This window comes from Peromyscus californicus, unplaced genomic scaffold, assembly GCF_007827085.1.
Source record: "Peromyscus californicus insignis strain IS unplaced genomic scaffold, ASM782708v3 Scaffold_14__1_contigs__length_90479793_seg_2, whole genome shotgun sequence".
NCBI classification, from domain to species: Eukaryota; Metazoa; Chordata; class Mammalia; order Rodentia; family Cricetidae; genus Peromyscus; species Peromyscus californicus.
Window position 1 is genome coordinate 30,090,437 of NW_026294436.1, and position 70,746 is coordinate 30,161,182.

Here is a 70,746-nt window from a genome sequence, read left to right on the forward strand (position 1 = left end):
GGTGATATTTTATCTGTGTCCCCCAATAAATTTTTTCTGAGGATCAGAGGAAAAAGCCAGTCACTATATTAAACAGAAGTCAGGCAATGGTAGCACACGCCTTTAATGGTAGCACACACTCATGAGGCAGGGATCTGTCTAGATCTCTGTGAGTTCAAGGCCACACTGGGAACAAAGCCAGGTGTGGTGGCACACGCCTTAAATTCCAACACTAGTTAACTAGGGAGGTCTGGAAGTCTGTCCAGACAGAGAGAAAGTGACAGAGCTGGGCAGGAAGAGGAAGTGATGTAGCTCGTATAGCAGAACAGAAAGGCATATAGGCATATAGGTGTGGGTAGACAGGAAGCAGGTCTCGTTTTGGAGACTGAGGTGTTGGTGAGGTTAGCTTGTGGCTTTTCCTATTCCTCTGATCTCTCAGGTTCTCATCCTATTATCGGGCTCTGGGTTTTCATCTAATAAGATCTTTTAAGACTCATGTTACACTGAGGGCTAGAGCCTAGGGAAGGATTTGTAATAAATGTAAGGGTGGGTTCTATGGGTAGAGGCCTTTCACAAGGATGAGATCTGTTCACTGAGAGACAAAGCCCAGGAGTAGGGTTTAAACAATTCTTGGGATGTGGGGGGAGATTCAGATGAAGGCCAGCTTCTAATAGAACAGCAGAGGATCAATCACCAGCTTGTTCGATCACTTTCACTGCAGCATTCTGGGTGACCAGGCCTCACTCTTCCTTCCGTTGGAGAAGGCAGACCGGCGTGCTTAACAATTCTGCTGTCTCTGGGCTGTGCCTCCTACAAGAACAGATTCTTTATCCACTTATGGGCCCTTTATTTTTCTCAGCAGTAGTTTCAGTGTTTAGATCTTCAAAACACTGTCCTTCAGGGTGTGTGTTTTCTGTTGGTAGAGTCTATATGTTTCAGTTCCTCACTGTATGGTGCTAAGACAGGTCAGTGAAACTGACTTGTGTCTTTTGATGTTGTATCCTGAACCCTCACTGACTGACTCCCTTGTCCTTTGGTCCCTTCAGATTCTGTAGGTAAATATCACTTTAACTTCAGGAGATAGCTGGGTAAGCTTCATTTAACTTTCCTTATTTGAGCATTCACAGATACGCCAGAAGTGCATCTCCTTGTCTTTCTCCTGATCCTAGCAGTAATGATTCCTCCCACCCTCCTGCCTCCTCTCTCTTCCTGCCCCTCCCTTCCTTTTCTGCCTCCCTTCTTCTCTTCCTCCCTCCCTCCTGCTGTAGCACGAATTGTTAGAAGATCTTATTAATAAAAAACTCAGTGTCAGCTATTGTGGTAAATTCTGAAAGATCAGAGAGACAGAACAAGCCACAGCCACCTCACCTCGACAGTTCCTCAGCTGATCCTGTTTCCTCAGACTGGAAGCCTCTGTGTCTTCATCCGAATGGATCTCAGCTGAACTGCTGCTAAAAGCCTAAAAGCTTAACAAGGCTTTAGTTTCTGGTCCTCATGCCTTATATACCTTTCTGCTTTCTGCCATCACTTCCTGGGATTAAAGGCGTGTGTCACCATGCCTGGCTGTTTCCAGTGTGGCCTTGAACTCATAGAGATCCGGATGGATCTCTGCCTCAGGAATGCTAGGATTAAAAGTGTGTGTATGTGCCACCATTTTCTGGCCTCTATGTCTATCTAGTGGCTGTTCTGTCCTCTGACCCCAGATAAGTTTATTAGGTGCACAATATATTGGGGGACACAATATCACCACACTCCTGCCTCCTCTCTTTTCCTGTCATTCCCTCCCTCCCTTCCCCCCTTCCTTCATCCACTTTCTTTCTGCTGTGTCTTGCTGTCGGCTGATTCCAGGCTCATCTAGAAGTCTCCATGTAGGCCAGATCAGCCTCCATCTTGCAGTAATCCTCTGCTCCAGCCTATTAAGTACTAGGATTACAGGTAAGAGCCACCATGCCTGGGTCATTCATTCAGACCTGTGGTCCTACCGCCTCCCCTACCTGTATGCAAGATCACAGGCATGCACCCTCCATGCCCATCCTAATGTCTTCTTGTAAAGCATTTGTTCTGGTTTTAGTGTCTGTTGTGTTTGCAACTGGAGTGGATTAAAGGATTGGCCCTCAGTGCAGAGTTCAGAGATGGGACTTTGGGGAAGTAAGTCTTAAGGATTTTAACCTTGGTCAATGGGTTAATCTCTTAACAGATACAAAATCTCAATTGCCTAATGCGAGGTGAAGGAAATGTGGGAGACAGAGCCTGGTTGGAGGAAGTGGCTTACTGGGTCTGTGACGACGTAGAGAGATACATCTAGTCTGTGGCCTCTTCCTGTCACTTTTTCTTTGCTAGCTCCTGGGAAACAAGCTGCTTTGCTTTGTAAAGCCCTTTACCATGACTTCCTGACTCATCCACAGACCCTGAAGCACCTACCATGACGTCTTGACTCATCATAGACTTCGAAGCGATGGCACCAAGGGTGATGGACTAAAATCTCAGAAACTGAGCAAAAACAAATCTTCCTTCTTTTCAATGAATTCCTCCAACTATTTTTCATAGTGAGGGACTTACATAGTGTCAGGCTGTCACTGACGTTATATGCATTTGAAAGTTGAAATTGAAATGACCGAGAGGCTTTATGCAAATTTGGTATTATTTCTTCCTTGGTGTTTGATGCAACTTGGCAGAGGCCTGTTGAGACCTGTAGTTTATGTGTGGAAGTGATTTTTGCATATGAAATGAATTTTTAACAGATGCAAGACTTCAGATTATCAATTTCTTCTTGAGGGAATTTCAGTAGTTTGTGAGTTTTAAGAAAACAGTCAGTTTGATGTATGCTGTTGAATCTTTGGATTCCTATGATTTTAATATCTGTGGGTCCTGTGGTGATGCCAGCTGCCAAATACAGATCTTGGCAATGTGTCGCCTTTTCCCCTCTACGTAGTGAACTTATGGCTCGTCCAGGTCACTAATCTCAGGACAAGCGTTTTGTTTCCTCAAGGCTACTCTTGCCGCTTTTCTGCTGCATTGATCCCTCCTCTGATGTTTGCTATTTCTTTTCTTCTACTTGTTTCAGCTTTGGTGTTCATTATTTCTCAGAATGGTATTCAAGAGTATCGATCATAGATTTCTTCATAATTAAGGTGTATTTTTCCTGCTGAACAAAGTCTCCCAGAAAGAAATTGCACCTCCAACTTAACCTTCTGCAAAGGCTGATGAACTGATTTAGAACGCTAGTGTTTGTGGAAAGGCTGGAATGTTGCAGGTCCAGAGCTTAATTACAATTTGTCTTGGACTATCGTTTAGCCTCTTGTGAGTCATTCCTTTCCCACCTCTGTATCTGATATAAAATTCCTTTGTCTGCCAGACGAAACCTTTTGAAGCGTATTAACTTAGCCCACTAATAGCTTCCACAAACAGAAATGGGAAGAATACTGTCAGAGAGCTTGTGAGACCTACATAACAGATTTCCCTGTATTGCCGTTGCCGTAACCCACCCCTCTGGTGTTCCCACCAAGGTATTTAAAAAGTGCTTGATTGATTTATGACTTTCTTGTTCTGTTACAATAGCAACTTCAGTAAACAGATTACAAAATGTAACATGAAGTTTGGGGTGACTTAAATCTGCGTTCCTAGCCCATGCTCACTCATATTTGGTTCCAGGATAAACTATTTCTTGTCCCTTTAGAAGTGAGAGTTGTATTTTTTTTATGTCGGCACTGCCCTCCACATTTATGACTGTTTCCTGATCATGACCCGTATTTGTGGCTCCATTTCTCTCTTTCAGTTTTCTGTCAGTTAAAATGAGCATTGGAAGATCCTGTTTCATCTCCTCCTTTATGCTTGGTTATTCTCTTTTGGGAAAATATAAGTTTACCTTGGAATTTCCAACACGCATTTACAAAGATGTCTAAATTTGTCATCAAACAATAACATACCACTTTATATATAGCATATGTAAGCTAGGGAATTCCCAGTGTCTCACTTCTGTCCCTAACGCAACCCTGGCATTCCTCCCATTTCTCCATAAGCTATAATCATTCCACTATGGTTGCTATGATTAACATAAAGAAGCACTTATAGTTCAAATGAGTTAAGAACTACAACAACAACAAACCATTATACTTTATCTTCATTGGTTCCTCTGTGATCATTTCTGAGATGTGAGCTTTTGACCTATATCATTCGCCATCTCTCTGAAAAGCTTATGTTAACATGTAAGACTGTTATGTAAGACTGTTTAGACATAAATTCCCTCCATGTTTTACTTGTCTGATAAAGTCTTTATTTCGTTATCATGTAGGAAATTAACTATTTCATCATGCTTTCTTTCATTTCTGTGATTTCTAACCCCAGGTCCATTGTGATTCTTACCATAGCTTCTAAGTGCTAAATCACTTACTGTGATTTGCTTACAAAGTTTTCTTCAATGTGTATCTTTTCAGCAACTTGAAGGTGTGTGTGTGTGTGTATTTGTTTATTCTTCTTGATGGTTCCTGAATGCAAGGAACGTTTTATGTAATTAGTTTTGGAAAAATTACCTCTTTACCTCTTCAAGTTTCTATAGATATGTTTGTAGGAGAAAGGGAAAGAACATCAGCTGTATGATATTTTGTTTGTGTTCTGACAAATAAAGCTTGCCTGGAGATTAGAGGGTGGAGCTAGCCACTAGTTAACCATAGAGGTCAGGCAGTGGTGGTACACACCTTTAATCCCAGCACTTGGGAGGAGGAAGCAGGGAGATAAGGAGTTCTAGGACCCTGGGCTGCACGAGATTGAACCAGTCTAAAAGAGAAACAGAGTCCAGGCCGGTGGTGACTCATACCTTTGATCCTAGCACTTGGAATCTCAAGCCTTTGATCCCAACATTTGGGAGGCTCACCCTTTTGATCCCGGTACTTGAAAAGTGCACCACTTGGGAGGCTCATGCCTTTAATCCCAGCACTAGGGACATGGAGACAGGAATATAAGTTGGGTAAGGACAGGATCTCAGCCCATTAGTCTGAGGATCCATAGAGACAGGATTGCCCATTTGGTTAGAGGATCCAGAGAGATAAGAAGTGACTGTGACTGCTCCTTCCTTCTTTCCTTTGTTCCTTCATTCGTTCCTTCCTTCCTCCTTCCCTCCCTCTCTTACTTCCTCTCTCTCCTTCCTTTCTTCCTTCCTTCCTTCCTTCTTTAATTCCTTACTCCCCTTTAATTTTGAAAGAGAAGCATTAACAGAGTGAATTTATACAGCCAGTAGAGAGAATGAGCAAAATTTCCAGAACACTCCATCTTTTCTCCATGCAACTGGTTTATTTAAGCCACCTCTGCCGGCTTTGGTTCCACTTTAGTTTTAAGGATGGGGTCTAAGAGGATCCTAACATCAAGCATAAGCAGAGAGTGGCCCTATATGAATGTGTTGGTTCAGGTTTTGAACTCAAGTCTTAGGATGGGGCTGATGGAACACTGCTTTATCAGCTGCTGTGATCAGGAACTGCAAATCCTCAGGCCTGATACTTGAATGATGGGACAATCATGTTGTAGCACAGGCATTACTGAAGCTTCCTTGGCAGAACTCACATACATTCTTGGCTAGGCTGCCATATTCCTGGTATAGTGGCACCCCTGCAGAGAAGCAGCATCTGGTTCTGCTCATCTGAAGGGTGACACTATGGTTTCCCCTAAGGACCTTTTGCCTTAATAGTGTCTTCTTGAAATTCATGCTTTCCATCTGGGTTATAGGATGTGGGGATCCTTTCTCCTGACACTTGATCTTGTAACCATTCTCCTTGATGTTTCGAAAGCTTTAATCTGGACTGTTTCCACTGCCTGGAGAGCATCCTCACTTCCAGCTGTGGATTGTTGATCTTCCTCTATTGATGCACTTGAAGAGTTGTGCGTTGGCTGGTTTTATGTCAACTTGACACAAGCTAGAATCATGGGAGAGAGAGCCTCAACTGAGATGTCCCCATCCTGCTGGCACAAAACTGATAAAATCTTTGGGAACCTAGGGCTGGACAAGGAGTTCATAGGCTTGACATCAAAAGCAAAATTCAAAAAATGAATACTAGGTAGTTTTAGAGTTCATCAAAGCTAGAAGCACTTGTTTAGATGGCATTGAGAGACAATGTTTCAAAGCACATGTTTGATGCAAGACTCATGTGAGCACTCAGTAATCCAATTAAAACAGACAAAACAGCTACCTCCCTAATGTCACCAGATTCTTGCTTGGGCGGTGGGGACTGGATCAGTCACACTGTACTGGTGCACAGCTCCTCTGAAATATTTGGAGGTTTTTTTTCACATGCAGCTGCCATAGCTAACACTTGCCAGCCATGCTTGACTGGATGAAGACAATAGTCCATTCAGTCAGGATCAAAATCAGATGCATCCTGGAACCCCAAATACCGTCATGAGCTAACTGGTCAGTGACGTTAAGACAAATACATCAGTCCAAAAAGTGGCTTAGCATTGTTCGATACTGTGCGATACTCACAAGCTCCTTTTATTTATTTATTTTTAAAAACAAAACTGTGACTTCCTTCAAATGAGTCACAATCAAAGTTATTTCTAAAATGGTTACATTATTTATTAACCTTAAAATGTTGATGACTTTAGTGTAGCACGAATCTTAAAAGTTCTTATTAACCTTCTGGGGTTCTCCCATTGTGCTGTAAACCTGTATTTAAGACCTCTTCCCTCCTTCAATAAACAGCATTTGGCATTAAAAAAAAAAAGTTTTAGCCGGGCGGTGGTGGTGCACGCCTTTAATCCCAGCACTCGGGAGGCAGAGCCAGGTGGATCTCTGTGAGTTCGAGGCCAGCCTGGACTACCAAGTGAGTTCCAGGAAAGGCGCAAAGCTACACAGAGAAACCCTGTCTCGAAAAACCAAAAAAAAAAAAAAAAAAAAAGTTTTTATTAATAAAATCAAACCTGAAGCCAGGTATTGGGGTGAATGCTGGAAGATCAGAGAAGCAGAACAAGCCACAGCTTCCTCACCTTGCCAATTCCTCAGCTGATCCTGTTTCCTCAGACTGGAAGCCTCTGAGTCCTCATCCAGAATGAATCTCAGCTGAAACTGCTGCTCAAAAGCCTAAAAGCTTAACCAGTTCTAGTTCCTGGTCCTCACGCCTTATATACCTTTCTGCTTTCTGCCATCACTTCCTGGGCTTAAAGGCTCACTTCCTGGGATTAAAGGTGTGAGTCACCATGCCTGGCTGTTTCCAGTGTGACTTTGAACTCACAGAGATCCAGACAGATCTCTGCTCTGGAATGCTAGGATTAAAGGTGTGTGTGCCACCATTTTCTGGCCTCTATATCTAGTGGCTGCTCTGTTCTCTGACCCCAGATAAGTTCATTAGGGTGCACAATATTTTGGGGAACACAATATACCACCATACTTTAGTGGTACTTTTACGAAACATCACAGTGTTTTTGAATCTCTGGATCTTGAAACAAATTGAAAACATTAGAAAGAAGTAAGACTTTAAGTCCTGACATTCATGCTCCACTGATGCCACACCTCTCCCCTTCCACGAGAGCCACCTCTATGAGGGTCTGTGCCAAATGAAGATCAATGCGTAAGCTTCCTCATCAGCAGGGAAAAACACCACTTTCTTTCTAAACCTAAGCTTGCTATCTCACTCTTGCCAGACTACACCAGGCTCCTGAAAATGCAGTATTCTCAAAAGTGCTCAATAGTGCTGTTTCAAAATGTCGTCATTGTTGATTATCCAAGGTTCCATCCTGAGGCTTAAGACTGAGAAAGTGATTTGAAATGAGGCTGGAAATGGGCCTAAAAGATTGGAAGCCCCAAAAATGCACTAAAACGCAAGACAAAAAGTAAAAACAAAACAAAACAACGACAGCTACCACTCTGGGGTCCTCCTCACCCCCAAAGCAGTCACCAGGCAACAGCTTCTTCTCACTCTCTTTTGGAATATTTCTTTTTAAAATTATTTTGATTATGGTGTGATGTCTGTACGTGTCTAAGATACACTCAAGCTAAATAAACACAAAGTCTCCCCAGGAAGTTTGCATATGCATCAGTGCACTTTTTAAACTATATAAATAATGAATGGACTTGAGATTTGGGAAAACCAAACATTAAGACCTTATCCAAGACCCACATGCTTCAGTGTTCTCTAAATTTGTAAGGTAGACATATACAGTCAAGGTGAAAAAATTACATAGACTCGTGAACTCATTTTTTTTGCAAGTGAGTTTAGCATATTTAAATGAAATCATTTGTTATTGCATACAAATTTATTGGAGAACATGAGAGTTCACCACTCAGTCAACCCATAAGTTAGTCACACTAAACCAAATAGCCTTCCTATCTGGACAATTACAGCTACTTTTCAAACTAAACACACTAAGTCACGGTGGTCATCATGGATCACCTCACTGGAATGTGAAACAGACATGTTCTCAGGAAGATTTTGCAAAGCTGAAACGTCAGCTGTGCCTTGAAAACTAGGTAGCAGTTAGGGGAAGAGAAAGCAATTGTATGCAAGGTGCAGTGTTTCATCTAGTAATTGTGGAGAAATGACAAGAAAATATTAAATACTTCTAGTCAGTATCAGAAAATAAGGTCAAATGGGCAGAAAAATCCACTGAAATCTAGAAACGTTGTAGCCTTCTGCACAGGAATTTACCTTGTTAGAAACCTCTTATTTTTTCTGAGCATAAAAAAATCACTCGAGAATAGCATTATTCAAACAGTATTCTAAGGAACTGATTGGAAGCATGGTATAGGATCTGGGGCTTACTGATCATTAGGTAAGAGTGACAATGTGGAATAAGTCCACGACTATGATAAGAGTTATGGTTTGGATGTGAGATATTCCCTCAAAGGCTCATTTGCTGAAAGTTGGGCTTAGATCTACCTAGCAGATCTAATCCTGAGAGGTGACCAGATCATGAGGAGTCCTGACTGAATCAATGAATTTATATAATTTTTTGATGAACATGTACTAGCTACTTTATGTACTATAAAGGAATGGGGAAGGGGAAAACGAAAAAATAGAGAAAATCAGCTATAGTAGTACAGATATGATGGAATCAAATGGTAGCTTTCACATTTTTGGATCTCTGGGAGTCCAATTAGCGAGAATGAGGAGGGTTTATATGAGCGAGAATTGTTGAGACCAAGGTTGGATAAAGCACAGGGACAAATAGCCAAATGAATGGAAACACATGAACTGTGAACCAATGGCTGAGGGGTCACCAACTGGATCAGGCCCTCTGAATGGGTGAGACAGTTGATTGACTTGATCTGTTTGGGAGGCATCCAGGCAGTGGGACCGGGTCCTCTGCTCATTGCATGAGTTGGCTGTTTGAAACCTGGGGCCTATGCAGGATCGCTTGGCTCGGCCTGGGAGGAGGGGACTGAACCTACCTGGACTGAGTCTACCAGGTTGATCTCAGTCGGTGGGGGAGGCTTTGCCCTGGAGGAGGTGGGAATGGGGGGTGGGCTGGGGGGAAGACGAGGGGGGCGGGAGGGGGGAGAACAAGGGAATCCATGGCTGATATGTAGAACTGAATTGTATTGCAAAAAATAAAAAAAAAAAAAAAAAAAAAAAAGAAAAAAAAAATAAAAAAAAAAAAAGAAATTCTGGAGTAAAGTAGCAGGTTCTCTTTTAAGTAGATATCTCCTGCTGTGGTAGTTTGAATGTAATTGACCACCATAAACTCATAGGAAGTGACACTATTGGGAGGTGTGGCTTTGTTGCAGTAGGTGTGGCCTTGGTGGAAGTGTGTCACTGTGGGGGTGGGCTCTGAGGTCTCATCTATGCTGAAGCTACACCCAGTGAGTCAGTTTACTTCCTGTGGATCCAGATGTAGAACTCTCAGGTCCTTCTCCAGCACCATGTCTGCCTGCGTGCAGCCGTGTTTCCTGCCATGACGATAATGAACTAAACTTCTGAACTGTAAGCCACTCAATTAAATATTTTCCTTTGTAAGAGTTGCTGTGGCTGGACAGTGGTGGCGCATGCCTATAATCCCACCACTTAGGAGGCAGAACCAGGTGGATCTCTGTGAATTTGAGGCCAGCCTGGTCTACAGAGTGAGATCCAGGACAGGCACCAAAACTACACAGAGAAACCCTATCTTGAAAAAAAAACAAAACCAAAACAAAACAAAAAAACAAACCACCCCCCCCCCCCCCAAAAAAAAAAGAGTTGCTGTGGTCGGTGTCTCTTCACAGCAATAGAAACCCAAACTAAGACACTTGCCTGCTGTTGGAACACTTCAACCATATCTTCCTTCTCTATTTCTATTAGGTGGGACATACCTGTTTCACTGATTGGTTATCATCAAATCTGAATCTAGTCTACCTAACTGACAAATCCTATCATTCACAATAAGCTTCCATTACTTTATTGAATAGTGTATCCCCCTTAGTCTTAAATTACTCCACACAGTTGTCCTGCTCTGTTACCTTCAAACTAACACGATGGTTATTCTCAGTCTCAACTCCTTTCTTATTTGTGTATTTATTTATTTATTACTTATTTATTGCTGTGGTAAGCACTAGCCTCCTTAACCGATCCTTTATAAAAGAGGTACCAGGTTTACACAGAAGGAGTGCACAATAAGACCAGGAGCTGAAGGAGGTGGCTGCACTGGGTGAGACAGATGACATGCCTGGATTCAAAATTTGATGGCATTATTGGAAGGTTTAGCCTGGTTGGGGGTTGTGCCTTTGTAATATATATATATATTCCTTCTTGTCTCATCTACTGACTGTCATGATGTGAAAAGCTTCCTTTCACCTTGTCCTTCTGTCGTGATATTATACCTTGCTATGGGGAATAAAACAATGGAATCATCCAATCAGACGCTGAACCTCCGAAAACCTGATAAGAATGCGTCTTTCTTCCTTTAAGTTGTCGTCTTAGTTAGGGTTTCTGTTGCTATGACAAAACACCATGATCTCCAAAGCAAGTTGGGGAGGAAAGGGTTTATTTGGCTTATACTTCCCCATCACAGTCCAGCATTGGAGGAAGTCAGGACAGGAACTCAAAACAGGGCAGGAACCTGAGGCAGAAGCTGATGCAGAGGCCATGGAGGAGCGCTGCTTATTGGCTTGCTCAACATGGCCTGCTCAGCCTGCTTTCTTTTTTTTTTTTTTTTTTTTTTTTTTTGGTTTTTCGAGACAGGGTTTCTCTGTGTAGCTTTGCGCCTTTCCTGGAACTCACTTGGTAGCCCAGGCTGGCCTCGAACTCACAAAGATCCTCCTGGCTCTGCCTCCCGAGTGCTGGGATTAAAGGCGTGCGCCACCACCGCCCGGCTCAGCCTGCTTTCTTATAGAACCCAGGACCATCAGCATAGAAATGGGACCACTCAGAATGGACTGGGTCCTTCCTCACCAATCACTAATTAAGAAAATGCCTTACATGCCTGCCTACAAACCTACCTTATGAAGGCATTTTCTTAATTGAAGTTCCCTCCTCTCAGTTGACTTTAGCATGTGTCAAGTTGACATAAAACCATCCACCACAGTTTTTTTGCTCAAATATTTTGTTACAATGATGAAAAGTGACTAACACAGTAAGGCGGGGGGAGAGGTACCTAGGGTATTGAGGAGGAAGATCTGATAAAGCTTGAAGCACCATGATCATGAACTCATAGGTCATGGGCTTATGGAATCTAATTTTAAGAAAATGAAATGTAACCTGTGCAGCAGGAATCTTAACAAGTCTTATTAATGAAGTCAAACCTGGGCCAGGTATTGGGGTGAATGCTGGAAGTTCAGAGAAGCAGAACAAGCCACAGCTTCCTCACCTTGCCAGTTCCTCAGCTGATCCTGTTTCCTCAGACTGGAAGCCTCTAAGTCCTCATATCCAAATGGATCTCAGCTGAACTGCTGCTAGAAGCCTAAAAGCTTAACCAGCCAAATGCCAAAAGCTTCTAGTTTCTGGTTTTCACACCTTATATACCTTTCTGCTTTCTGCCATCACTCCCTGGGATTAAAGGCTCACTTCCTGGGATTAAAGGCGTGAGTCACCAAGCCTGGCTATTTCCAATGTGGCCTTAAACTCACAGAGATCCAGAGGAATTTCTGCCTCTGGAATGCTAGGATTAAAGGCGTGTGCTACCACTGCCTAACCTCTATGTTTAATATGGTGGCTATTCAGTCTCTGACCCCAGATAAGTTTATTAGAGTGCACAATATTTTGGGGGAATACAATACCACCACAAACCTGAAAGCCTCCTTCTTGTGGTGTAGTTTCCATGGTTCCAGAAACTACTATGCAAGTCACCAAGTGAAGGAAGGAATTAATGGTCTAGGCCCACTGCCACACCTATGAACACAACAGTCACCAACATGACGAGATATCCATAAAGGTGTAGTAAGTGGCCCTCACATATTGATGGTAACCTAAAGCTGTCTAGTTGGACTTGAGGCCCACTCAACAGTAGGAAAATCATGCCTGGTACTGTAAATCCAACCAAATACCCAGGGCTAGTGAGGGCACGGGCCTTAGAAAATGATCTACTACCACCACTTTATTAGATCAACTTATAATTCCTTACTGTATTTTAAGTCTTATCCTTATACCCACAGATAGCAGCTAACACCCTGCACTGTAAAAGCTTCTCTTCACAGCAAATGGAGACCACTACAGAAAACTGAAACCGGACACAGTGAAGAAACCAATCAATCATGAGGAGCCCAGCCCCAGTGGATACATCCACTCCCCAGCTCAGTACCCGAGTATGGCTCAGGGAACATCTTGGAAGAGAGTCAGAAAGATTATAAGAGCCAGAATATCAGGAAGTTTTAGGTTAAACAGTCTCCCCTAGAAATGTCTGCATGAACAAAACTGGGACGGTGGATATATCAAAATACATGAACGGGGAAACATTTCACAGGTCCCATCCCTAGGCAACGAACTACAGATGGCTGATGACTGCTGGGAGAGGGAGAATTAGCCTCTCCCAGGGATGGGCCCCCTTATGACTTATTCAATACAAAGTGGTCAGCCCTGAAACCGTATACACGTAAGCCACAAAAACAGATCCAGCAGGTTGTATTTATATGTTTGTTCACACATATAAATGTGTGTAACAACAACAACAACAATAATCAAAGAAAAAGAGCCTACCAATTTAAGAGTTAGGGTGGGGGGTGCGTGGGAAGAGTTGGAGGGAGGGTACCTGGGAGAGGGGGGAGAGATGAAAGAGAAGAGAGTAAGTGTGATATAGTTCTGTTTTAATTAAAGTACATAAACATTAAAAAAAATGAAACGAAATGCAGTGTTTGAGTTCCGCTTTTGATCTGTCTTTCAAAACACATCTCTTCTATGCTTCTGTGTTTTCTAGACTCAGGAACCCTTCACAAATATTTCCCAAAATTAAAGTCAACAGTAAATTTCCAATATGTATCGCTTTAAAATACCCACCTTCCAAATTATCATCATACAATGAAGATGTAATCCTGCTGTTCCTCGTTGAGATGATTTCTCCTCCTGAATATTATCCTCTCTCTATTTACAAAATCCTTCACATTATTTATAAGATGCCCCTCTTCCCTTCCTTCCTTCCTTCCTTCCTTCCTTCCTTCCTTCCTTCCTTCCTTCCTTCCTTCCTTCATTTCCTCCCTCTCTTCCTTTCTTCCTTTCAAACAACTGATTTTTATTTCTTCTTTTTTTGGGGGGGTGTTTTCGAGACAGGGCTTCTCTGTGTAGCCCTGGCTGTCCTGGATCTCGCTCAGTAGACCAGGCTGGCCTCAGATTCACAGAGATCCACCTGCCTCTGCCTCCCAAATGCTGGGATTAAAGGTGTGCGCCACCACCGCCCTCAACTGAACTCTTGATCCTCCTCCTCTGTGATCCTGCCAAGTGCTGGGAGTAAGCATGTTACCATACCTGGCTACATTTTGATTTTTATGTTTATTTCATCCATTACTTAATAGGTGCCACTTAGAGAAAAGGGAAGGTGTCTTTTCATCAATTGCCTTGTGGCTAAGGTGCGTTGACCAGAATAGATAAATGTATAATTTAATATAAGCGAAATGGAATTATTTGTTCTTGTACTGGTGTAGACAAGTGGAATTTCATATCTGACCTACAATCTCTTAACTGACTTCCCAGCTTCCATACTTTCAATCTTCGTATTGCTGAGTTATTTCCATGCATTTAGTTGAGTTTGATGCCTAATGCTCATAACAAAATCTTAACCTTTAGTATTCAAGGCCCTCCACCTCTTGCACTACTCTCCTACTATCATATTGCACCCCTACCCTTAACGTCGTGTGTTGGCCTTGCTGGTTCATGGATCAAACGTGGTTTCTGCCAGCCCTTTATTTCGTGCTGTGGCCTTAGACAACCTCTCTTGTCCTGGAGGTCACAGAAGAACTTCTTAAGTTGTTATCATCTCATTGAGTAACTCCAAGCTACTCCTTAGCCAAGAGTTATCAACAGTTTCAGAGAACTCATCTGGCTGCCATTGACAAAAGTGACTACATACGTCAAAAAGTATCTGCGCCAGACCTGTCAAAGTTTGCCTTTCAATACTGGTGATGTTCTCCGTGACTGAGACTAATCCCTCAGCTACACTTTCCGGCTAATTTAGGAAAACGGTGCTTGGCACAGGGCAGGCTCCTCATCTTGACCAGAATCCCAGTGTTTTTGTATGTGATCCCCTCCTAATGGAAGTTCACTACCTCTGCCTCGTCTCCAACCCTAAATGATCAAATACTATGATCAGACACACCCTAAAAGTCTTTCCTAGTAAATTTTGGGTGATTTCATTGAAAGTCACTCATTGCCTCCCTGTGCTCACATGACATGTAAAAACAACTTTCTATTTATTTCAGGGTGACTGTGTGAAACGACTATATTTTGAAACATCCTTGGCATTAAAATACATTGACAATGAAAGATTACCAAAATGAATGGACTGTGGGTCCTAAGTTTTTGAACTGTGGGAAACTGGAACAGTAAGTTATACTTATTTGTGGAGGTATGCGGTCTCTAATCTGAAATCTGTTTCAGCTTGTTCCACACAAGAAGACGTGGAAAATACCATCTCAATAAAGCTTAAGCTTTCAGAAGCTCTGAAAGTCAAAACTTTTGATTTATTTATCATTTATTTTTGTTGCTGGCTTTTCCTTTTACCAAAGGTCAAATGCCACAGGGAACATGCCTAGTTAAAAATATTTATTGATTGATTGTCAAATGAAAAAGTTCTAGAAATATTTACAGCCATTTAAGCCAGTGGACTTTTCAAATCTTGCCCTTTTTAAAAAAACTGGGTACAGTGAAATATGCCCACAGTCCCCTCTACTTCAGAGGCTGAGACAGGAGAATCATTTGAGCCTAGGAGTTTAGGACCAGCCTGGGGACCATAATCTGATCTCTTATTTAAATCAACGAACAAAATAAAACAGTAACTCCATCCAAAAATCCCCAGTTGTTTTTGTCTTTATCTTTCTGTGCAGTGATAAATATTTTTTAATCTCACTGATTTCCATACAGTTTCTAATATCCATCCATCCATGCATCCATCTATCTGTCCTGCTTACATTGTATATACCAATTGCTGGGAATCAGCAGAGAGTAGAAAAAAAAAGTGCAGGATCTTCACTTGCACTCTTCACGGTCTAGCTGGAGAAGATAAAATTATCCAATAATTATGTAACCCCTATTAGGAAATACCTCTATTAAATACCCTAAATTCTAGAACCTGGTGCTGTGACATCTAAAAAAGGATGTGGTCTAGGCGAAGGAGGTCAGAGTCCACTTCCCTGGGGAAGTGGCAATTGCGTTGGTAGGTGAGTGGTGAGTAAGAGCTAAAATTACACTGTGCCGCCGAGAGGAACTATCAGAAGGAAAGGTTCCGTGGGGCTGGGGGGCAGAGCATCTTCCAGCAATGGAAGAAAGCCAGCGTGGCTGGTGCAGGGAATTGTGTACATGGTTGGAAGGTAAGAGGAAGTCAGCCCTGTGGGGCTAGGCTATCTTAGGGATTGCTTTCATCCTGACGTTTAGGAGACCTGTCAGGGGCTAGTAAACGACAGGAGACAAGATCAGGTTTGTGTGTTGAAAAGATCCTAAGAGCTAAGAAGGAAATATATGAGGTGTGGGAGACGGTGAGCAGAGGGAGGAGGGCTAATTGCAGTCATGGTGGCATCTTCCATCAGAGTGGGAACCCTGGAGAAGCCGGACACAGTGTGAGGTCAAGTAAATAGGACTTGGTGGGCAATGTGGCTTTCTTTGTTAGCTAAAGCCTTTATGAATTAAGAGCTCTGCAGACCTGACACATTCGTGTCACATTTCCATCAGAGCAATCTGTCGTATGTCATTCGGGCTGCTGGTGATACAGGAAGGAGCAGCCCCTCCCGGACTTGTGCCTTTTCCAGACCTCTGGTTAAAGATGTGAGTTAGAGTTGTCACAAAGAAACAGCATTTGAAATACCGTGGGCCATTATCCTTCGGAAAATCGGGAAAAAATAAAAAAAAGCCCCTCTTAGTGTTTCACATTTCTAAAGTACCCCTCATTATGTACGGATATCAGGGAGATGGGCAGAGAGGTATACACTGAGGAGACACGGTGGAAAACGGGGACTCTTAGGGTCACAAAGCTGCGCGACTATCATTACTCGGGCTCAGATCTTCCAATTTCAAGCTGAGGGTGGGCCCTGTCTCCTCCCATTTACTAACCCTCCCCCACCCTCCCCTCCAGAAATTGAAAACCTGTCTCACCAAGGAAAGGGAATTCCTCTACACTAGCCAGAAGGAAGGCCTTTCTCAGCTAGAACATTCCTGCGTTTAGTCTAAGGAAAGCACTTGCTTTCTTCAGCGCTACCTAAGGGATTATTAGCCTAGCGAAGGCAGGAGATGCAGGAAAATTCTGAGATTCTCACATTGACCCATCACAAAAGAAACAATGATCGGGTATGTGTCTTGCCCATGCCAGTCCTGTGTAGGTTTCTGGAGCCAATAATAAAACAGGCAGGCCCAAGGTCTACATACGTTTCCTTCAACTTCTTTCTCCTCTTAGGCCGCTTGGCCACATAACCTTCAGGTTTCTTTCCACCATGCTCTCTTATTACGCATTTTTAACTGGTCCTTAACACACAGGACAATGCTCTTTTTTTCGTTTTATTTTATTAAATAACAAGCTTGACTTTCACAATGAGTGGTCCTAGGGATGTGATCTGATTTTCTTACAACTGCATCATGTCTATAGGTTTATCTTCCTTGAAGCAACCGTTTCTCACTTCTAAGGGCTGTCCGCCGCTCTCAGTGGACTGGTACAATAATCAACCCATGGTCATCTCTCTCTTTACTAGAAAGTTGCTTTCTTTTATAGCTGACACAATTCCAGTTACTGAAATCAAACACAACAGAATCACATCTGGACTTCCAAAGGTTCAGTGACATTATTTATCAAAATAAATTTATTAAAAGTATTCAAAAACCACTTCAAAGTGTAGCTGCCTGCAAGACAGTTTTTGGCACTCATAACAGACACCGGTTTTCTACAGAACAGCGCTCATTGCCTCTCACACACCATCAAACAATGCAAACATACTCTTCGGTTTCAGTGATCCAGGACACGGACAGTACTAACCACCTGTAGTCCTAAGAACGTCAACACCCTTGCACACAGTAAACATTTTAATGTTCCTTAGTACTGAAATATTAAAACTAGAAGTAAAACCACTACGTGGTAACAATGGACTGATGTAGGGAAAGATGAACAGCCAGCTAGCTAAGGCCACATAATCCCAGACCTATTGATTTTAAATGTTTGACCAACAACTTTCCATCGTATCTTTCATCTCAGACCCCTGCTTTCCCAGTGAGGAACAGCACATTCAGAACCCTGTCCCCTCCCTCTGTTCTTCACACAGCAAGGGAAGCTGTTCTCACACAGAGCCTGTCCTAGGTTGCTGGCTTCCTGATTCACTACCCAACTTTGAATCAATAGTTCTGGGTGATGTTTCCTAACACCCAGGCTGAATTCAAGGTCAGTCTTTTGGCAGGTCACAGCCTTTCCTCTTGGGAGACAGAATGAAATGTCCTCTGTTGGGGGCTCTTTGTCTCATGTAGCATGGGGCTCCGTGGTGATCTGTGGCTTTTTACACAAGTCCTGGTAGAATTCTGACTCCAAGAAACGGGGATAAGAATTGTTCTCCATCAAGCTGTATACCCTCTTCTGAGCTGTGGTAAAGCAGCCACTTGTAGCCTCTTGGATATTTTGGGCAATGAGAGTTTTTGTTTGAAAGTCTATGTTTATCTGAAAAAAAATAAAAACAACAAAACTTGATTTATTTGGTATTCAACATTACAAATCAATGCTTAATAACAAAACATAAAAAAGAGGTAATATGTGATCAGTTACAACTATCAACTTTGGAGAAACTTAAATGTTGGGACAGCTGGGGTAGAGAGCCATACATGGATCTCCCCATGTGCCCTATAATTGGTATATTCAATTCTTGTGTGTCCCTACAGTGTTGAAGACGTCCAAACTGTGCTGACAGGAATAATGTTTTCTTACCTCTTTGGGAGCTTCTTTTTCTATGAAGTCAGTATATATTTTCCTTGCTTTTGAGGACAGTTTTTGGGGTGACTTGGTTTTTTTGAAGTCTTCACAGGCCAACCAGAATTCAATGTTTTCTTCACAGAACTCAGATTTTAAAAAGGCCCTGAACGCAGCAAGTCCATCTGAAAACACAAGAAGACAGGCATGTAGAATGGAAACTGAGGGGCCCAACAACACACCGCTCTTCTAGTACTAGAATGGCCAGTTTTCTAGATTTTACTCCAACCTGCCGTTCTCACAGTTAAGCTCTTTAAGCACTAAGATGCCAGTAGGCAAAATGCTTACATTTGTATTCTGCAACAAAAACCATACTTAACTTCACTGTCAATGCAAAACAAATATTGATAGTATAGCCATCCATTGGTTCTCTGGGGACTAGAGCTTTTTGAAAATATTCTATGCAATGGAAAAGCTGACTTAACCCTAACTATGAGTAACTCTCATTTTAAGTTTTTTAGGCTAATTTTTCTTCCCCACCTGCAGTAACTACCTCATGCTTTTCCAGGATTAAACTGGAGAAATCAGGGCAAGAAAAACAGGCTTTATGCAGTAAAAGTCTGAGGTACTTCCTGCAGGCTGCTCATGTGTGGTGTGGACACAGTTCTAGGCGCTTGGGATACTAGTAAGAGATCAAATTCAAGAGGTTCACTTACATTTACTGGCCAGCAGTTCATCAAAGGCTTCTGCCCAGAGCCGCGCTTCCTCAGGAGAAGGCCTGCAAGAGAAGTGCCACACGTGAGCTACACCACACAAGCCAGTTCCTCTTTCCTGTTCAGTGACTAGATGTTCATCTCTGCAACTTACTTGGCGAAAGCTTGTTTGCTTTTCTTGCCGGCTTTGGGTTTCCCAGGAGTGGAGGAATTTTGCAAGAAGTAGCTCAAACGAGTCTTCCAATCTTTTAAGCTAGAAAAGAGAGAAAAACAAAAAAATACTTCAAGCAGCAATTCTTGAACAGTAAACTTACCATCAGTTGCAGCAGCATAAAGGTCAGTCACCCAAAAAGCTACAAACAAACCCGACAGGCAAGAATGCTCATCCCCGGAGCATTTAAACTCAGCACCTCATGGATTGAACATAATTTCATCCATTCACCTGACTATAATGAGTTTTTCCAAGCAGGATAGGACTACATAACATAGCGGAGGATATTTTAAAATTTCACAAGTTACTTCGGACCTACAAAAAAAGGTCGCGGTTTTTCTGCATGGGTAACTACAACTTGGTGACATTTGAAGATTGAAAACAGCAGCAGCAGCAGCAGCAGCAGCAGGGGAAGTGTCTTGAGCCAGCCGATGTTCCATTCCTTTCCGCACTCAAGGCAGAAGGGACGACATTGGCAGTGCATAGAGGTGTGTGTGTGTGTGTGTGTGTGTGTGTGTGTGTGTGATGGATTCCCGAGCTCCCCTCCGCGACCGCCCACAGTGCTTTTCCACCGCAGATACTGCAGAGCAAATTACTCATTCCACAGTCGTGACTGGGAGAGACCTACTTTATGATTTAAAATCGTATCTAAAGCGAATACGTTCAGAATCTTCCCAAACATCACCCAGCAGCTGTGTAAGCAGCGCAGCACTCACAATGCAATGTCCGGGCGCTGCGGACCCTTATTCAGCTGCAGGATTCTTAGGTCGCGTTAAATGCAGAACAAAAAGCCAACTGGAGTCATCTCAGCCCATCTGCCTCCCACTTCATCATAACAACTTCCCGCAGCAGTTCCTAAACTCTCTAAGCTCACACAGAAAAAGCACAACGACGAGATCTATCTAGCAAGCTAACTTTCCCTTCTTTCTTTTCCCCGGTTTCTCTGCAGAGGTGCAGACGGGAGTTAGCTTAAGTCAAAAGCCGAGATCGAAGGAAGGTCGGTCCCTAGCAGCAAAAGCCAGGCAGGGGTAAGGAGAGCCCTGCGGGAGAGAGGGCATACTCACAGTGTCCGCTTCATTTTCTCTCGCTTCTCCTCGACCTTGGGGCCGTTGCCTGCGCTCTTGTCCATGGGTACGCAGTCGTGCTGGACAGCCAGGAACATGGCACTTTGCATCACTCAGACTCTCCGCGGCCAGCGCAGCTGTTCGCCGCCCCGGCGCGCGGCGCGGGCTTTTAAGGCGGGCTGCGGCGCAGAGGCGGGGCCTGGGGGCGTCGGCCCCGCCTCTCGAGGGCGCGGATTGGCCGGCTGCGGAGGGCCCGAGGGCGGGGCCGCGCGGGCCTGCGGCAGTCCCGGCCGCCGCCGCCGCCGCCGCCGCCGAAGGGTCTGGAAGCGAGGGCGCTGTTGACGTAGGTGCCGCAGCCTCGTGCGCACACAGGCGGGGAGGCGGCGGGCGGGGACACCGAGGGAGCGCTGTTGGGTTGTCCCGGCGGCCAGAGCCGGGAAGGGTCCAAGACCGTACCTTTCCCTTTTTATTTTATTTTATTTTTTTTTGAGCCCCACCTTTGCAACTGATCTATCGTTCCCCATCTTTAAAGATTTACCGGGACACCTATAAACTGCAGCCATCCGGGATGGGGGCGAGCCCGGCCGGCCCCACTCAAGACACTCCACCTATTCTGGGGGAAGGACGTAAACAATTAGAGAACCCCGAAAGAAACGTGGGCTCCTGAGCTAAGTGCTGTGCCTCTCGGCTGTTGGCTCAGGCATCTTGGAATTCCTTAAGGGAATGCATGCTGGTCAGGGAGGAAGGTGGAGAAAGTGCTCTTAGGAAAAGCCGGTGTTTTTGATTTTTGATCATTAAAGGCTTGGCTGCAGCAGGCTGTGACGTGGCAGGGTCCTTCCCCCCAACGCAGGAGACCTGAAGGGTATCTCCTGCCTGGGCACAGCCCAGATCTGAGTTGATAGTGAGAAATACAAAGGGAAACCCAAGATCTTGCAGTTTGGATGCAGGCGGATCGTTTTGTAGTTTCAGAGTGTGTGTAAGGAATCAGGATTTCCTCATGAGTCATTCTTCGTTGAGCAGGCTTAGAATTGACCAGCTGTTCACCTGTTTAAATTAAGGGGTGGGGGTGTGGGGCTAGCGCTGGAGGGGAGAGTCGGGGAGGTGTAAACAGTCTGCTTGGACAAGCTTCATTTGTGAATTCCTCAGAAACCCATCTCCACACCCGCAGGTTTTCAAATGCTCTCGTTCGTAAGAACAAATCCATGACTTCAGTGACAAACTGATTCAGCTTCCTATGTTACCAGAAAGATGCAGCGGAATATCTAAGTGGTTTTCCCATAAAGTCGGGGCAGACAGATGAACAGCACAGTGTGGCGTGGGCTCGAGTTATCCTGCTTCACACTAGACCTTCTAAAAGAAAAATGGAGACACGTTCCTCAAACTGGGAGCCAGGCAACACATTGCTACAAGCTGCGGGTAGTTGAGCTCTGGGTTTGAGTCGGAGAACGGTCTGCAGTCGCTAATGAAGAAAATAGGTATAGCCTTTATTACAAAAGGAATTTCACTTTGATTTTAGTAACAAATGCTTGAAAGCATGTTTATAAATCTGTGAAATGGAATTCTTCATAAGCCCGATAGAACTGCAAGGTTCTACATCTATTTTAATTTCTGATGGTTTAATACTTATTTATTAAGCATGTATAATAGAAAGAGTGTTGCTGTTTAAAATACGTGTAATGTGCAGACATTTTTGATTTTTCTCAACAACATAAAACATGGATGCACTTTTCACTTACAACCCTGGGTGTTAGAATCAAAGACACTGATGTTCCCCTCCTCGGCCAGGAGTCCCTAGACACTTGAGTCTGTCAGCAGGTGTAATCAGAGCCAGTGTTTAACCAGGAGTTGCTAAGTATCTGTTGGCACAGTCACTTTCCCCCTGCTGGGGCCCTAGTTTCTCACGTCTAATAGCAGCAAGTGTGACTTTTTGTTGGTTTGTTTGTTTTATGGCCAGTCTTATAAAATATTATGTAGATCTTATATTTAAGACCTTTCATAACTTCAACAACATTCGTTAATTTGCATGCATAAGCAGGGCAATCCAAAGCCAGCTTTTCAGGATAGAAAAATCGTGAAGACTAACTCAGAGTTAATTGGGTTCTAAATGTGTAAATTCTATTAGCCATCAAGACAATGCAGATGTGTAGTGTCAAGCTTATGATATTTAATAAGTTGCTGTCTGGATAATAAATAAGCAAGGAAAATAAGCCAAATAGTTCATATTTAACCTCTTCCAAATCTTGAAGCCTGAAAAGCCCCGTCCTTTTTATATATCAACAAACGTGAACATACATGTACCCTACCAACAACTGGTTGAAAGACAGACCGTCGTAGACGCTTTTTGTATTTAATACAAGTATTTGTTTTTTTTTTTTTCATGAACCTTTTCAGACTGACAATCGATACTAAGGCACACAATTATTTTTCTCCCTGGAAATTGTGGTTGCTTGATAAACTTGTGTAAGTTTACAACCACAGGTATTTTTGAGAGTTTGGGTAGTACCTAGTACAGGTAGAAACTTTTTTCTTACGAAGTTCCCACGTTGGGCTGGGAGGGAGTATAATGGCAGAGTGCTTGCTTAGCACCTAGTGGATTCTATCTCCATCAAAAATAAACCCCCATGTTAAGGTCTTTTTAAAGACCGGCTTACATATTTAAAGTAAAAGCTACATGTCCGGTGACTTCCCTTTGAGTTTGTTGTTGTTACAGTTGGCTTTTAGGTAAATAGGATTGCTAAATGGTAAGATGACACACAGTTTCCATTTTGTGGTGGCGGAAGTAACAATGCAGTGTGGGTTGTAAAAGTCGCCAGGCAAAGCCACAGTGAGAGAGATTGGCTGATAAACAAAGCCTGGGTTTCCATGTTGAATCTGCCATGCCCTCTGCTGGAGGGAGCCTCTGAACACATTCCCGGTGGATTCTCCCGGAGTGGGGGCTGGATGTTTTCTCTAACAACGTCAGACAGATAATATGAAGAGTAAAATGTCTTCCTTGCCAAATGCCTGTCCTCTCCATTAATTAACTGCTGTGAATTAAAGTATTTATGTATACTAACTCACGCTTTAGAAATTTAGAACCAAGATATATTCTTTTTTAAAATTTTTTTATTAATTTTACGTATCAACCACAGATCCTCCTCTCATCCCGCCTCCTGCTCCCCAACCCCCGCCTTTCCACCTCCCACCAATATATATTATTTTAAAAAACCAAATTATTATTCTTGTGAATAACGATGTGCTTTTTTTCCACTTGGCAGATGTTTCAATTACTAATTTGAAAGAACTCTAAACCTGTGGCTCACCTTTGTGAAATGTTAGTTAAAAAAAGAAATTTTTTTTTAAACCATAAAGTCAGGGATGCAGCAAAGAGTAGGGTAGGTAATTGAAACAGATAAAACATTAGTAATGTGCATATAGTCAGAAATGTGACATGGGTCTTCTTTTTTTCTGTTTTATTTTGTCTAACTTTAGTTTGTGAGATATTTTCTCAGAATGAACACATGGCTTCACAAGACTCTTCGTCAACTCTTTCCTATAATATGATCTCAGATTTTTAAAGTTATTATTAATTTCTTAAACTATAACTTCCGTGCCCAGAAGCTAAGAGAGAAAATTAGTGTTTTTGTCAGGAATGTATTGCTGTAACGCTTGACCTGTGTTTTAGAAGAATTAGTCACTCCACTAGTGTGTGTTGGCGGTTTTAGTTAGTTGTGCTCCGCTTCCTCTGTGCTTTGGAGTATGTACTGCAAACTTAGGCAAGGCATTGGAAATATAATCGCCTTTTTAAACAAAACATAATAATAGTAATAATAATAATAATAATAATAATAATAGGAACATACGGATTTTTTTTCCTGAATGAAAAGTGCTAACATAGATCGAAACATCTCGAATAGGTGTGTGCAGTAATTGCTAGGCTAGTGAGTTAAAGGCTGAGCCTGTGACAAAGCAGGGCACCATCCCTTCTGCTGATTTTTGTGAGTAGAGAGCTGATGGGAGAAGGTGGTTAGAAATACTTCCCTGTAAAGTAAGTTGCATAAGTGATCTGTAGACTGAAAAAAAAAATACAGGAACAAAGTGAGGGGTTTCTTTCTTGACATTTCTTATGACTGGGCTTTTAATTTCTAGCCAAAGAAATTGGAGTGTATTTACTATGGTTTTCAAATGTGGTGTGCTTGGTTAAGGACGTGTCAGATTTCAAAGGCTGTCAGTCACTGGGGGTGTTTTCTCCCTTCTGTTTTTTAAGTATGGAAGGACCAGTGGCAACATGAGATTTGATACACTATTTTTAAGTAGAGAGCATTCGTGTATTTTATGTATTTTTTAGGCCTTCGATTCATGAACTACTTTATAATAATAAACACTTGTATATATTCTCTTCCCCCAGTTCCTTTTCTTTCCTCTTCTCTTTTCCTCTGCCTCCCCTTCTCTCCTTTCCTCCTCCCTTCCTCTTTCCTCTCTTCCTTCCTCTCCTCTTCCTCCATTCCTTTTCTTCCCTTTCCTCCCTCTCCCCTCCCCTCTCTCTCCTTTTACCCTCCTTCCCTTCCCCTCTCTCTTCTTACTGAGTCCAGGCTGGACTCCCAACGCTTGCTGTTGTTACCTTGATCACCCAAGTACTAAGATCACACTAAACACATATGGAGGGGGAGGAGGAGGAGGAAGTGGAGGAGGAGGAGGAGGAGGAGGGGGGGAGGAGGAGGGGGGGGAGGTAGAGGAGGAGAAGGAGGAGAATCATCATCATTATTCCAGGATCTCAGTGGAAATGGCTGGGTGACAGGATGCTGTTGTGGAGATGTTGTGGAGGATGTTGTGGAGATGTTGTGGAAGATGTTGTGGAGATGTGAATAGAATCTGATGCAGCTCTGCTTCGAGTATCAACTTTAAGGGTACCAGTGCTCTCCAAACTTCCCAGCTTCGGAAAGTCAGATACTTCTGTGTTTCTTTTCATCAAGTGTGTTTAACAGAGCAGGTTGGATGGATTTCTTGTCTATAATTGGGACACTTGCCTTTTATCTCTGCTGTTGCTGTTTTCCTACAGCCCACTGGTAGGTGTTATGACTGGGGAGACATGTTCCCCTTTCAGGTGGAAAGAATGAATCAAAGAACACCCCGAGTGGCTGCCAGTTTAAAGGGCATCAGGGCGAGTTATGCCTTGTGCACTGTGGACCTGGTGTGCCAGGGATTGAAGTGGTCTGATGGAGTCTCACCGTTCCACAGTGCTGACAACTGATGTATTGAATCAGCAGCTAACCTGGCTCTGGCCCTCTGGTGCCCTACCATCTCAGCTTGAGTTATCACCTTTTCCGGGGGGATTGGTGATCTGTCTCCTCTCTAGATTTCCTGGTAGTCCTTTCTTCTTCTTCTAAATACCCTATTGGACACATTAGTGATCATTAGTTGTGTAAGATTACCTTAAAAAAATCACCCCCATTTTTTAATAAAAAAAAGAAGCAGAATTAAGTTCACAGCAAAATTGAGACCAAGGTAAAGAAAATACCTCTTTTGCTTCCTGTCTGCGTACATTCCTACCTTCTCTCATTATCAACATACCTCACCCAGATGACGCATATGATGAACCTGTATCGACACATTATTACCATCCAGAGTCCTTGGTTGACCTTAGGGCTCATTTTTGTTGGTGTCCATCCTGTGGGCTTAGGCACATGTACAGCGACCATATCCACCATCACAGTGTTATGAGGACACTTTCACTGCCCTAATTACCCTCTCTGTTCCCATTTGTCTCCGTCTCTGATACCTTTGGCACTGCTGACCTTGTTTTTACCATCTCCATAGTTTTGCCTTTTCAGAATGCCGTATTAGAGTTTGGCATCTAACGTATATAGACCTTTAGGTTTCTTTCATTTTTTTTTTTTAAAAATCACAGAATAATAGTCCCTTATTTGAAGTTTCCATGGCTGTTTTCTCTATTAATCGACTAAAGGATATCTAGGTTGCTTTCAAGTTTTGGCAAACATGAATAGAACATGTTTAAGTTTGTTTTTTTTTTTTTTTTTTTTTTTTTTTGGTTTTTCGAGACAGGGTTTCTCTGTGTAGCTTTGCGCCTTTCCTGGATCTCACTCTGTAGACCAGGCTGGCCTCGAACTCACAGAGATCCGCCTGCCTCTGCCTCCCGAGTGCTGGGATTAAAGGCGTGCGCCACCACCGCCCGGCTATGTTTTTATATGGGCATGTTTTCAAGCCCCTTGATTAGATAGCAGTGGTTGGGTTGCTTAATTACAAGAGCATGTTTAGTATTGTAAGACAACAGCAGGTTGTCTTAAAAAGTAGCTGAACCTGTCATGCTCCATCCATCCTCACTTCCTGTAACTCTGCATCCCTGGTGGCACTTGATGTTCCCAGTATCCTACATTTGGACCATTCTAAAGGGTGTGCATGGCTTAATGTAGTTAACCAAGTCTTCATTTGCAGTCCCCTGAAAGCATGTGGTGCGTAATTTATTTTTGTGTATATATTTGCCCTTTGTCTGTTTTCGTTGGTAAGGTGTCAAAGTTTTTTTTGGCCAATTTTAAATTAGGTTATTTTCCTATTGTTGAGTTTTAAGGTTTTTATGTTTTTAAGTAACAGTCCTTTATCAAATAAATGCATTCGAGTATTCTTCCTGTAAGCCCGTGACTTCTCTTTTTATTTTCTCTCTTTCTCTCCCTTTTGTCTTTTGCCGGGCAGAAAATTTTAATTTCAGGTAAGTCCACCTTAGTATTACCTCATTTTTGCCAAAGGTTAGTTTTTAATCTTTAAGGAGATGACTTTAAAAATAACATACATTTCTGTGACATCAGCATTTTCAGACTCACACACAGTAAGATCCCGAAAACTATATTCGTAATTACCACGAGTGCCAAAATTTCAAGCAGCGATTTAGGCTACATGTCAAACAAGATCAAGAAGGCAACTATCAAACGAAAGAGACTGAGCCATGGCAAATCCCAGGATAGCACATGGAAGAAGGTGTTACCACTTCAGCAGAGGGTTTCCAGCATGTAGGCCACAAGACAGCCAAAGGCTGTTTCTGTACCAGCACCAGCACCAGCATCTCCTATTGTTGCAGCACCTGAAGTTGGCAGCAGTCTCAGTGTCTGCTGACTGCTCAGGTCTGAAACGCCTTCCAGTCAGTTGCCACACCCTCTTCTTGGTCTTTGCTGTTCTATGTAAAAGTGACTGTCAAGCCCCAAACCAGCTTGAGTTTCTCTTTCATCATCTACAAGTCCTATAGATTTACATTGAGGTCTGTGATCCATTTTGAGGACTTCTGGAAAATAGAGTTACTTTCTAAAATATTTAAGCTATCTCTTACCCCTCACAAATGTGTGTGCAATGTCCAGCTTTTTATAGAATTAATATTTTCAACAAAATTATCCACTATTTTTCTAGGGCTAATTGAGTACTTGATAAAATCCATATATTCTCTCTCATCTCCCTCTCCTCCTCTTTCCCTCCCCTTCTCCCCTCTCTCTCTCCCTCTCCTGTCTATCTGTCTATCTGTCACTGTCTTTGAGACAAAGTCTTACTGTGTTCTGGCAAGCCTATAAATTTTCTGTGCATGTCAGGATGGCCTTAAACTCCTGGCAGTCTCCCTGCCTCAGTTCCCCAAATGCTGGTATTACAGATGTTTGTCACCACACACACAACATCATTTCTTTTTCTCAGTACAGTTTAGCAAGGACTTTGACTCTCTGCCTCTCCTCTGTCTGCACCCTGTCACATTGTACTGGAGCTTTCTTATTTGGCGTCCTTCAGTGCATCAACCCTCCAGTGACTATTTTATAGGGTACATTTGGTTTCGTTTCTTTAAGAATTTTAAAAGAAATGTTAAAGCAAGCCAGCTGAAGACGCATTAGAAACCTTGGCAGTCTTCATCTAGATAAGCTGTATTTAACTGAGCAGTATCAGTCGGTTTCACAAAAACTCCTTTGGATTCATCTTTCTAGGGGCCCCATTTTCTGACCCATTAATTATATTCAATTTCAAGCCTTCACTAGCCATGTTGTCTTTTTCATGAACCACAGATGCAGTGATCTCTCATGTGTAGCAAAGGGTTAGAGTAAGGAAGAAAGGCTCACTCGGCTCACGGTTCCAGGGCACAGTCCACTATGGCAGGAAGTCAAGATGGAAGGAAGAGTTTGAAGCATCTGGTCATGGCGCATCTGTAATCGAGACACAGAGGACAATGAATGAATATGTGTGCTCAGCTCCCTTTCTTCACTGTGTACAGTTCAGGGTCCCTGCAAAGGGAATGGTTTCACCCACAGTAGAGACCAGTCTTCTAACTTTGGTTAACCTAGCTAAGATCATCCCTTGTAGGTATGCCCAGAGGCACATCTCTCAGGTAATAGTAGATTTTGTCAAGTTACCAACACAAACCATGACAGTTGCCCAAGAGCTCAACCAAAACTTCATCATTTAGAGTTTGTTCCATATGCACTAGTTTTTTTTTTTAATTAAACTTTTTCCAGACAAAAAAGTCTTCTCACTTTATTTGCTTTTTAACATCAAATGAGAACAGTTTTATACTTCACCGGAAATAAAATTTCCTACTCTTTGAAGATGGGAATTTTCATGTGAAGCATCCTTTTTGGTGATTCTGGAGTTTTTTTTCCTTCTTCTGATGGATTTTGAAAGCCATTTTGCCTGCACATGCTTGAAATTGGATTGTTTTGATGCATCTTCTAACGCTGAGTATTTCTCGTAATGTCAGGCTCTACTTGTCCTGAACGTTTGGATTTCTTCTTGTTAATTCCACTGTAGAACTGCTTCAAGCTGCCTCCAGGCTGGAGATGTCCCACTCCTTATCAATGTCACCCAGGTTTTCTCTTTCCAGTAATGTGTTCATCCGCTTGACTTCCGTTGAAATTGATTCAAGTCCTTCACATTATTTTTTCAAGTTATAGTTTAGAAGTTTGGTGAATTTCCTCTATTTAGACAGGCAGAACTTTCAGGGCAGTCATACCCATGCCAGGCAAGTACTAAATCCCCAGCACCCAGTATCTAATTTTACTTTACTTGCATAAGATGGGTTTTAAAATATTAAAATACTGATCATGACTGTAAGCAAAACAGTGTCCTACAGGAGTCCATGGAGATCTATGAATACTTTAAGGTCTTCTGGCAGTGTAGCCATTAGGCTGACCTAATTGTCTCTATTGCTGTGACATTCAGAACATTATGACCATGAGCAGATCCCATTTAGTCTTCTAGACTATTACATGCCACTTTAGGTTTTCAGGACTTCGATAGCTGCACAATCCATCAGAGAACACGAGTGAACATTCTTCCTGGAACCAAACTAATAATGCCTGGTAACTATGGTAGGTAGGGGAGTAAATTGTTGGTTAATGTTTCTCTGGCCCTGTTTCTCATTTTGCCCACAGAAGCACAGAAAAGTTCCTATTCTCAGAGCATCTCAATTTCTTTTTTCTTTTTGGTTTTTCCAGACAGGGTTTCTTTGTGTAGCTTTGGAGTCTGTCCTGGAACTTACTCTGTAGACCAGTCAGACCTCGAACTCACAGAGATCCGCCTGCCTCTGCCTCCCGAGTGCTAGGATTAAAGGCGTATGCCACCACCTCCCAGCTGCTTTTCAATTTCTCACTAGCCTTGATGTAACCTAAGCAAGACTGGGGACAAATGGGGAAAGGTTAGGAAGGACCCTAAAAAAGAGTTCAAGTTACTTTTCCAATTTCATGTTTCAAACCAAAGATGAAATAAGTATAATTTCAAATTTATTTCACATGTTCAGTGAATACTATCCAGTCATGAGCCAGGAAAGCTCATCTTTCTCAAACTTTCCTTTCATGTAATGAAAAGTCTTCTGACATCCTTCTAGGTGCTTCTGTTCAGAGTGATCCTTTCTGGGTATTTTGGCCTTGTTGTCAACAAGGCAGATCTGTAGACCATTGGGACCCAAATGGCCTAGCTCAATTACCAGCTCAAACTTGTTAACAATGTGAATATAAGTTGGTTGGTTGGGGGCACCATTTTTTGGTTGGGGTAGGCTCACCAAAAAGCATATTGGATGTGCTAAAGATTGGCCAATCTGGACTTGGAAAGTCTGACTGGCTCTACAGATCTTAGCTGAGATTTCTCACGGGTATTGAGGTCAGCTCATACATATTTATGCAACTTCATGACTGCCCTATGTGACTTTCATCCTTGTCTTATAACCTAGGTAAAAGATGGGTCTTTCCTGCCCATGTTAGTGTTAGAGGCAGAAAAAAGCTAGTGGAAAGCAGTTATGGAATTTGTATTTTGCAAAGTTTACCTGACTATGAGATGTCAACATCTTATTTGGTTATCTTTTCATTAATTCATATTCAACAGGGAGATAGAGGCAGAGTAATAGGTGATAAAGTTACCCATTTCTTCTATCCGGGTGACTCCATTTATTATCCACTGTGAAGAATAGTTGAGGCATTTGATGTGACAGAGATGAAAGCCTAGTGAACTTCACCTCAGAGATGCCTAAGTTATGGTCTCAAATTACTACAGTCTATTCACCATGGAAACAGAAAGTCGATGATGGTCCACGCTGTAGACAGCTGAAGTGTCCAAGGTGCTGATGCAGCAGACCTTGTCCAGGGTAGCTGCAGGACGCCAGGGGAGCCCTTCATATCCTTAAGCCTTGTTTTCTTCTCTAAGAAGAAAGAAATGTGTGAATAGATTGCACATACTAAATCTAGTGGGTAGGACTGAGATACTTTTGTCTAATTGTGTATGCTAGTGATTTTGTAGTTTTCTAGGAAGAGTAAGTCAATATTGGTTTTAAGGAAGAAAGAATAACGCACTAGATCATTTTTCTCACTCAATTACCCAGAGATGAGATGATATCTTTAACTTTTATTCTGAAAGATTTTTGTTCAAACCAAAAAACAAACAAAACAAAACATCAACTGAGAACTCCAGAATTTCAGTCGTGATAACATTTTTCATTATCTTCTATTTTTCATTTCTGAGGTGACTAGGTTCTGGGTTTCTGTTCTTTGGAGAACACCGTGGTCCCTCCTTGGCTTGGGTTCACTGTGATACAACTTGAGAAACATCTGGAGGAAGCATTTTGTGTTTTGCAAAGCTGCTAAGGGGAAACTTAGAGAGTTTTTCTTTTACAGTTTAAACATTCAATAGATTTGTTTTCACCTTATGGAACATAAGGAGACGTCCTTGGAAGACTAGAGGCTGCATGACTTCTTGTGTGTGTGTGTATGCCTGTGCACGTGTGTGTGCATGTGCGTGTACATGCTCAGGTTTGAACTTAGAGTTGTACTCATGCTATGTGAGTGACCTGCCAATGAGCTACTTGTTCAGACTGCAGATTGCTGTTTCGTTTGAAGGAGAACAAGAATTTTAGTTCACGTAAAGGAGGAAGTATGTTTATTTTTTTTGAGTATGCGCACTGGTAATGGGCAAGTGATAATGAATATGAGGAGTTAAACACCTTGCCAAGCTGAGTACAAGATGGTGAGAAGAACTTTCCCCATGAATGTCTCAGATCATAAATGTCTCAGGAGTCTTCGTGGGACCACAAATTAGCTCTTTCCCAGCCTCTTCTGCAGCAGGCATTTGTTTGCCCCATAAACACTGATGATGTTACTGAGATGCACTTTTTCCTCCCTGCTCAGTCTGCATCTGTCCTCCTTGTTTGTGCTGGTTAATCCCTGTGTTGAGCTTTCGGCTCATCTCAGACTCACATGGCTGATTGTCCTAGTTCGGTTCATTCTTCAGTTTAGAGGAGAAATTGTTCTTTCTTATTTTGTTCCTAAACTACTTCTCTGAGTGATACTATTATCTACAGTTTCTAAGAAAAATATGAGAGGTAGATAATAGTCACCATTGGTCTATCTTTTTCAAAGTCTGTATTGAATCTACCCTAGTTAATTTAACTTTACTTCTTAAAATATGAATGCTTCCTTCTTTCTACTCCCAGCCCCACTTTCTAATTTTCGCTGCCTCTCTTTTTTTTTTTTTTATTTTTTTTATTTTTTTTTCTTTTTCTTTTTTATTAATTTATTTTGCAATACAATTCAGTTCTACATATCAGCCACGGATTCCCTTGTTCTCCCCCCTCCCGTCCCCCTCACCTTGCCCCCAACCCCCCCCCCCCCATTCCCAACTCCTCCAGGGCAAAGCCTTCCCCACAGACTGAGGTCAACCTGGTAGACTCAGTCCAGGTAGGTCTAGTCCCCTCCTCCCAGGCCGAGCCAAACAATCCTGCATAGGCCCCAGGTTTCAAACAGCCAACTCATGCAATGAGCACAAGATCTGGTCCCACTGCCTGGATGCCTCCCAAACAGATCAAGCCAATCAACTGTCTCATCCGTTCAGAGGGCCTGATCCAGTGGGGACCCCTCAGCCATTGGTTCATAGTTCATGTGTTTCCATTCATTTGGCTATTTGTCCCTGTGCTTTATCCAACCTTGGTCTCAACAATTCTCGCTCATATAAACCCTCCTCATTCTCGCTAATTGGACTCCCAGAGATCCACCCGGGGCCTAGTCATGGATCTCTGCATCCAGATTCCTCAGTAGTTGGATGAGGTTTCTAGCACAACAATTAGGGTGTTTGGCCATCCCATCACCAGAGTAGGTCAGTTCGGGCTGTCTCTCGACCACTGCCAGCAGTCTGTTGTGTGGGTATCTTTGTGGATTTCTGTGGGCCTCTCTAGCACTTTGCTTCTTCCTATTCTCATGTGGTCTTTATTTACCATGGTCTCCTATTCCTTGTTCTCCCTCTCTGTTGTTGATCCAGCTGGGATCTCCCGCTCCCCCAAGCTCTCTTTCCCTCAACCCTCGCCTTTCATTACCCCCACTCATGTCCAGGCTGTTCATGTAGATCTCATTCCATTTCTCTGTCATTGGGCGATCCCTGTGTCTTTCTTGGGGTCCTGTTTTCCAGGTAGCCTCCCTGGTGATGTGAGTAGCAGACAAGTCATCCTTGTTTCATGTCTAGTATCCTGCTATGAGTGAGTACATACCATGTTTGTCTTTCTGTCGCTGCCTCTCTTTTATTAATGGAAGCATCACTCTAAGTTTTCTTACTCCACTGTCAAGTGTAATATACATTAACTGAAGCTATATTTCTTACTTAGATAATCTGAGAATAAGTAAAATATTTTATTAACATGACTTGTTTCTTAAACTTTTGTGGAATTTCCATTTTGGATCCTTGCTTAATAGGCTGTTTCTGTCAGGTCAATGGGTGAAGGCTTAACATATTACATATTAAAGAGGCTAGAACAGTCCCTAGTAATTTCATCTTTTGTAGTTATAAAAACTTTCCTGTTGTAGAATATTAGTTAAAGATGGGTTGCATTTGTTTATGCTGTGGAAAATTTGTTTAATGATACAAATATGTGTTGTATTCTTTTATGTTGCATTTGTTTAACTCTGTGAAGCTGTGTTGCTTTGCCTGTCTAAAACACCTGATTGGTCTAATAAAGAGCTGAATGGCCAATAGCAAGGCAGGAGAAAGGATAGGTGGGGCTGGCAGGCAGAGAGAATAAATAGGAAGAAAAATTTTGGGAGAAAAAAAATAATCAAGGAGTGAGACAAGAAGGGACTAGCCACCCAGCTACACAGCCATACATGGAATAAGAAGGAAAGAAAAGATGTACAAAAATAGAGAAAGGTAAAAGCCAAGAGGCAAAAGGTAGATGGGATAAATTAAGAAAATCTGGTTAGAAATTAGCCAAGCTAAGGCCGGGCATTTATAAAGAAGAATAAGCCTCCATGTGTATTTATTTGGGAGCTGGGTGGCAGGTCCCCCAAAGAGTAAAAAAGCAACAACTATACTTTCTTTCATTGTTCTTAAGCATTATAGTTCTGTTCTTATACAAATACTAGTGCATTTAGATGAAAAAGTTTACATTTATTATAATGACCATAATACATGAAATTATTAGTTTTGATAGGATCCTGAGATTCAAGAAAATGGCAACAAATTTGAAGAAGGTCAGTTGGATTGTGCTTGAAACAGTAAAACACAATAATCTGGATTTCCTTTAAGATCACATCTTGGGTCTTTATATTTACCTCTCTGTCTCTGCTTTGCTCACCACTGAAAAACCTGAAAACGGACGGAACCTGACAATAATAGTAGAAATAAAAATGGAAACTGCTCTAAAACTAAAGGAAAGGAGGGAAGATGGACCATTAATCTCTGTGAGATTATAGAAATCCTGGGATACGAAAGAGAGTTCTGGGACCAGGCTGAAACAAAACTGAGCTGACAATACATCAGCGTGAGATCCTTACAGAGCCTTCTCAGATGTAAGTGGCTAGTTTCTCCCATGGGTCCAGAAAATGCATAGATTTTGGGGAAGAGCATTTTAAACATAGACATGCTGGAAGGTAGTAAGTAGAGGTTAAATTATTTCAGAAGTTGGGGTAGTGGCACAGGTAGTATTTTTTTTTCTTTTTGAGTTATTTGAGTTTTTTGTGCAATGCATTTTGATCATATTCACTCTTCCCCTGACTCCCAGGTCTATCCATCTTCCCTCCCTAGCTGACTTTGTATCCTCTTTTATTTTCCCACACATCAAGTCCAATCTGTGCTCCCCCTTGAGTCTTGGATGTTTGGCCATCCACTGGAGTGTGGTGGGCTTACCAAGGCCTAAGCTCATAAAGGAAACAAATTCTCCCCCAGCGGCTTTCAGCTGCCAAGAGCTCCTAGGTTTGGGGTGGGATTCCGTCAGGCTGGAGATTAGGCAAGTCTTGTGTATGCTGCTGTAAATGCTATGAATTCATAAGCACAACTGTCCTGTTTTGTCCGGAAGACACTGTTTCTTTGTAATCATCAAATGCCTCTGGCTATTACATTCTTTCTACCCACTATTCCTCTAAGATTCCAGAGGCTTGGGAGGAAGGGATGTGATATACATACCCTATTTAAGGCTGAGCATCCCACACTCTCTTACTCTCTGCAACTTGACACTTGTTAACTATCTGTGTTAATCACTACTTAATGCAAATGGAAACTTCCCTGGCACTAAAGGAGAATCTATTACTTTATTAAATGGATGTAGAGTTACACTAACTCCTAGTGACTTATTGTTATGCCCATTGATTAATGCAGTATTCAGCCCTCATCAGGGTAATTTCTATTAGGTTTGATCTTAACGTGGAGAGTGTGATAAATGATCTTTTAAGTCAAAGAGGAAATAAATATGAAAGATAAAGGCTACTTCAAGACTACAGATCAGACAGCACACATGATCTTTTAAGATGGGTCAAAGTCATATATAGAAAATAATTTGATGAAAATTCTTTAATTTTTTAGGAGAAGAAAGATTGAAAATAGATCAGTGAACATGTTTGTTGCTTACTGGTTTCAGGGAGGATTGAATTAAGGATTCTGCAGTTGAGTCAGAGCTGAACAAGGAGCATGGCTGTTGATGAGTACTGACATCAGGATTCAGTGGGTTGTTTAGATGAGCTGTATCAAGCCATTAAGGGTCAAATAATTCCCACATTGCTGCAAAGCACAGAGTGGTATTCTCAATGACTGTTTGAAATCAACAGTCTGAAAAAGACAGTACCCAAAAGTAGACCAAAGGCCAATTCCAATGATAAAGCTGTGGAGATGTTGAAATTCTTTCAAATGGGTTCCAGCAGAAAATGTTGTAAAGTGAGTAGAAATATTTTCATAGTGGGATATAAAATTCTTATCTTCTATTGGTGTTAAAGGAGCTCTTTTTAGCTTCTGAAAGGAAGCAATGAAAGATACTGTGCTATAATTTACAGATAAGGCGGTTGATATAGTCACCTGGCTTTTTCCTTAGTAGTGCCCGTAGCTGTGGGATGGAATGTGTGGATGCGACACTACTGTTCACCTGTCCCCACACAGAGTATGAGGAATGAGTCTGAGCCAGGTGAACACTAAGACAGAATCCTCAGTACCTCTCCCCCCCACTCACTTCTGCTTCTTAATGTCTTGAATTGGTCACCTGTATGGCTGTCCTATTTTACGTTGCTCTCATGAAATAAGAGCTGTAATTATTCACCTTTTCCACAAAACAGTTGCCAAGAAAATACTTGGTGGATGAGTCTAATCAAAGAAGCTGTGTTACAGTGAGAAGTTCACTGGCTTTGGAGACAGGGATTTGGTTTCAAGGCCAGGCTACTAATGATTAACCACCTCTGTCTAGGCACTTCCTCCCTATTCAGCTAAGACTTCCCCTTGGGAGCCTCCCAGACACCCACACTATCCAGTGTTCACAATGAGCTCATTGTGCTGTGTTTTCCCACAAGCCCATGCTTCCCTCTTGGGCAGGTGTCACTTTGCTGTTTCCTCTGTGAGCCCATGGGGACTTTCAGTGCAGACTCCTTTCTGTCAGAGACCAGCTCAGTCAGGCTCATGTGGGTGCTAAGGGAGTTTGTGACAAAAATGAATGGCTTAACATACTTGAGAATGGGAAGATGGTTTTGGGGTTTCCAAGAATGTTCTTTAGAGAACAAGCTGCCTTTCCCCACCTCAATACAAATTCCAATAGCCACTCTCCACTTCAATACTAGTCTAAATAGGCCTTGTTACCAAGCAACAGTCACATTCTCTCCATTCCTTAGCCAGTGCTTGTCATATCAACCAATGTCAAAAAATACCCAAGAATATCCACTTCAAAGGGGGAGAGGTTTATTATCCCTTACTGTATGGGGGAACAGAAAGACAAGGTGATTTGTCTCATGGCAGCTGGGCATCAGTAAAGGAGAGAAGGAACTGAGGTCTCTGTTTCTTCAAGGGCACATCTCCAGTGACCTAACTCCCTGTGGCTCGGTTCCATCTCTTAATGGTTCCACTACCTCCCAACAGAGTCAAAGGCTGGCAGCCTTCCAGCTTCAACACGTGGTCTTCGGGGGATCACTTAAACTCTAAATCATAGCAGGACTTTAAGATAGGAGCCACTGTCTGCATTTTACAGCTGCTTGGAGAAGGCCCTAAATCCTAGTTACTTAATCCACTGCAGATCTGGGATTCGATCTCCGAATGTGTAATTTTTGGGTTGTCATCAAGAGATTTTCTCAGGACACTGTGCAATTATGCTCTCTGAAAGACTGACCTGAAAAGTTAAGCTATAAGGTTCTTCTTAGCTATCAGGCTCATTCCTAGGTAGGTGAGGTTGACTAGTGGGCAGGACAGCAGTCTTCTGGAGACAGGAATAGCTATTAAGGGCTTTAAGAAAGAAATTCCTGGAGCGGATAAAAACTACTAGCCATCATGGTCCTGATCTGACTTTTTAAAAATACCCTTTGTGTCTAACATAACCTTTATATATGATGTATAATAGGATTACTGTACCTAAAATTAAAACAATCAAGTACATAGTTTTATCAAAGGTAACAGATAAAGGAGCATATGGCTCCTTTACATACCTGTGATGCTTCACCAACAGGGAGAACTATGAACTTGAACTCCTGGAAAGAATCTGTGTCTACAGAGACTGATTGACTGATAAAACTGCAGTGAGGTGGTGAGGTTGGAATGTTGCAGGTCCAGAGGCCAATTACCTTATCTTGGGCTACTGTTAGCCCCATGAGTAGTTCCCAGCTATTCCTTGCCCACCTCTGTGTCATAACTAACTTCCTGTGACTAATGGATTAAAATCTTTTGAAATCTATGAACTTAGGAGACCACTAGATCCACCAATCCCAAAGCCAAGAATGTCATCAGATAACATCTGGGGCCCATAGAAAAGCTTCCCTTGTATGCTCTAATCACCTCTTTGATATACCCACCAGTGTATTTTAAACTTGCCTTGATTTATGACTTTGTTCTGTAAAAGTTCATGAAGCTGCCTTAGAACATGGAATTTGGGATAACCTAAATCTGTGTTCCTGGGCCATGGTCATACAATTTTGGCTCCACAATAAACTATCTCTTATTCCCTTAAGAAAAAAAAAATTAAGCTAGTGAGAGCCAGCATCAAATACACTGTTTGATGCTGAATCTGTATTTTCTCAATAAAACACTGAAGTAGCTATTTATGAAAAGCCTACAGACAATATTAGTAATTCATGAACGAAACTTAGAGGCTTTTTCAAAGAATAAAACTATTAGTAACTATGTTTGTATATATAGAACTGTACAGATGTCTGTAGGAAGCCCATGGAATACTTTTCCTCTCCATATTGGTATCTACTGTTTAATATGCAAACATGTTCTTATTAAACATAAAGACTTTTTTGAGTCCATTATTTGTTGGTCAACTACTCCTGAACATGAAACATGCCCCGGAGTAGTTGATATGCCCAGTGTCATTCCATCACAGAAAACTGATATTCCTTCTCCCAGCAGGTATAAATGACAGTTCCATTTTAAGCCTTTATCCTGGCGGCTAGATTTGCATTCATTTAATCATTTATTTTTTTAAAATAATGGAATAAAATATAATAAGGTAAAACAAAGACTGTCACATTGAATTTGGACAAGACAAGCCAACAGAAGGAAAAGAGCCCAAGAGAAGGCACGGGAGTCAGAGACCCACTCATTTGAACACTCAGGAATCCCACAAAAATCACCAAACTGAAAGCCATAAAATAAATGTGGAGGACCTTGTGCAGACCTCTATAAGCCCTATGCACGCTGCTTCTATCTTTGCAAGTCCTTGTGAGCTTTGCTCATTTTGATTTAGAGGACCTTGTTTTCTTGGTGTCCTCCATCCCCTCTGGCTCTTAACATTCCCCTTCCTCTTCTGCTGGGTTCCCTGAGCTCTGAGGGGAAGGATTTGGTGGAGACATCCCTTTTTGGGCTGAATATTCCAAGGTCTCTCATTGTCTGTGTAATGTCTGGCTGTGAGGCTTTATATGTGTTCTCATCTGCTGCAGGGGGGAGCTTCTCTGATGATGGTTGAACAAGGAACTATGATTATAGTAGAATATCATTAGGAATCATTTTATCACAACATTTCTTCTTTTTACTTTTTTTTAGATTAGTATTATTTGGTTTTGTCTTAGGTCCCTGGGCTATCTAGTCGCAGGTTCTTGGTCATTCAAGCAGTGTTGAGTATGGGTTCCATCTTGCGGAGCGGGCCTTAAGTCATATCAGTTATTGGTAGTTTACTCCCACAAGCAGTGTGCCACCATTGTCGTGTTTATGTTTCTCTTTTGATAGCATGCAGAGTACCTTCCTGTAAAAAGACGCTGGAACACGGGGATGAAGGCTCTGTGTAGGCACCAGCTCAACATCTCCACGTTCAGTGAGTTGTGTGGGTGTTGTCTTCGTTAATGGAGCCTTGCTGTCAGTCTGTGGAGATCAACCTATAGCATTGGCAATGGCCTGGGTTGTTTGGGGAATTCCATGGGACCTCTCTGGCCAACAGCTCAAGTAGGTATAACTCAATCCCCATTCTGGAAGCTTCTTTGGGTGACAAGAGATGGCTCGTTGGGACTCTGACTCCCCCATTATTTGGTGATGTCATTTACATTGACTTCATATATGTTTATATTTTGGGAGATTTCTATTCGGTTTCCATACTACCCCTTAAATGCCCCTTAATCTTAGCCATCTCTCTCCATATTTCCTCCGACCACTCCGTCCCCACTCCCTCTCCCTATTAAACATAAAGTACTCTTAGTAAGTGGCAGAAAAGTTGCTACAATTTATGGAGGCTATATTTATAAATTAAAATATTGTTATGTATGGATAATTTACAGTTATACAATTTTAAAATCAGTATCATGTCTCATAAATATAAATTTTCAGACAAATGCTACTGAATATTTATCTTCTTCCTATACAAATAGAGTCTTACTAAATTCTTCTTTAATATTTAATACTCAGATCTTGAAATTTTGAGCATTTTTTTCTCAAAAGTCGTCTGACGTTTAAAGCTATGTGAATAACTTTATTCTTTTATATCTTATTTGAGGTATTTTAGTTAGAACAGATATACTAAATCTTAGGTACAGTAAGTATGTGTATTAAAAAACAACAGATAGCTGGGCGGTGGTGGCACATGCCTTTAATCCGAGCACTTGGGAGGTAGAGGCAGGCGGATCTCTGTGAGTTCAAGGCCAGCCTGGGCTACAGAGCTAGTTCCAGGACAGGCTCCAAAGCTACACAGAGAAACCCTGTCTCGAAAAACCAAAAAAAAAAAAAAAACCCAAAAAACAAAAAACAAAAAACAGATATAACCACCATCCATCCACCCATCCATCCATCCATCCATCCATCCATCCATCCAGCCAGCCAGCCATCCAGCCATCCAGCCATCCAGCCATCCAGCCATCCAGCCAGCCATTTCTCCATCTATCTAACCAAACAAACCAATAAACCAAAGTATAAACACCTTTATCAGTTCAGTAAAAATTCACTGGAAATCTCAGTTTTAAGTATGAACTTATATGAAAGCATGAAATGAAATGCTTGTTTTGTTTTTTGCTTATAGATTACATTTTAAACTTATTTACTGTGTGTGTCTGTATACATTCTCTCTCTCTCTCTCTCTCTCTCTCTCTCTCTCTCTCTCTCTGCCACACATAGAGAGGTCAAAGGACAACTCTTTGAAGTCATTTCTCTCTTTCCCCCTATGGACCTTGAGGATGTAACTCAGGTCCCTGAGTACTGGCAGCAGGCACTTTACCTACTGAGCATCTCACTAGCACAGATTTTTGCTTTTATATCTCAGTAAGGTATTTTAATTTTTATGAAAAAAACTTAAATAATAAAATTGGAAAATTTAACTTATGTGATAAGCCACCACCCTTCAGGGATTAGAGTGTTATCAACTTATGGACAGTCTCTTTTTGAAATTGTGCTATATTGTAGAAGCTGTTTTATCAATGAAGAAATCTATTGATGTTTAAGAAACTCTAATTTACTAATAAAACACTAAATAGAATTTATATCACAGTATCTTCTCTACCGAGTTTCCCAAGAGAGTCAGTGTGTGTGTCTAATTGAAAGCTTTTCCCAGCCTCAGCATTATTTCAGATGATGTGCAATATCACCAAGCCCACAAAACTGGGATTTGACTTTCACTGTGTAAGTTAAAAAAAAAAAGTTAAAAAGATGATTGAGGACTGGGGAGATGTCTCAGTCAGTAAAAGTGCTCGCCACACACACAAGCATGAGGACCTGAGTTTGATCCTCAGGACCCACATAAAAAGCCAGGTATGATGGCACTAGGGAGGCAGAGACAGGTGAATTCTTGGAGTTCATTCACTATCCAACCTTCTTGGTTAATCAAAAAAAAGGTAGATGGCTCATGAAGGACATTTGAGATTTGCCTCTGGCTTCCACAAACACACATACATGATGTATTTCCTCACATATACCTATGTGCGAGCATGTGTGCATGCACACACACATGCGCACAAACACATGGGCACACACGCATGCACATGCACGCACACACAATTTGTTTTAAAAAATTGATTGATAGTCATCTAGGAACCTAAGTAAAATTGAAAAGCTCTACCTGCCATGTCATTAGCAAAGTTTGCTTTTAAACACTTGCTTTTGGTGGATATGACAAAGAATTTTGTAAAAAGAAAATAAAAAGGTCTAGAGTATTTTGACATAGGCCCATGATCTCAAGACTTGGGAGGTGAGGCAGGTTAGTGAGTTCAAGGCCAACGTGGACCACAGAGGGAGGAGAGCCAGTAAAAAAGGAGAGGGGAAGAGAAGAGCTTGGGAAGTCCTAGGAAGAGAAGAGCTTAGATGTGCAGTTAGGTCTGAAGAGTTAGGCCAGTTAGGTCAGGAAAGTGCTCTTTCATGCAGTGAAGGGTCTGTTTATCTTACACCAGCTCAAAAGCAAATCTTGTTGACTACAATTTAATAAATGGATCCATTTGTGTGTTTGGTTACTTCAGGACAGATATTCTCAGGTTACGTTAGGTGACTGCAATGTATTGTCATGACCAAACAAAGGGAAAAGGGAGCCAGGAAACTCTGAGGCAGCCTGCAGTTCAGGATCATCAATGCTGGGGACTGCGGTGATTGGAGTCATCCATCTTGCTGGTGACTCAGAGCCTGTTTTTTGGCTTCCTTGTATTATATCTTCTATACCACCATCAATTACTTCTTTCTAATCTCCAATTTCTGTAGTTAGAAGATTTCCTGTGTCCCAACCTACTGGCAGTTGGGACAAATCTCTCCTGATCATGTCCCCCAAGTAAACACACAGAAGCTTATATTAATTAAAACTGCATGGCCATGTCTCAAGCTTTTTGCTAGCTAGCTCTTATATCTTAAATTAGCCCATAACTATTAATCTATGTATTGTCACATGTTCCATGGCTTTACCTGCGTCCCATTACATGTTGCTCCTTGGGCGGCTTGCTGGCATCTCCTCTCCTTCTTCCTGTCTCTCTCTTTGAATTTCCTGCCTGCCTCTAAGAAACCTTGCCATAGGCCAAAAGGCTTTATTTATCAACCAATCAGAGCAGCACATATTCACAGCATACAGAAAGACTTCCCCCATCAAATTTATGCCTAGCAGTTTCAGATATTGTGTTTTAATTTAAAAATAGAAATGAATAGTAGCTTGAGGCTTACTGTATGCTAAGCATATTCTCATTTTGAACCTCATGATAACCTTTTGAGCAAGGTGTGAGATGTTTTTCTCATAGGATCATTCACCATCCTTGTCCTTAAATTAGTGCACAAGGACCCACAATCAGCACACTAGGAAAATAGTAATAAAGTGAATGCCAATAGATTTCCCACTCAAAACCCCTCCCAACTAGATATTGATGTATCAGTTACATTTGTATCATTGTGACAAATGGAGAGATTTAGCTTAGCTCACGGTATCAGAGGGTTTACTCCATGGCTACATGGCCCCATCCATCATGGAGATAGGAACATGGCAGATAGGAAACAGTAGGGAAAGAAGAGGGGGCCAGAGATAAGCTAGACTGAAGAACTACGGCCTACTTCCTCCAGTTAGGTCCAGGACCTGTCACATAGCACTGCCAGCTTAACACCTAGCCAAGTAGACTTTCACATTCAAGCCATAACATTCTGTCTCTAGTTCCCAAAGGTCATGGGCGTCTCATATCAGCATTTACCTATTTCTAATAAGAAGTTCCAGCTCTCAATAATCTAACATTGTTAGGAGTCAGAGTTCAAAATCTTCGCTGAGTCCCAAGACAAACTCTTAGTTTGTGACCTGATTGATTATAAAATAAACATATTTCTAGGCTCTCAAGGATTAGTAAACATTCCCATTCCAAAATGGAAAAACAGAAGAGTAGCAAAGAAGATTTGGGGCAAACTAAAGTTAAAACCCAATAGAGAATCATTAAATCCTTTATATCTGTCATCCAGGACACATGGTGGTCTAACATGGGCTCCAACAGGGGAGGGCAACCCTAGCCATGTCATTGTCAGCCTACATGGTCTCTCCCTTAGGCTGACTTAAGTCATTGTCTGTGGCCTTCTTCAGCAAACTACTGTGGGATGTTTTGAATGCTATGAACATGTTACTCTGATTGGTTGATAAATAAAAAGCTGATTGGCCAGTAGCCAGGCAGGAAGTATAAGTGGGATAAACAGACAAAGAGAATTCTGGGAAAAGGAAAGCTGAGTTAGTTGATGCCAACCCACCATTCAGGAAGCAGCATTTAGTGACACAGGTAAAGCCATAGAACATGTGGCGACATACAGATGAACAGAAATGGGCTGAGTTTAAGTGTAAGAGCTAGTCAGTAGTTATCCTGAGCTAATGGCCAAGCAGTTTTAATTAACATAAGCCTCTGTGTGTTTTCTTGGGTCTGAGTGGCTGTGGACCAGGTGGGACACAGGAAAACTTCAGCTATAAATGGTGCCAAAATGTAGGACCTAAAACCTGAGAAAGCTTTAAAAAGAAAGATTCTAAAACAGAGCTAAAAACAGCTTCCTAGTTGTGTCTCTGAGGCCAGCCATGAGCTACAGTATGGTGGGTTCGCAGTGGCGTGTGGGCCTGAGTGCAGCATGGTGGATTTCCACCATGGTACACAGTGGCGTCTCCAAGCCACACAGTGCACTGCATCGTGACAGATTTAGCTTTTGCTAGAAAAAGAAAAAGGGAAAGAAATAAAAGTTTTTTGGGCTACATGCTCCTGGATGGAAGCATAGACCCACTGCTTCTCAGAGTTGGCAGTGGGTATGGTTCCCACAGCTGGTGGTAAATGTAGTACCACCATGCTGGAAAGCTGAGATGGGTGGAGCCAGCAGCCAAAGCTGCCATTTCAGTCCTAGTCATGCTGCAGTTTAAAGCAATAGATTCACAATAAGACAGATTCAGATGGAATAGTTTACAACGTGTGTAAAAATGTAAGTAGGCTTGGAAGAGAGTGAAAAAGGAATATATGCAGTTATATAAAGAAGTAATTTTAAAAAATAAAGTCTTTAAAGAGACAGTGAAGATAATATAAAAAATATCTGTGTGGATATTACACAGAGAATCTGGATTGTGTTGTCTTTGATATTTTTAACTGCAGAAAGACATTTGATTGTAAAGGCTGCTCAGTTAAATCATGGTTTTTTCGAGACAGGGTTTCTCTGTGTAGTTTTGTGCCTCTCCTGGAACTCGCTTTATAGACCAGAATGGCCTTGAACTCACAGAGATCCGCCTGCCTCTGCCTCCTGAGTGCTGGGATTAAAGGTGTGTGCCACCACCGCACGGCTGTATATTTTAAAGATATTTTGATTTCAAAATTTATGTCTAAGGATATGTTGCTTTGGAAAAGAGGTTCTACTTTTGTTTCCACAGAAGATGAGAACCTGTGGATTGCTTCCAGGCTAATATGGTTTGACCAGCCAAGACCCCCTGAAAAGTTTCTGATGACACCATGGCCCAGATGATCCAACATCCAGAATGGTTTCAAGGCAACTGGCTCAGACAATGCAGCCTCATAGACTATTCCAGTCAGGACTTGACCATAATCCTAAAATTTTCTTTGTATCCCCATAGAAATACAGCACCCTTTATCAGCAGGAAGTAGCCTAGAAAGCTATACCCACATTCCCAAAAAATGGATTATGAATGTTTATCTTTGTTTAGGTTGTTGGTTACAAATTGTTATTGGTCACAGTCAATCTCTTTCTAGAAGAAGAAAGAGAGATATGATATAGAAATATAGGATAAATATTTTACATTGCTATAGATTTTAGTTTATTGATAAAAATTTAAAGTTATTTTGTTATACTTTATATATTTCTACTCTCGTTTAAGGTATTATGTTTATGTAACTCATTTAAATTGTAATGATAATTAAGAAATATAGATTAATTATTAGTCTTCTATGATAGTCAAACTTATAATCATGTTAAGTTTTCTAGGTATACATAGATATAATTCAATTAGGTAGATAATCTTCAAACACTTCAAAGACCTACAGAATATGGCATTTAAAGTGTTTTAAAAACTTAGACTTTCTGGACAATGAGACACATCTGTTCTTGGCAGCACCGATTTACTTCAAAGAGAAAGATGGGCGTTGAAGATACTCCATATGGAGTTTACCTTCTTCTTGGGAAAAATAGTCATTTGGGCAAGAAACTGTTCTTGCCTGGACTGCTTGACAAAATATTGTATCGGCTGGACATGCAGAACCCATAGGAAGGTGACCACTGAACTTTGCAAAGCAAAATGGTCCTTCAGGTTCCTGCTTCACAGAAGAAACTGCCAGATATTCTACAGGACACAGAGAAGAGATTGAGAAATTCTAGGCTGAAGATGGATGCCCCAAAGTTACAGAGGAACTTTGAATGACTGTATAGGCAGCCAACTGTCTCTGTCATTCTAGATTTTTGGAAGTTGCTTATAATGCATTTTCTGTTTACTTAGTTAATATTATATCCTTCTGGGGTCTTTCATGTAGTTGAAGACTAGATAATTATAATTATAATTTTTCTTGGTTATGATAAAAAATAAATTAGATATGAAACTTTAGACTCACAAATATAGGATAGATAGAATATTTTCTTTTATTTTGCCAAATACAAATAAACTAGATATTGTAACTGTAATTCTTGCTTGATAACTGTTCTATTATATGTAATTTTATCATGTTAAAGTTAAAACCTACCTTTTTGATTAGACAGAAAAGGAGAAGTGCTGTGGAATGTCTTTCTATACGCTGCGAATATATGTTACTCTGATTGGTTGATAAATAAAAAGCTGATTGGCCAGTAGCCAGGCAGGAAGTATAAGTGGAATAAACAGACAAAGAGAATTCTGGGAAGAGGAAGGCTGAGTCAGGATACACCAGCCCACCGTTCAGGGAGCAGCATGTAATAGCACACAGGTAAAGCCATGGAACATGTGGCGATATATAGATGAACAGAAATGGGCTGAGTTTAAGTGTAAGAGCTAGTCAGTAGTTAGCCTGAGCTAATGGCTGAACAGTTTTAATTAATATAAGCCTCTGTGTGTTTTCTTAGGTGGTTGCAGACCGGGCGGGACACAGGAAAACTTCAGCTACAGCAAATGTTCCATATTCTTGGTATTTCTAAAATATTGGAGTCTCTGCTACAGCTTCACCTTTGCAGCTTCATGTGTTGTTGTATTAGGGGACACCTGCAGAGACCTATGACCTGAGACCCTGCTACATATGATGTGGTCTCTTAGGTGTCCGTGCAACTCTTGGATTCTGTATCACATGAATGACACCAAGGTCTTCTGCTTTCTTGTGAATATAGGGGACCCTTTTGACAGTGGCTGCAATAGCCTCTGAGGGCCTGAGCAGCTGAATACAGGGACGCATTTCCTAGATAATCCCATGTGAGCACGGCACCCCACAGTGCTCCTTACTCAAAGGAAAGACTTTCCTAATGAATTTATAATTTCATGTCATAGAACTCTCAGTGGAAGGGGCCTTGTTGTAGAATATTAGTTGAAGATGTGTGACATTTGTTTATGCTGTGGAGTATTGGTTTAATGGTGCAAAGATGTGTCACCTTCTTTTATGTTGCATTTGCTTAACTCTGTGAAGCTATGTTGCTTTGCATATCTAAAACTCCTGATTGTTCTAATAAAGAGTTGAATGGCAAATAGTGAGGTGGGAGAAAGGATAGGCGGTCTGGCAGGCAGAGAGAATAAATAGGAGGAGAAATCTGGGAGGAGAGGATTGGGGAGTGAGAAAAGAAGGAGAGGAAGACATCAAGGGCCAGCCAGCTATGGAATAAGAAGGAAAGAAAAGATATACAGAAATAGAGAAAGGTAAAAGCCCAGAGGCAAAAGGTAGACAGGATAATTTAAGTTAAGAAAAGCTGGTTAGAAATAAGCCAAGCTAAGGCTGAGCATTCAAAAGTATGAAAAGCCTCTGTGTGCCTCCAAAAGCCCGAAGAGTAAAGAGTTAAAAAAAAAACAAAACCAAAAACTACAAGGTCTGGCAAATTCATGAGATGTCCTTAAGGAATCTTCCCGTTATCTCTGCAAAGTGCTTGACATCATTTACCTGTGAAGACTCTTTAACCACCATACCCCCCTGCTCTACAACTGGAACCTTTTCTGTCTGACACCTTTTTTTCTGGCCAGACTACAGGTTCTAAATCCTTCAGCTCTACTCTTTGCTTTAAAATTTCAGTGTAAACCCAGCTAAAAGCAGCCAGAAATATCCATAGTATATATGCAAGGCCTATTAATTTGGCTTTACCAAAATTACCGACAATGCAATCTCCTTGCAGTAATGGAATCTGAATGACCTGTAGCCTACCAGTCAAGCCTTCTTTTCCATTTGAAGCCTTCCTCTTGTCAGTACTCTGGTCTTCTGACTACCCATGAATTGCCTCATTAAGTTGAGCTTACATTACTCTAGGCTTTCCCTAGCCTACTTCTTCACACTTTCCCAGATTCCTTCTCCAAGCCAGGTCCAAATGCTTAAGAACTACATAGTGAAGTTGAGTCAGAGCAACACTTCTACTCTGGGTACCATTTTCTATGTTGTTGTTGGATCACTGTGATGCCATATATGACATAAAGGGAGGAGGAGGTTCAGTCTGTGGATGCTTGGCCCCATTTGCTTGAATAGAACATCATGGCAAGGGATGGGGAGGAGAGGGAGGGAGAACGTGGAGATGGAGGAAGGAACAAGGTATTTGTTCCAGTGACCCATTTACTATGGCTCTAGAACTTCTTGAGGTTGAGGACATAAGTCTTTAATGTGTGAGCCTTAGGGTGACATTTTGTATTCCAACCATAACCATTAGTTTTGATAATTAACCACTATTCATATTATGCAAAGCACAATAGCAACAGTTGCAAAAGATGTGGAATTTCATGAAGTGGAAATCAATTTTAATAATGAATGCTTCTTATGCTATTTTTTAATTGTACAAAGACCAGAATAGCGTACTTACTTGCTTTCAGGTTTTATAGTTGATGAGAACATAGGAATTAGAAAGTAGACATATGATGTCACATACACTCATGTTTGCTTGTTTATTTTTAGATATGTTTTCATAGTCCATGTTGGTCTTGAGCTCTCTGTGTAGCCTAGCCTGGTCTCTAACCTGTGCTCCTCCTATGAACCTGTGGATGTCGGGATTACAGAGGGATGCCGTCACAGCCAACTCCCATTATTTTTACATACTACGTCTGATTGTCCCTGTGCCTCATTGTTGTGACACTTTTCTTGGGGAAACATGAACAAATGTGTATTCACTACAGGTAGGGCACTGACAAAAGACCAAATGAGTGATTCAAATGCATGGTAGCTTAATAAACTAATGGATTTATTGGGGGGTTGCTTGCAGGGCCATAGACAAATCCCATGCATTTGTACCACTGAAAAGCCCACCCCACATGGACGACAACTAGCAAAGCATCCCTGGAGTTGTTTTGCTGTGGATGATTGATTGATAAATATAGTGCTGATTGGCCAGTAGCCAGGCAGGAGGTATAGGTGGGACAAGGAGAGAGGAGAATTCTGGGAAGTGGAAGGCTGAGGCAGAGAGATGCTGCCAGTCACCACCATGAGAAGCATGATGTAAGATTCTGGTAAGCCACGAGCCATGTGGCAAGGTATAGATTTATAGAAATGGGTTAATTTAAAATATTAGAACTAGATAGCAAGAAGCCTGCCATGGCCATACAGTTTATAAGTAATTTATAAACTCTGTGTGTTTACTTGGGTCCCAGCGGCTGCAGGACTGGCAGGTGAGAGAGATTTGTCCTGACTGTGGGCCAGGCAGGACCAGGAAAACTTCAACTACATTGTTTAATTTTTTTTCTAAAATGCATTTAAGTTTTTTACTTTTTGAAGTATTAGTTATTAATAAGTATTAATTTGAAGATTTAGTTATTATTTGTATTTTATGTGTTTGAATGTTCTGCCTGCATGTATGTATGTGTGCTGTTTGTTTGCCTGGTACCCACATAAGAAGGCACTGGATCTCCTGGAACTGGAGTTAGGTAAGGTTGTAAGCTGCCATGTGGATGCTGGTAATCGAACCTAGGTCCTTTGTAGGAACAGTAGGTGCCCCTACTGGCTGAGCCATGGGTCCAGCTGGAATCCTCGGGCTTCTTGCACTAACTGAAGTCAGCTCTGTAGGAGCATCTCCTCTCCCATGCAGTTGTTGACTGTGTCACAGGGGACTTGTGCGTTTTGCAACCTTCTGAGCTTGTTCCTAACCTTGTAAGTTTCCTTGGGACTTTGAATCTTATGAGGCTCCATCCCCCTCCAGGAGGAACATCTATTAAATTTCCTTATTTTATCTCAAATAAAGATTTACAGAAATGATTATTTTAGACTGGCCCATCACCATCAGGTTTAGAAGACCCCTGTTGCACAGAACTCTATTTCCAAAACATTCTTATGTCATAGAGTTGGGCACAAATCACTGGTCCAATCGGTTTCTATCAGCTTGATGGTTAGGTTATAGAATGCATGGCAAGTTACTTTCAATAACTGTCTTTACTTCCCCCTCCCTTTTTTGAAAAATACTTTGAATTTGGCATACAGTTTCTATTTCTTAAAAAGTGGAAGAAATTGGGCCGGATGGTAGTGATGCATTAATCCCAGCACTAACAAGGCAGAGGCAGGCGGATCTCTGTGATTTCAAGTATAGCCTGGTCTACAGACCTAGTTCCAGGACAGCCAGGGCTATATAGGGAAACCCTGTCTTGAAAAACAAAACAAAGCAAAACAAAACAAAAAAAGTGGAAGAAATGATGTGACGTCTCCTGTAGGCCCATCTTTTTCTATTCAGACATGTAACCTAAGTAAATCAAAGATGCAGCTGTAGCTTCCTCTGTATCAGAAGGAGACACACACACACACACACACACACACACACACACACACACACACACACACACCCAATGTCTTTCTCTATTCCCTGTTCTGCACAATTTCTTCATTACTCTCATGGATCATATTAGTTTTGCTATTCTGTTCTTCTGAAATGTATTTGGAAATCTTTGATGTATGTCCACTATTATATAACTGAGTGTAGGAATCTGCATGGTCCAGATTTTAGCCTACATTTCTTTACTGTATGGTCAGAAAGCTGTATGAGGCAGGAAGGGGAAATGGCATGACTCTGTTTAAAGGATGAGGATGACGAGGTTGGCCTAGCATCTGAGACAGTAGTCTATCACTGAGTTGATTGTTTTCGACTCTTTTCCATGCTTTCCACACTCTCTCTAATAAAGAGAATGAGGCAGGGATGAAGAGAAGAGAAATTTCTAACAGTCAACCAGTATCATCTGGGTGCTTAATAGCCGATCTTTTTTAAATAAAAAAAAAATGTTACTAGATGTGTATGTATGCATGGTGTGAGTGTGTGTGTGTGTGTGTGTGTGTGTGTGTGTGTGTGTGTGTACACCCTCCTACCACAGCACAAGTGTGGCAGCAAGAAACAACTTTGTGGGGAAGGTTCTTTCCTTCCCCCTTTATGTGTGTTCTGGGGATTGAATTCAAAGTGCCCGGCTGCTACAGGAGACACCTTTACCACAGAGCCATCTTTCTGGTCCATAAGGTTTCAAAGTTTAATTGTTTTGCATATTGTGATTACAAAACAGTGTTTTAAGTTCATTTCCTCTATGTTAAAAAGATTCATATGTCTACTTTATATTTGAAGAAATTACAGAAAAACAATGAAGTTGTATTAGGAAAGTCAATTGGCTAATGAAATAGTAGGGTAGTTGATGAAATATTTAGCAAAAAAGAATTACTCCCCTTACTCAGAGCAGATTTTAAAATTTACTCATTTCCCCCCCATACTTTTAAAGCAATGTTTTTATTATTTCTTACCTAAATTGATTAATTATAATTAGTCCTATAAATGAATGTAAGTTTTTTTTAAAGTTTTATTTATCTATTTTTAATTGTCTTGGCCAGTATGGTTTTGAAATTTTTTTCTTTAGGAAAATAATGTTTACTTCTAAACATTTACTTAGAAAAGAATTAAACACAAAATACAGCAAGAACTCCATTCAAAAAAGACTTAGCCTTAAGGCACTTGACATGTTTTATTTGTAATCACCTTTTAGGGTTAAAGTTTTTTTTTTTTGTTACGAGTGTGTGTGCGTGTGCGTGTGTGTGTGTGTGTGTGTGCGCGTGTGCGCTCGCGTGCTCGCGTTTGGTGGAGAAAGAATGATCAAAAATTTTGAGTCCTTATGTTTCTGATGGATTTATTCTTTATTCTTTTATTATTATTATTAATATTATTATTTTTAACTGTGTGCCCTCAGGAATGTGATGCAGCACAAAGATTGGCTGTGGGCAATAAGGATAATATAGTTTGTTGTGTGATACGAAATAGAAAAGTCCCAAAGTGTAAACTGATTTTATCCTATGACCCATTTCATGTTTCAGCAAAACGTATTGGCTGGGAAATTTAGCTTATGAACCACTTTTAGCAAGCTTCTGAAATAAGTAAGGCTTTTTTTAGACGCGTCCTTGCTGTGAGTGCTTATGGGAATGACGTCTTGGCTCTTTGAACCTTCCTGAATTTCCTGACTGTTGTTTGAGGACACACTAAGAAAAGATTAAAAATGAAGAAACAAATCTTTCAAGGCACTTGTGTTTAATTTTAAGGTATAATAAAAATGTGTCTTGGGCATTTGAACATTTTGTCCCCAATTGGTGGCTGTTTGGGGAGGTTGAGATGGTGTAGCCTTGCTAAAGGAAGTACGTCACTGGGGGCGGGCTTTGGGATGAAAAGCCTCTTGCTACTGGTAGTTTGCTGTTCTCTGCGTTATGCTTATGGTTCAAGATGTGAGTTCTCGGCTTCCTATTCTTGTTGCCACACCTTTCCACCATGGACTCCTGTTCCTCTGGAACCATGAGCTCCCCAAAAACCTTTCTTTTGTGAGTTGCTTTGGTCACCATATTTTAATCACAGCAATAGAAAACTAATTAATATACCTCACATAGTACCTGGCATGATTTGATGTTACAAAAATACTAATTTCTGTCAATTATGTAATCATGCTTAATTCTTTTATAAAGTAGTGTATACACTGATAGAATATTTAAATTCTAAAAATCAATATGTATTGTTTTTATTATGCTTGTTTCAAAAAGATTTTTAGAATCAATGGGTTAAGAAGTCTTTCTTCTCGAAATTCTTTTTAAAAAAATTATTCCTAATTAACTCTGCCTTCTCATCTGTGCAGACTGATTTTCTGAGCTACCCATGCTCATTAGCCATGCATCCAGATAAAGCTGTGTGTGCATGCCAGACATTCCACATACCCAGCAAAGGGGGCGGGATCCTGAATGGGCAGGCCAAGTCTCTGCAGGCTGAAACTTGTTGGGAGACACAAAGCCTCCAAATGGTATATCCTGAGAGAACTGCAAAATCAAATATGCATTTCTTATGCTTCCACAGCTAGAAGAGTTGATATCAAAATACTGACAGAGACCAATTCTCTCAGGAGAGGATAAAACATTTCTGAACAGCTTTGCAGTGCATGATTGAGTTTTGTTGCATGGTTTTGTACTGCAGTAAAACTAAATGAAAAGAGGGGTGGTGTGAGACAAGGGGTGGGGTGGAAAATGTGTTTGAGAAAGAAGAGCATTTGATATGATCAAGTCAAATCCATTGATCATATCAGTCCTTGTTACAGAAGAACATTCCCTGTAGTTGAACTAACTCATGCTTTACTTTGAAAGTGGTTTCCAGCTTTCTTCCTTTTCCTTCTGCTTACATTGCACGAATGACAGCTTTAACCTGACCATAAAACAAGCACCCCCTTTCTCTGCACCTCCGATGCTCCTTATTGTTGTTTGGATAGTGTGTGTGTGTGTGTGTGTGTGTGTGTGTGTGTGTGTGTGTGTGTGTGTATAAGTGAGGGACTTATTTTATTTCTTTTCCCTCTCCATTAAATCTGATTCTGGTGATATTGCATCTAAATGACCTCAGACTCTTGAGGATAAACGTGGGATTTAGAAAAGGTAAGAGGAGTAATTAAGAGGCTATAGTACTATTGTCTGTGTTACATTCTAAAATTAGTACTTAATAGCTTGGAACAGAGAGACACCACTTTAAAGAACTGGTTCTCAACAGAGATTGATTATTTTCCTGTAGAGGAGGATATTTGGCAATGCCTGGAGATGTTTTTGTTGGCATACCTGTTCTTACCTGTTCTTTCCACACAAGCCTCTTCTTTTATTCTACTTTACCCTATGCCACCCCAAGCCAATCTCCTTTTCTTTTTGCTAAATCTTATTGCAGTGAACTATGTCAAAACCATGAAATAAAAAAAGATCATGTATTATAATGTAAATATTACTAACAAGGAATGCAAGAGAATGTGTGTAGAACTGGCACTGGGTGGTAGAACTCAGCAATACTGCCAAAGACTCTTCAGGACACAGAATGGATCCTACAATATCTTTCTAATGCAAAATGTCAATAGTGCTGAAGTGGAGAAGCCCTGTTGTTTTTCAAGATAATAAAACATTACTACAAAGACCTGGGTGTGTTACTATACCACTTTTAAAGTGTTTTGGTTCTAATAATAAAGTTTAGAATTGTTTAAAGACAAAGTTTGGAAATACCTATGCAAATAGGGTATTTCAGTATATAATCTCCATTCTGTTAAGTTTCAAACCCTGGGGCACTTGGCTGAGGTGCCCATTTAACAAATCAGAGTGGACTTGGCCTCCAGGTCCCAGGGTTTGAGATGTAACACATTCATTCATTTCATGACAATGCATTAGGATAAAAATATCTTTTGTACTCTAAGGGGCAGGGACTTTTGCTAGATCTCACAGCCAAAGTTAATAATATCATTTGAGGTCGCTTAAGACTTCAGACTGCTATCCTACTGTGTACTCAGCCTATTTGTTTAACATACCTTTAAAAGAGCAATGTAAAAGCCAGTCTTGCTTGCCTTGATTTCCCACGTAATGAACTTTTATAACCAAAGGTAGTGCATCGCTGTAATATTATGTTATGTACTCTTCCATGTCCCAGATGCAGAACACTGCATGTGTGTTTTCATGTATATCAGTTTCTGGAAACAGCAAATAGTCTGAAAGTAGTCTTATAAAATGAACAGACATCATAAATGTTGAATGCAACATATGGATATTGCTTGATAAACAATAATAATTGTAGTACTATTTGTTATATTGAGAGTCTACTTTAATTCCTTGTAAAACATTGTTAAAGATTTCTGTAAAGTGTCTCTCATTCCGTCCCCATGGGGTGTTTTCTGTGCTACCCAGTAAATACAGAGGAAGGTCCTTTGTTTGGGACACACCCACCCACAGACACATAGGACAGACACATATAAGCACACAGGGACAGACACAGATACAGGGATATTTACAAGATAGCCTTCTTCAGGCAGGCACAGAATCAGACTCATACAACAGACAGAAAAGACAGAAGACTCAGGGGGCGTGAAGTAGAGAGTTCAAGTCTGGACTGGTTCTTGGTTAAATGACACCAAAGGGAAGCAATTTGATTTTTTTTCCTTAATGTGACATTGATGCATTATTGGTGACTCTGAGTTTATTAATGCATTTAAATCAACTACACATTTAAAAACATTTATTGAGTTGCCAGTGTGAGTCAGATCATGTTCTTGGAATCCTGTTCAGATCATGCTATGCCCTACCCTACATTACTCCAAACTGTATGAAACAGTATTGTTTCAGGATGTGCCTTGTCCTAAGAAAGTCTGTTTTATAACCAGCCTTTGACTCCATTTTGAAAGGGGAGGATCGTTGGGCTCCACACTGGACCTGAAACAACTCTGTTCGCCCAGCATCAACCACGTTGCGCAGACTGAAAAAATGATTTATTCCTGGAAGTAGAAAGGATGCTACTCTACAAATTTATCAGGGTAAGTTGATAAAGTAGGGGCACATGGGTTTATTAAAATCATACCCAGGAAAGCTGGATCCAAGGTGTCAGATCCAGGAATGAGTGTAACTCCATCACATGTCCCCCATCAAGTGGTACCCTAGATGTCTAACAGTCAGATGATTACCACCTGACATCTCCTGTGCATCAAAGATTGACAGGCAGAGAACTCCTTAGGTTCACTTGATTTCCTTCTATTGATTTGGCCTGCTCAACTGCCATTTTCCTGTCTGTCCACCTGCTGGCCGTTCTGGACCTAGACCTGCTGTTTCTGCTTTGGACTGGGTTCTGCCCTTTCACCTCTGCGGCTGACTACATCTTCACTTTAAATCCTGACTCTCTCATGGCCTGACAGCAACAGCTTCTTCCTTGACAGTGGGTTCATTATCTTATCAACACTGACTCTACTTGAATTTCAGTCAGCCCACCTCTGAAACCTCTTGAACTCTACTGTAGCCTCTTTAACTTGTATTCATTCTTACACACACACACACACACACACACACACACACACACACACACACACACTATACTGCATGGTATGAGAATTAATAAGATTGTGATAAAATAACCGACATTTGCTTCATCCAGACTACCAAGGAAGGCAGGATTATACAGTGAATTGTTCTTGTCGAAACTGCTGGAATATTCAAATTTATTGATATTCAATAAATTCTGACACAGTGGAAAGATGCCCATGTGTATGTCTGTTTGTATCTGGTATGTTCTCATGGCAGGTCTAATATGAGTTATGATATGGTGCTTCCACATGTAGTATAGATTCTCCATATGTAGCTTAATGAGGTTGTTCCAAATTTCTATCCACAAACCAAGACCATACAAACTGAGAGTGTGCTAGTAGATTCATTGCAAACTGCTGAGTCATTTTTGAGACCTGGGCAGTTTTATTGTCTTTGCTGTTCTTTAGATATCTATATCAGTTGCAAATTCATCATCCAGACACTATGCTCAGAGTTGGACCTCTGTCAAGAGTTTCCCATCAATAGGAACACAACCTTGCTTTCAAAGCATTGCATGGTGAGACTTTAATTCTCAAACAGAGTAAACACAGTAGTCCACAGGATATTACTTAAGAGCTAGAGATTAATTTGGGGTATGATCTGGCTTTGCCCTGGAAGATGATGGGAGAACATGTATGGGAGATGGAACACTTAGTGTGGGATATGATAAAATAGAGCCAAATGTCATTTAGACAAAGCTGATACTAGACCTAGAAATATGTATTCTTGAAAATGAACTATAAAATTTGTTCCTAAGATACGAATGGATTGAGAAAAGATATCAGGCAATAAAAAAGGTCTCAAGCACTGTTGCTGAAGGATGATAAGACCTTATGTTGGATTGGACGTGATGGAGATTGTTGGTGATCTTATTTAGCACATTTTATGAAATGGAGGCAGTCTAGTTAGGTCAGGCTTATGAAAGGTAGTGAGAAAATGGAGAGATGGACTCTAGGTATCATGTTAAGTGTTTTGTTGGCCAAGCAAGCAGGGAAATAAGGTTGTGGCTGTAAAGGTGTTATAAACAAAAGAACAATTTCCACCTACCCATTCATCCATCCATTATTTTATTATGTGTAATCATCCAACTGGAAGATAGGAGGTTATGTAACACACCAAGTCCTTGAACAATTCATAGAGAGTGGCAAAGCATGAAGAAATGGAACAGCTAATTTATTAGAACAGAAAGAAAGAATTACCAGGTAGGAAGATATTTTGAAGGTAGGAGAATAAGGGAGTATTCATCCAATTTCTTTTGTGTGCCCAGTGAATTACATTAGGTCTTTAGAGGATAGTGAGAATGCTGGCCAGAAATTTTGTGGACTTAAGAAGGCAGAAAGGACATAAAGTAGTAATTTGGATGTTAGGAAACAGACAAGGAGAGTTTGTGCAGTACCCATCAGTGTTGAGGTTTATTTGAGACACAATTCTAAACGCAGAAAGGGAATTGCTGGCATGCTGCATGTTTTACTTCAGTCACATACAGCTGCTTTGAAGTTAGATCCAGCATATACTGAATCTTTTATGGAAATAGAGTCAGACAGAAATCTGAATGCTACATAAAAGAAAGTATGGCCTATCAAAAGTGTAGAACGTAACCATGTTTTCCCCAGAGAGCAGCCTTTTATCAATGGCATCATGTATAATTGTTGGCACATGGTGGTACAAAACTGCAGATGGACTTATAGTTGGCTTCATTATTGATTTCTTTTCTTTTATTGAAAACAGATTCTTTTCTAGTACAATATATCCTGATTATAGTTTTCCCCCCTCTCTCTACTCTTTTCAGTTCCTCCCCTCCTTCCCACCCCTCAAGATCCATTCCCTTCTGTCTCTCATTACAAAAGAACAGGCTTCTTTTTTTTCAAAAGAACAGACTTCTAAGAGATAACAATCATACATGAAAAAATAAAATATTGTAAGATAAAGCAAAAATTATCATATCAATGTTAGACATGGCAACCCAACAGGAGGAAGATAATCCCAAGAGCAGGCACAAAAGCCAGAGACCCACTCATTCTCACCATCAAGAGTACCATAAAAACCACTAAGCTCAAAACTACAATATATATGCAGAGGACCTGATGGAGACTCACATGGGCCCTATGCTTGCTGCTTCAGTCTCTCTAAGCTCATATGCACTGTGCTTAGTTAATTCTGAGGGCTATGTTTTCCTCGTACCCTCCATCCTCTCTGGCTCTTACAATCTTTCTGCCTCCTCTTCTGTGGGATTCCCTGAGATCAGGGAGGGATTTGATGGAGACCTCCAATTTAGACTCTCTCTCCCCGTAATGTCTGTCTGTGGGTCTCTGCATCTGTTCCCATCTGTTATTGGAGGAAGTCTCTCTGATGATTACTGGATAAGGCACTGATCTATGGGTTTAGCAGAATCTCATTAGATATAATTTTATTGATTACTTTTTTAGACCAGTAGAGTTTGGTTTTACCCTAGGTCTCTGGGCTTTCTGGTTCTTGGTTACCCAAGCAGTGTCAGGTATGAGTTCCTTCTCATGGAGTGGTCCTTAAATCAAATAAGACATTGGTTGGCTACTTCTACCAGTTCTCTGCCTACATTGCCCTAGCATATTTTGCAGGTAGGACAGATTGTAGGTCAAAGGTTTTATGGCTGGGTTTGTGTCTATGTTTTTCTTTTGGTAGTCTGAAGAGTACCTTCCTGCACCAAACACTAGAATGTACGTGTGAAGGCTCCGTGTAGATACCAGATCAACTTCTCAATAAGTTGTTGGTTGTTGTCCTTGGCAATGGGGCATGTACTATCAGTTTGCAGAGAGAAACCCTTTGTCTTAGCAACAGCCTAAGTTGTTTGGGGATTTCCATGGGACCTCCTTGGACAACAACTCAACTGAATGCAACCCAGTCCCAACACTGGAAACCTTACCTGCCTACAAGAGATGGCCAGTTGAAACTCTGTATCCCCCACATTACTAAGAGTCCTTATTAGAGTCACCTTTATATATTCTAGAAAGTTTCCATTGCTTTAGGTTTCCACACCACCCCAAAATGACCCAACCAATTATAGCTGTCTCTTTCTGCACTCTCTCCCTCCACCCCATTTTCTCCTTACCTGATCCCTCATACTGTACTACTGTCCTCACCCTCACCAATCTGCCCATAAAATCTATTCTGCTTTCCCCTCTCAGAGAGATCCTTGTGTCCCCCTTGAATCCCTCCTCTTAACTTAATCTCTCTGGGTCTACAGATTGTAGCTTGGTTATTATTTACTTAACAGCTAATATCCACTTGTGAGTGAATACATACCATATTTGTCTTTCTGGGTATGGGTTACCTCACTTAGGATGATTTTTTCTAGTTCTATCCATTTGCCTGCAAATTTCATGATGTCTTAAAAAAAAAGCAAGCAAGTAAGCAAACAAACAAAATCTACACAATACTCCATTGTGTAAATGTATCACATTTTCTTATTTTCTTTATCTATCCTTTTGTTGTGGGACATCTAGGTTGTTTCCAGTTTCTGGCTATTATGAATAAACCTGAAATGAATATGGTTGAGCAAGTATTCTTGTGGTAGGATGGAGCATCATTTGGATATATGCCCAAGAGTGGTATAACTGGATCTTGAAGTAGATCGATCCTAACTTTCTGAGGAACCACTATATTGATTTACATAATGGTGGTGCAAGTTTGCACTCCCACTAGCAATTGATGAGTGTTCCCCTTATTCCATATCATCTCCAGCATGAGATGCCACTTGTGTTATTGACCTTAGCCATTCTGAGAGGTGTAAGATGGAATCTTAAAGTAGTTTTGATTTGCATTTCCCTGATGGCTAAGGATGTTGAACATTTCCTTAAGTGTTTCTTAGCCATTGGTGTTTCCTTTAAAGATTAATTCTGTTTTCACGTGTACCCTATTTTTAAATTGGATTGTTTGGTTTTTTGATATCTAGTTTCTCAACTTCTTTAGATTTTGGATATTAATCCTCTATCAGATGTAGAGTTGGTAAAAGTCTTTTCTGATTCTGTAGGCTATTGCTTTGTCTGATTGATGATGTCCTTTGCCTTGCAGAAGCTTTTCAGTTTCATAAGGTGCCATTTATTAATTGCTGATCTTAGTGCCTAACTATTGATGCTCTGTTCAGAAATACATCTCCTGTGCCAATGCATTTAAAGCCATTCCCACTTTCTCCTCTACTAGCTTCAGTGTATCTGGTTTTATGTTGAGGTCTTTGATCTACTTGGACTTGAGTTTGGGTGGGGTAATAGATGTGGATCTATTGCATTCTTCTACATGCTGACATCCAGTTTGACCAACACAATTTGCTGAAGATTCTGTCTTTTTTCACTGTGTATTTCTGGCTTCTTTATCAAAAGTAAGGTGTCTCTATGTGTTTGGATTTAAGTCTGCATCTTCAGTTTGATTCCATTGACCAACCTGTTGTTTTATGCCAATACCATGCAGTTTTTGTTACAATAGCTCTGTAGTACAACTTGAAATCGGGGATGGTGATAACTCCTGCAGTTCTTTTATTGTTCAGGATTGTTCTAGCTATCCTGTTTTTGTTTTTTGTTTCCAAATGAAATTGAGATTTATTCTTTCAAAATCTGTGAAGAATTGTGTTGGAATTTTGATGGGGGATTGCATTTTGATCTGTAGATTGCTTATGGTAGGATGGCTGTTTTTACTATGTTAATCCTACTGATCCATGAGCATGGAAGATCCTTTTATCTTCTAATATCTTCTTTAATTTCTTTCTTCAAAGACAAAGTTGTTTTTTTTCTTAATCACACAAGTCTTTCACTTGCTTTGTTAGAGTTACCCCAAGATATATTATTTGTAGCTATTGTGAAAGGTGTTGTTTTCCTGATTTCTTTCTCAGTCCATTTGTCATGTATATATAGGAGGGCTACTGATTTTTTTCAATTAATTTTCTATTCAGCCACTTTAATGAAAGTGTTTAGCACAGCATCTGTTGAAGTTCTCTGGTGGAACTTTTTAGGGTCACTTATGTAAACTATCATGCCATCCACAAATAATGATACTGTGACTTCTTCCTTTCCAATTTGTATCCCTTTGATCTCCTTCAGTTGTCTTATTATTGCACTAGCTAAGAGTTCAAGTATTATACTGAATATATATGGAGAAAATGGACAACCTTGTCTTGTTCCCGATTTTAGTGGAATTGCTTTGAATTTCTCTCCATTTAATTTGATGGTGGCTATAGGCTTTCTGTAGACTGCCTTTATTATGTTTAGGTATGTCCCTTGTATCTTTATTATGAAAGTGTACTGAATTTTATTAAAGGCCTTTTCTGCATCTAATGAGATGATCATGTGGTTTTTGTTTTTCAGTTTATTTATATGGTCGATTACATTTACTGATTTTCATATATTGAACCATCCTGTATCTCTGAGATAAAGCCCACTTGATCATGGTGGATGATCTTTTTGATGTGTTCTTGGAGTCAGTTTGCAAGTATTTTATTGATTATTTTTGCATCTGTGTTCAAAAAGAAGACTGGTCTGTAATTCTTGTTCTTTGTTAAGTCTTTATATGGTTTGGGTATCAGGAAAACCATGGCCTCAGAAAATGAATTGGGCAATGTTCCTTCTGTTTCTACTTTGTGGAATAATTTGAGGAGTATTGGTATTAACTCTTTTGTGAAAGTTTGGTTGAATTCTATGCTAAAGCCATCTGACCCTGGCCCTTTTTTGGTTGGGAGACTTTTAATGACTTATTCTATTTCACTAGGGGTTATAGATATATTTAAATTATTTGATTGTGCTTTAACTTTGGTAAGTGGTTGTTGAGAAAATTATCTGTTTCTTTTAGATTTTCCTATTTGGTGGAGTACAGGTTTTAAAAATATGTCCTATGATTTTCTGCATTTCCTAGGTGTCTTTTGTTATGTCTCCCCTCTTGCTTCTGATTTTGTTAATTTGGATATTCTCTCTCCATCCTTTAGTTAGTTTGAATAAGGTGTTTGTTTGTCTATCTTGTTGATTTTCTCAAAGAACCAACTCTTTGTTTCATTGATTCTTTGTATTGTTTCCTTTGTTTCCATTTTATTGATTTCAGCTCTCAGTTTGATTATTTCTTGCAGTCTGCTTCTCTTGCGTGCTTACTTCTTTTTGTTCTAGAGCTTTCAGATGTGCTATTAAGTTGCTAATATGAGACCTCTCCAATTTTTATATGTAGGCATTTAGTGCTGTGAATTTTCCTCTTAGCATCACTTTCATTGTGTTCAATAGATTTGGGTATGTTGTGTATTTATTTTCATTGAATTCTAGAAATTTTAATTTTTTTCTTGTTTCTGTTTTGACCCATTTTTCATTCAGTAGAGAGTTGTTCAGTTTCCATGAGTTTGTAAGCTTTCTATTGTTTCTGTTGTTGATATCCAGCTTTAAGCCACGGTGGTCTGATAAGATGCAGGGAGTTATTTCAGTTTCTTTTGTATCTGTTGAGACTGCTTTGTGTCCAAGTATGTGGTCAATTATGGAGAAATATCCATGAGGTGCAGAGAAGAAAGTGTATTCTTTTGTGTTTGGGTGAAATGTTCAGTAAATGTATGTTAGGTCCATTTGGTTTATAATGTCTGTGAGGGCCAGCATGTCTGTTCAGTTCTGTCCTGATGACTTGTCTGTTGGTGACTTTTCAGTGTGTGAGGATCAATATGTGATTTAAGCTGTAGTAGTGTTTCTTTTACAAACTTGGGTGTCCTTGTGTTTGGGGCATAGATGTTAAGAATTGAAATGTCTCTGTGGTGCATTTTTCCTTTGATTAGTAAGTATATCATGTCCTTTCTTATCTCTTTTGATTGTTTTTGTTTGAGGTGTAATTTTTTTTTTTTGGTTTTTCGAGACAGGGTTTCTCTGTGTAGCTTTGCGCCTTTCCTGGGACTCACTTGGTAGCCCAGGCTGGCCTCGAACTCACAGAGATCCGCCTGCCTCTGCCTCCCGAGTGCTGGGATTAAAGGCGTGCGCCACCACCGCCCGGCGAGGTGTAATTTTTTAGATATTAAAATGACTGTATCAGCTTGCTTCTTAGGTCCATTTGTTTGGAATATTATTTTCCAACCCTTTACCCTGAGGTAATGTTTATCCTTAATGTTGAGGTGTGTTTCTTGGATGCAGCAGAGGAATGGACCCTGTTTTGGCATCCATTATGTTAGTCTATGTCTTTTTATTGGGGAACTGAGACGATTGATATTTAGAGATATCCATGACCAATGATTGTTGATTATTGTTATTCTGTTGTTGTTAGTATGAGTGTGTGCATGTGTGCATGTGTGTGTGTGTGTGTGTGTGTGTTTCCCTTCTTTTGATTTTGTTGGCATGATATTATTTATTTCCTGTGTTTTCATGGGTGTAGTTAACCCCCATAGGTTGGAGTTTTTCTTCTAGCACCTTCTTTAGGGCTGGATTTATAGATAGATATGAAATTTGAATTTATTATGGAATATCTTATTTTTTTCCATCTGTGGTGACTGAATATTTTGCTGGGTATGGAAGTCTGGGCTGGCATCTGTGGTCTCTTAGAGTCTACAGCACATTTGTCTAGGCCCTTCTGGCTTTTAGAGTCTCCATTGAGAAGTCAGGTGTAATTCTAATAGGTCTGTCTTTATATGTTGCTTGATCTTTTTCTCTAGTTTTAATTTTCTTTGTTCTGTATGTTTAGAGTTTTGGTTATTATGTGGTAAAGGGGCTTTCTTTTCTGATCCAATCTATTTGGTGTTCTGTACCTTTATAGGCATCTTGTACCTTTATAGGCATCTCCTTGTTTAGGTTAGGAGAATTTTCTTCTATGATTTGCTGAAAACATTTTCTGGGCCATTCAGCTGGGTTTCTTCTCCATCCTCTATACCTATTATTATTAGGTTTGTTCTTTTTCTAGTGTCCTAGATTTGCTGGATGTTTTTTGTGTCAGGAGTTTTTTTGATTTATCATTTTTTGTGAGCAATGTAGCCATTTCTTCTATCATATCTTCATCACTTGGGATTCTCTCTTCGATCTTTTGTATTCTGTTGGTGAAGCTTGCCTTTGTGCTCCCTGTTTGAATTCCTAAATTTTTCATTTTCAGAATTCCCTCACTTTGGATTTTCTTTATTGATTCTATTTCCAATGTCAGGTCTTGAATATTTTTATTTCTTTACAATGTTTGGTTTTCTTGGATTTCTTTAAGGGATTTATTCATTTCCTCTTTAAGGATCTCTATCATATTCATCAAGGCTGTTTTAAGGTATTTTTCTTGTGCTTTGGCTATGTTGGGCTATTCAGGGCCTGCTGTAGTGGAATAGCTGGACTATAATGGAGACATATTATCCTGGCTGTTATTGTGTTTTATCCTGCCATCTAAGCATCTGGGTTTGGGATGGTTATAGGTCTAGGTGCTGATTTCTGGATTTGTCTTTGTTGGGTGGGTGTTTTGTTCCTTGGTTTCTGTTTCCTCTCTGGATTTTTGCATAGGGTGATGGCTATGTGTTGTTTGTTTTCAGCTGGTGTGCTCATAAGGAATACCTGCTGATGTTGGAGGCTGGGATACTGGGATGAGTTGGGGGAAGGAAGGTTGGAGGAGAAGAGCATTGTGATCCATTGGAGATGGGATAAGAGAGGAAAGGAAGACCACAGTAGCTACAGAGCTGGGGATGGGACTGGGAGATTGGATCTCAGGAGCAGTAGCAGAGGTGTGGGTCTGCCTTCAGCCTACTTATTGCCCTGGAAGGAGTGGTGCTTGGATTAGTAGGGGGTGCCTGCTGGGGTTGGGACAAAGCAAAAGGTTGTGGGAGGGAAATTGGAAGGGGAAGATCTGTGGGATCCACAAGAGATGGGAGCAGGGATAGGCCAGGGAAGGCTGCCACAGGTGTTCTGCTGCAGAACTGGGCATGGGACTTAGGGGTTGGATCTGGGGGAAGAGAGGGAGAAAGGAAGGTCTTTGAGTAGCCTACTTGGTTTTCTGGCAGGCATGGCCTGTGGTTTAGCAAGGAGTGCATGCTGGGTGTGGGGAAGGAGGTTAGGAGGGGATGAGATCTACAGGACATAAGGGCAGAGGGCTAGAGGGCTTCAACTGGTGTTCTGATGCTGCGCTAGTGACAAGACTGAGGGCTTGGGTCTAGGGGAACAGAGAGAGAGAGAGGAGAGGGTCTGCAGGTAGCCTTTCCTTATTGATTTCTTTTCTTTTCTTTCTCTCTTTCTTTCTTTTTTTTGTTTTTTGTTTTTCAAGACAGGATTTCTCTGTGTAACTAACTGTCCTGGCTGTCCTAGAACTTGCTTTGTAGACCAGGCTGTCTGTCCTTCAATTCACTGAGATCTGCCTGCTTCTGTTTCCCAAGTGCTGGGATTAAAGGTGTGCACCACCACTGCCTGGCTGATTGGCTGATTTCTAATTCTTTCACCTGTGCCAGAGAAGGATGATCACTCTTTAGGTGCCATGAGGAAATTAATATTTAAAAAGGAAGGAAAGAAGGATTTTACTTGTTATTATTCATTTTAATTAAAGTTTTTGTTGGCAATTTCTTGTATGCATATAATGAGATTTGGTCAATTTTACCCACACATGACTTTCTTTCACACCCCGCCCCACATTGAAATGGCCCTTTCCAATAAGTCCTATTCCTAACTTTGATGTATTTTCTGTGTTCATGACCCACTGATTTAAAATATGGTTGTTTTCACATGCTTTGTTGGGAGGTTATTTCCTGGAGCATAGGCAGCTTCTCAGTGGCTATACCACTGGAGAAAATGACACTTTGTCCCCTGAAACCATTAATTGCTCCTAGTCTCTTATGGAGGTGTGGGTCCCTCCAAGTCCCATCCCCACATGTGATAGAATGTTGTCTGAGTTAGGGTTTTATTGCTGTGAAGAGATACCATGACTACAGCAACTCTTACAAAGTAAAACATTTAGTTGGGGTGACTTGCTTACAGTTTCAGAGGTTCAGTCCATTATCATCATGGTGGGGAACATAGTGTCATGCAGGCAGACATGGTGCTGGAGAAATAGCTGAGAGTCCTATATCTTTCAGGGAAAAGGAAGTCGACTGGAAGTTACACTGTGGGAAGCTTGAGCAAAAGAGACCTCAAAGCCCACCCCCACAGTCACACACTTCCTCTGACAAGGCCATACCTCCTAATAGTGCCACTCCCTTTGAGGGGCATTTTCTTTGAAACCATCACAAATGTTAATGGCTTAATCTTGTGTTGTGAGTTGATGAGAGAAACTGACATGTCTAGAAGACAGTGTTTCACAGTACTCTTACTCTGGCTCTTAATTCTTGCCAGACCCTCTTATGAAATGTTCTCTGCCTTGGAGAGGTTGATGTATGTGTACCATTTAGAGTTTAGGACTCAACAGTCACTTCTTCTCAGCATTTTGATCAGTTATGATCACTTCCCACTGTAAAAAGCAACTTTTCTGGTGAAGGTGGTGAGCACTCTTAATCAAGGGGTATAAATATTATTTAGAAGGCAGTTTGACCACATGTCCATTTAGCAAAACAACTGTAATTGAGTTCTCCCTGGGCCTATGAGCTCATAGCCACAGGCTCTGACCAGGTTTACGGGATTAAGCATGAGTTTCTTCCTAATGGAATGGCCTCTAATCTAGTCAGCAGGTGGTTGTTTACTTCCATAATTATGCCACTTTTTCACCTGTGGGCATATTTTGTCAGGCACGTTGTTAATGTAGTTCATGGGGTCCATGCCTGGTTATATCTGGTGAATTTTTCCCTCCCAACAGCTTGCATAGAAACCTCTGGCACTGTGAAAGCTGGTCAGAGTGAAGAAAACTCTACCTCAGTTCCAGTTTGATTTTTCTGTATCCCACACTTAAAGTATGTGTGGTTTTCAACTATGGGATCTTAGCATTTAGTCTCCGTGGGAAACCCAGAACAATGGCAGTAGCCTGCATTGTCTTGGGGGCCTCTGAGACATCCTTGAGCAACTTGCAGAAAGGTATCCCACACCAGATACTAGAATTTCCATTGAAGAACTTTTGAGAGGAGCATTAGCCACCTGCCAGATGCCCCTGTTAATCTTTTAATTATGTTTTTTTTTTTTTTTTTTTTTTTTTTGTTTTTCGAGACAGGGTTTCTCTGTGTAGCTTTGCGCCTTTCCTGGTACTCGCTTTGGAGACCAGGCTGGCCTCGAACTCACAGAGATCCACCTGGCTCTGCCTCCCGAGTGCTGGGATTAAAGGCGTGCGCCACCACCGCCCGGCTTAATTATGTTTTTTAATATGCTCACAAAATAGTAAGTTTGCACGAGGGTTTTTCATATGTGTGCAGTTTTGGTTAGCTCTTCTCCCACCCTCTTCCCTGCTTTCCAACCCCAGTGTTCTACTCTTTACTTTCATGTCTCATGTGTGCTGCTGTTCCCCTTCTCTAAGGCCTCAGCTTCACCCTACCAGCCTCTGCATAGCTTCCTGGCTTCCAGGGGCACTCCAAGTTAAAGACCCTAGTCAGGGAATTCAAAACTAGGATTTGCGTATGAAAAAGGACGTGTGGTGTTTGTCTTTTTAGGTCAGGGTTATCTCAGCCAGTATAATATTTTCCAGTTCCGTTCATTTACTTGTGAATTTCCTAACTTCACTTTTGTTTTTATAGCTTAATAAAAGTCTGGGTTTTTTTTTTGTGTGTATATTTATATATACACACAAGTAACATGTGTGTATGTATGTATCTACTATAGTTTTATTATTCTTTTGTCAGTTGATGGACATCTAGGCTGGTTCTGTTTCCTAGCTGTTGTGAATGGAACAGCAGGGAACATGGATGAGAAAACATCTCTGCCATAGAAATCTCTGCCATAGAATATAGAGCCTTTTGGGTATATGGTCCGGTATGGTATACTTGTATTACATGACAGATCTATGTTTAGCTTGTTGAGAAAGGTCCACACTGATTTCTATAGTGGCTGTACAAGTTTACATTCCTACCCACAGGGAATACAGTTTCCTCTTTCCCCACATTCTCTCTAGCATCTGTTGTCAATTGTCTTCTTGATTGTAATTCAGGGGAGAAGGAATCCCAAAGTAGTTTTAGTTTGTATCTCCCTGATGTCTAAGGCTATTGATCAGTTTCAAAAAAAAAATATTTATTAGCCATTTGTATTTCTTCAGAGAACTCTGTTCAGTTCCATAGCTCCTTCCTTCCTTCTTTCCTTCCTTCCTTCCTTCCTTCCTTTTTTTCCTTCTTTAATTTTTTTGATGTTTAGCTTTTTGAGTTGTGTGTATATTCTAGATATTAATTAAGGAGGATTATATTGATCTTGAAAGAGTTGAACAAATCCTGTATCAGAAAATGCTTTGTGCTGGCTAGCTTTACGCCAACTTGACACAAGCTATAGTCATCTGAAAGGAGGGGACCTCAATTGAGAAAATGCCTCCATAAGATTCAGCTGTAAGGCATTTTCTTAATTAGTGATTGATGGGGAAGGGCCCAGCCCAATATGGGTGATTCTATCCCTGGGCTGGTCTCCTGGGTTCTATAAGAAAGAAGACTGAGCAATCCAGAGGAAGCAAGCCAGTAAGCAGCACCCCTCCATGACCTCTACATCAGCTCCTGCCTCCAGGTTCAGGCCCTGTTTGAGTTCCTGTCCTGACTTCCTTCTACGTGAATTATGATGTGGAAGTATAAGTTAATTAACTCTTTCCTCCCCAACTTACTTTTGGTCATGGTGTTTCATCACAGTAATATTAACCCTAACTAGGACACCCCTATACTTCAAGTCTTATTGAAGAAGTATTTTCTCTCTCTCTTTACAGATAAGTAACAGGGGTTGTACACAGAGATATACAGTGCACAGGGTAAATGGTGAGTTCACTGGTGCTTAATAAACATGACTGAAAACAAAGTCTACACTCCTTTCTTTCAGGGTTTTTTGCTTTTTTCCCCCGTTGAGCTACATATTATTTCTAAAATGTTTTCGTTTTGCTGACTCCAAAAGACTAAAGGTGATAACAGAAGCATTTATAATTACTCTAAGGATTGTTGTTTTCATATAATAATGTGAGATTGGTAAATATAGTTTGCTTATATAAATACACAGCGGGAGATTTTTTCTCTTAATGTGCAACCCAGAAAAGAGAATCGTGAAAAGCTGACAATGAACATTTTCTATCTATGTGGCTCTGCCCCACTTGCATTTCTGTTGCTGTGGTGAAAAGCGATGTAAGAGGAAAGGTGCTTCTTTTAGCTCACAATTCCAGGTTACAGCCTGCCATGCCGTTGCAGGCAAACCAGGGCAGGAACTTAAAACCATGAGTCACATCCATAGTCAAGAGCAGAGAGAGAATACATGCATGCATGCCCACTGTTCAGCTCACTTTCTCTATTCTTACGCAACTCAGGACCCAGACCTAGGAAATGATACTGCCCACTTTTAGGCTGGGTCTTCCCACATCAATTAACATAATCAAAACAACCTCCCATTGACATGCTCATGGCCCAGTCTGATCTGGGCAACCCCTAACTGACACTCTTCCCCAATTCCCTCCCCCCCCCCCCCCCCCAGTGATTCTGGGCTGTTTTAAGTTGACAACGAAAAAACTAACCATCATAGGTCCTTTTCCTCCCTTCCTTCCCTTCCTCCCTCCCTCCCTCCCTTCCTTCTCTCTCTCTCTCTCTCTCTTGTTTGATGAATTCCTTATTATTTTATGTTTGACTTTCAATTTTTTATGAAATAATTCAGTCCTAGAAATTTAAATGAAGAAGACTATGGGCACAAATATAAATGCTATCCAGATCAAGACATAAAATTTGTGATATGATTGTTACCCTATGAGTCCCTCTATGGTTACATTCCATCCCCTTTCCTTTTTTTCTTAGAAGTAATCATCCTATTGATTGTGGTTTTAGCATGTGTGTACATCATGTGTTATCTGCACATGTTATTGTTAGTTGTGAAAGAATGACTATGGAAGAGCAGACTGTTTTAGTAATATGACAAAAATGATTTTGATCTGAATTCACCACTGTAAGACATATACTTAGGAGTGGAGTTTTATGGTTGTGTGTTAAGCTCACCTTTTATACACTTCTAAACTGTTTCCCACAGCGTTTGCATAAACAGATTCCCACCAACAGTTCAGAGTTCGTTTAATAAATTTAAATTAATTTATTAATTATTTTATGTGTATGAGTGTTTTGCTTATATATATGTTCATACACCACATGTGCCTAGTGCCTACAGAGGACAGAATAAGGCACAGAATAGATCCCCTGGCTCTGGAATTACAGATAATTGTGAGCTGTTACATGGGCGCTGAGATCCAAACTTATATTAAACAAGTTCTTGGGATTACTAGTCTTTTAAATATGCTCCTTTGTATGATGGGTTTATATCATGTCTCATTGTAGTTTTAATTTTTATTTCCATGATTACTAGCAAAGGGGAACCTTTTTAAAAAAAATACATTTTCTTATCATTTAGAGATTATTTATCTTTTACATATTGTCTGAGAATTTCATACTTGAATATAATGTTTTGATCATATCGTCCCTGCTCCCTCCCTGCCAACTCCTACCTGTGTCTTCTACCATCTTTCACTTCCAGGTT

General features: G+C 40.9%; 1 protein-coding gene and 1 long non-coding RNA gene across 4 annotated transcripts; one reads left to right on the forward strand and one right to left on the reverse strand.

The window, feature by feature from the left end:
- Window positions 1-17,334: 17,334 nt before the first annotated feature.
- On the reverse strand, window positions 17,335-20,587 carry Rgs2 (regulator of G protein signaling 2). 2 transcript variants are annotated; one of them, XM_052737121.1, is made up of 5 exons: window positions 20,439-20,587; window positions 19,318-19,416; window positions 19,167-19,228; window positions 18,469-18,635; window positions 17,335-18,204 (listed from the first exon to the last, which is right to left on the reverse strand). In XM_052737121.1, the coding sequence occupies exons 1-5, from the start codon at window positions 20,546-20,548 to the stop codon at window positions 18,010-18,012; spliced, it is 633 nt and encodes a 210-aa protein (XP_052593081.1). In that variant the 5' UTR covers window positions 20,549-20,587; the 3' UTR covers window positions 17,335-18,009. The 2 variants fall into 2 exon arrangements, with proteins under 2 accessions (XP_052593081.1, XP_052593080.1); XM_052737120.1 differs by lacking the exon at window positions 20,439-20,587 and adding an exon at window positions 19,606-19,896.
- Window positions 20,588-20,696: 109 nt separating this feature from the next.
- LOC128109761 (uncharacterized) lies at window positions 20,697-47,749 on the forward strand. 2 transcript variants are annotated; one of them, XR_008217919.1, is made up of 4 exons: window positions 20,697-20,781; window positions 21,607-21,913; window positions 39,552-39,764; window positions 45,139-47,749. It is a non-coding gene; the product is annotated as an uncharacterized LOC128109761 (long non-coding RNA). The 2 variants fall into 2 exon arrangements; XR_008217918.1 differs by lacking the exon at window positions 45,139-47,749 and having other exon boundaries at window positions 39,552-40,375.
- The last annotated feature ends 22,997 nt before the right edge of the window (window positions 47,750-70,746 follow it).

Coding starts and splice junctions, on each gene's coding strand:
- Rgs2 (XM_052737120.1), bottom strand. CDS start 19,814: ATGGAACATCGGCTGGCTCAAGACACTTCCCCTGCTGCTGCTGCTGCT. Junction 18,636..19,166: donor TGAACTGCTGGCCAGTAAAT/GTAAGTGAACCT, acceptor TTGTGTTTTCAG/ATGGACTTGCTGCGTTCAGG. Junction 18,205..18,468: donor AAAAAGAAGCTCCCAAAGAG/GTAAGAAAACAT, acceptor ATTTTTTTTCAG/ATAAACATAGACTTTCAAAC.